Source organism: Rhinopithecus roxellana, chromosome 1 (assembly GCF_007565055.1).
Source record: "Rhinopithecus roxellana isolate Shanxi Qingling chromosome 1, ASM756505v1, whole genome shotgun sequence".
Classification (NCBI taxonomy): domain Eukaryota; kingdom Metazoa; phylum Chordata; class Mammalia; order Primates; family Cercopithecidae; genus Rhinopithecus; species Rhinopithecus roxellana.
In genome coordinates this window covers 17,211,492-17,283,580 of record NC_044549.1, presented here as the reverse complement: position 1 = coordinate 17,283,580, position 72,089 = coordinate 17,211,492, and the positions used below count along the sequence as shown (strand labels likewise).

At 34.8% G+C, this 72,089-nt stretch overlaps 1 non-coding gene and 2 pseudogenes across 1 annotated transcript; 1 reads left to right on the top strand and 2 right to left on the bottom strand.

The window, feature by feature from the left end:
* Nucleotides 1-5,662: 5,662 nt before the first annotated feature.
* LOC104659053 lies at nt 5,663-6,180 on the bottom strand (annotated as a pseudogene).
* Nucleotides 6,181-14,424: 8,244 nt separating this feature from the next.
* On the top strand, nt 14,425-14,531 carry LOC115900842. The gene has a single exon (XR_004060490.1). It is a non-coding gene; the product is annotated as a U6 spliceosomal RNA (small nuclear RNA).
* Nucleotides 14,532-48,979: 34,448 nt separating this feature from the next.
* On the bottom strand, nt 48,980-49,762 carry LOC104657501 (annotated as a pseudogene).
* Between the last annotated feature and the right edge of the window lie 22,327 nt (nt 49,763-72,089).

Sequence of the window (72,089 nt, the reverse complement as noted above, 5' to 3'; positions counted from 1 at the left end):
ATCCTAGGAGTTCTGCCAGCACCTCAATTAGGATCATGATGCCTCTGAGTGTAGTAAGATATGCTGTTTCCTAGAATTACTTGCTTCACTTAGTTCACTCTCTGCCTCCATTATGGCCAATGTGAGGCCAAATTACCAGTTGAAATAAGACTTAATTCAGACCCATGATGATGGGCTGGATAAATACTTCAAATGCCTGATTATCACAGAATCATCATCTTATAGGGTTCAGGCACAGGACTCAATGACTCTCCTTTACCATTTTCACCACTCACCAAACTTAGAAGACTTTGTCCAGCCTGAGAGAGGGATCTGGGATGGATGGTTACGTGGTCTTTCTGGCCATCAATATTACATATTCTGTCTGTAAAAACTGTGTAGATGTATATTTCACAGGCTCAACCGGATGGAGATGACACCACAGAGCACAGCAGAGTCATGTGACAATTAGTGACTGTTATAACGATCACATGTAGTCTTAAGCATTTGCTTATTTAATATTTGAAAAGGTAGTCTAATTTTTTTGCTGGTATTTACTATGTAAGCTACTTTGTGTTTCATGTATTTATTCATACAGATAAAAAGAGAAACAAACCAGATTATGTAATGACTCTTAACAACTTTTGACCGTGTGTTGAGTCAGGCCCTATTCACTGTGTGCAACTAATTCTACCATTACAAGCCAAAAAAGCCTCTCATGGTGCTATGGTTTGCGTATGGTTTTTCCCCACCAAAACTCATGTAGAAATTTAGTTGCCAATCTAGTGGTGTTGGAAGGTGAGGCCTTTAAGAGGTAATTAGCTTGTTAAGATTGATTGATGTCTTTCTCATGAGACTGGGTTAGTACCCTTGAGGCTTTTGTGGGAGCAGGTTGTTTTAAAGTGAGTCGGCCTCCTTTGCCCCTGTCTCTTTTGCAGGCACTCATTTGCTGCTCTTGCAAGTGCTGCCACCAATGTGATGCCATCTGCCGTATGACACAGCATGTGGTCCTTTCCAGAGGCGACTGCACAATCTTGAACGTACTAGTGTCCAGAACTGTAAGCTAGATAAACTTCTCTTCTTTATAAACTACCCAGTCTCAGGTATTCTGCTATAGCAACAGAAAATGGGCTAAAATACACATTTATGCTTTGAAACCAAATAAGTAGAAAAGTACCATTATAATACATTCTTGGAATAAGAGAACTGGACATTTTGAACAGGCCAAAAATTATTATATGGTATTTGAATTGGCAGCTCAAACTTAAACTATTGTTTTTGTTAAAAACAATAGTTGCAATTGTTGTTTAGAAGTAATCCTACCTTAGAAAATAATTTAAGTCACATAGTTTTATAGATTAGCATCAAATTTAGACTTTAATTTTTTTGTGGCAATATGACTATTTAAAATCATCAGGAAATATAATAAATTAGGAGTTTCATACAATTAATTGTGGATTGAAAAGTATATCCAAAGCTTATCTCATTTGTGGAAATACTAAAACTTATTAATCATTAATGGATCTTTTTTATATATTTACAGTTATATAAGCTTTGAAATTATGCAGTATTTTCTTCTTTCATAGTACTTGTGACAGACATCATTGGTTAGATGATCTAAGAGTGAGCTGTTCCCAACACCTTCTTAATTGCCAATCTTGAAATATTAATAAAAGATAATATATTAAATATATTTCCATCTGAGTTGCACCTAAGATTGGCCATAGCAGGCTAGATAAATTAAGAAGTCTGCTTGAGAGTTTATGGTTATTTTTCTCTCTTATTTATAAAAATAACATTTCTGGGGAAAAAGCCCTGTTTACTTCTGGTCACTGTTTACTGCTGCCTCTGAATGTCTTCATTGGTCATGATGGTAGGATCTGAAGTCTACTTGCAACCGTTGAATGAAAACTTTGGAAACAAAGACAGAGAAAAACCTGGACTCCTGATGATGATATTTTTAATAGCTGAATGAATGCTCAGTAAAGCCTACCTCTGACTTTCTTTTCAAGTGAGAAAAAATATATCTCCTCCCACCTTGTTTAAATCTCTGTCACTTTTATCCACAAACATTGGTAATGCAAACACTGTTCTCAGGAACAATCAAAATTAAAACTCTCTCTGTAAGCATTTGGCTGTTTGCTGAAACAGAATCATGTTTTTCACTGATTTCTAAGAAATGTAACTAGTTTGATTCCCATGAATCAATGTCTTCCTTGGGGATTTCAGTTTCATTGCAAATTTTCATATATATATATAATGTATGTAATATATAAGTAATGGTCATTATTATATAGATAATAGCAAGTTAGTATTAAAATATCAATATAAATTATATTCATTGAAAATACTATTTCTTTTTCTTACTAGTTTTATAGAATAAAATAGATATGTATTTCTCTTCTAGAGAAATTGATCAACATGAATATAAGCACTACTTTTTAGTTGCCCCGGCATAATATGTAATTGCATTGGTTATATTAAAATAGTGAGTCCATCCACAAATACTTGATTTAGAGCTTATTGATCTAGTGCTTCTTCAAATATCATTATTTTCTTTGCCTATAGTGCTGTACAAATTGTGTCTTTTTAAAAAGAATAATATTGTTTATGATACAGAAAACAGCCTCCTTTATTTCTGCCACTTGTCTGGATTAGGCTGGCTTTATAGTAAAGCAAAGGATAAACTGGAAAAATCTGGGTTCTTAGTTTGAGCTCCCAAAACATTTTCACTTAAAAATTTTAAAAGTGTTTTGTATTTGTTTAGGACACATTGTTTTCTAAAGGCTTTTACATATATTACCACATTGAGTGTAAGAAGAATTTCATGTTTGTTTGAAATACTAACTTTATTTTTCAGGTTAGGAAATTAGAATTCAGAGATGCCAAAAAATTGCTGAAGCTCATCTAATTAATAAATGACAGACCTAGACTTGAATTTAGAACTTTTGATTCCTAAGCTCTTTTGATCATTTCCAAAGCAAAAATGGTTTTATGAATAAATTATCTCTAGTGTTTCAAGATTTTGTTTTTGACTCTCAGCATTTTTACTGTGGCATATTGGTTTGTGGATCTCCTTATGTTTACCCTGTTTGAAGTTTTTCAAGCTTCTTATATGTGAACATAATGGTTTTTCACTAAATTTGGGGATTTCTCAGCCATTATTCTTTCAAGATTATTTTTGCTACTCTTTTCCTCATTCTGGTGGTCCCATTATGAGTTTGTTGTTGTGCTTAATTGTGTCCCACATTACTCTGAGGCTCTTGTTTCTTTCTTGGGTTGCCAAATCTCTATTACTCTATCTCTAAATTTGCTTATTTTTTTCTTCTCTAAATTCAAATTTACTGAATAGCCCCCCAATACATTTTTAATTTTCATTGTTATAACTTCTGGTAGTCTTCTATAATTCTTAACTCTTGATTGGTAGTCTTTATTGGATGCCACATTGTTCTCATATCTTTCTTTTCTTCATTAATCATGGTTTCCTGAACATGTTTATAATGGCTACTTTATAGTCTTTTCCTGATAAAGTTGACATCTGGTCTTTTTCACAGGCAGTTTTGTTGGCTGCATTTTTTTTTTTTTTTTCGGTGTACCGGTCTTTACATGTCTTAGAATTTTTTGCTGGGAGCTGGACATTTTAGATAGTACATTACAGCAACTCTGGGTACTGGTATCCCCCTCCTCCTCTGGGTTATTGATTTGCTTATCTATTTCTTTAGTGACTGAATGGATTATTTTAGTGAAATTCATCCTAACTTCTCCACCTCCCACTCCGGTGTTCAGCTTCTGCCGTTTTTTCTCAGGAAGATGCACACAGGAACGACAGTGGCATTGGCAGGACTGAATTTTTCTCTGAACATACCAAGCCATTAAAATCCACTAATTGCTGGCTGATTGCCACATTGCTTTTGACAATGTTCTTGGGCATAAATTGCTCTGCACACTAATTAATTTAATTCTGGTTCCTTTGAATAAATAGTTTCTGAAGTCAGTGTTTGATTTTTTGGTCTGACTCAAGGAGGACTCCTCTCAGATGTCATTACCTGGCTCTCTCCTACAACTTGCCTATCTACAGTTTAGCCTGTATTTTGAATCTCCTGAAAGTTGCCTTTTACCACAACTCCACAACCCTCTGTTTTTGTTGTTGTTTGTTTTTAGAAACAGGGTCTCACTCTTTTTCCCAGGTTGGTGTGCAGTGGTGCAATTATGGAAATTGATTTGAAATGTTGGGTTCAAGGAATCCTCCAATCTTAGCCTTCTGAAGTGGTGGGATTACAGGTGTCAGCCACCATGCCTGTCCTCCACTGTTCTTGAGAGTACCTTTAGGCTTGAACTTCTCCATTCTCTGTTGCAAATACAGTCACTTTTTTTTTTTTTTTTTTTTTAATTTTCCTGGGAAGGAGCTTAGGAGCAGTCTGTTTTGTGTTCTGTCTCTCCCTACAGATAAAAATCTCTAAGTTATAGCTCTGGAACTGGGGAACAATGGCAAGCTTCTCTCTGAGTGACACAGCTGCTCTAGGAGCTTAGCAATGGGATTGGAAGGAACAAGAGCCCAGTTTCCCTTGTCTTGCCTCTCTGGCATGAAACAAGCAAGCCATGAGCCCAACACAGGTGATACGGCCCCAGGATTTTCACCATACCACACACAAATAAATGAGACCCTCTGTTCTACACAAGTGTTCCACTTCACAATCCCACTTGCCTAGGACTTAGTCTCAGCAACAGATAGCTGGGGGCAGGATAAGGAATCCTGGCATCCAGCTCCTCCCAGTAAGAAAGCCCTCTATCTGGGCACTGGGAATAGAGGAAACCTGTGTTCTTGGTTGCAACAGTCTAAAGTGGGGTCTGGCTTATGGAGTTGGGAGAGGTGCGAGAGTGAATGCTCTTGGTTCAAATACCACAAACTCCTGCCTTTCTTTAAAATTTTCATGGACATTATTAAATAGATATTGTTTCATTTGCTGACTGCCCCAAGACCATTTCCAGTTGCTTTAAGTAGTTGTAATGTTGTTGTTGTTGTAAGTTTCTTCACTTTCATTAGGGAGCAGATCAACCAACAGAACTCCTCACACTATTAAGCAAGAAGCTGGTTCCTTCTTTCTGTTTATTTGTATACAGGGCTAAAGTGAAATGAGAAATAATAATTTGATTAGAGGTTAAAATAAAATCCCTCTAATGAACTAGAGTTTTGCATATATTTGTGGTGTGAATGATGTAATTTGTTAACTTAGATATACTTTTATGCTCTCAGTGCAAGTGAAAATACATGAAAATATAAATAGAGCTGGAATATCCGATTATAAATATAAGTATGCAAATTTCAACCTATTTGTGGAAATCGAAATATCCTGTAATATTTTTGACAAATAATGACTAAGGTAGAATAAATCAATTTAAAATAAAAATTTATCTTAAATGATAATAGATACGTAAAACAAGTGCATTATGTATAAATTAGATTTTTTTCTCTAAACTTCTGCCAACTTTTTATCTTTAACTGTGATACCTATAATACTGAAGTACAATCACTAGAATAAATTATTTAAAGTCAGATTAAGAACTTGGGGGGGAATGTGTGTGTGTGTGTATATATATAAAATATATATAAAATGTATATATAAAATACATATATATATTTTCATGAGTCTATTTGGGGCAAACCCAGGCGAGGGCCCTGCACCTAGAAGAAGATGTTGGGCCTCTTGGCGGTGAAGGGTGGCTTGTGCTGACGGCGCAGGACCCGGTGGGGCCGCAGGAACTTGATCTTGGAGTCTTGGAACTGCTTGACGGCCGGCCAGTGGTACTTGCTGGCTGCGATCTCTTCCACCTTCATGATTTGGATAGAGTGGGCCTGGGCGCCATGTCTCGGTAGCACTGGGTGACAGCACCCGCGGTGGTCAGGTCCCGGTATTCCCGGTCCATGTTGTGGGTGCCGCTCCGGGAGTCATAGCGCAGCCAGATGCCGAAGTTCTTCACCCTCAGGAAGGACTTCTCAAACACCTGCCCACAGTAGACAATCTCCCCTGAAGACTTCTTCATCTTCTTTAACTGAGATACCAAGTACCAGAAGGGGGACTTGGCAATCACATGATTAAGCGCAAAGATTCGCATGCGGTAGAGGGTCGGTGTGTGGCATTTGGGGGCAGGCAGGCAGCGACCCACCACCTCGTACTCTCGTAGTGTGCCTGAGGCCTTCATGGTGTTCTCTCCGCCCTCGCCACCGCCCGCAAAAGGGAAAAATGTATTTTTACATAGATGTTAAATCTATTCTGTTAAATGTCAAGAGTGTCCTCTTTTGAATAAAAAAAAAAATCAAAAACTGAGTAATTTCTAAAAAAAAATGCAAGAGAACAATAAGATCTGATTTTCTTACAATTTTCTAGTTATAAATTTATTCTAATCAGTGTCTTAGCCATATTTTATTTATTTAATTTTATTATTATTATTATTATTTTGAGACAGAGTCTCACACTGCCGCCCAGGCTGGAGTGCAGTGGCGCAATCTCGGTTCTTTGCAACCTCCGCCTCCCAGGCTCAGGAGATTCTTGTGCCTCGGCCTACCAGGTAGCTGGGACTATAGGCATGCGCCACCATACCCAGCTAATTTTTGTGTTTTCAGTAGAGACGAGGTTTCACCATGTTGACCAGGCTTGTCTCCAACTCCTGATCTCAAGTGATCTGCCTGCCTCCGCCTCCCGAAGTGCTGGGATTATAGGCGTGAGCCACCGTGCCCGGCCAGCCATATTTAGACAGCTAACATAAACATGTAATACACAGTTCTACTAGTAAAGTGAAAAAGTAATTTTTCTATTCTAGTTAGTTTTCATTTGAAAACCAAATGACTACTGCATAAGAAATTCGTATTCAAAATAAATGAACATATAGATTTTGCAGTTTATAAGGCATCTTATTTATATAATCTCATTTAAGTTTACCACTAATTACCTAAGTGACATTATTATGAAATTTAAAAAAATATTTAGCTCCCCACGAGGTGCTTACTATTCATTCATACAACTAACATATAACTGAGCAAGTTTTTCTCAAAAAAGTAGAAGGCTAGGATTCTAGAAAAATAATTAAAATACTACATTTTAATTGTTAAATAATTAAAATACCACATTATTTTAAATATTTAAATAATTAAATAATTAATTATTTAAATTATTTTAATTAATTAAAAAGATTAATTAAAACATTTCCCCCTTAAAAGGAGCTATTAGCATATAGCTAATACATATTGCTATTAGCAAACTGGAAGGGATAGATATATATGAAAAATGTTTTATATACACATGTACAAGTATCAAATAATTTTATTTTAAATGTGTGTGTGTGTACACACATGCAAGTACCAAATAGTTTTCCAGTTTACATTCTGTCTTCTAAACAATGAACCAACATGTTGCTTTATTGCTTTATTGCTAAGAAATGGAAAAAAATGCATGACAGTTAAGATAAAAATACAAACTACACAGAATTTAAACAGATATTTTCCCACTTTAGTCCTAAACAATTGTCAATACACAGTCAACAGTAAGTCAGCATGAACCAAATGTGTTTGACAGCTAATAACAGATTTTATTTTCAACTTCTCTAATATTAAAACCTAATTTTTCATTCAAAATCAATAAACACATTAAAAATATTTCATTTTGAAACCCAATAGAAGTATAATGTCAGTCATACTTGGTGAGACTGTATTAAATTAGCAGATTTTTTAAACTTGATAAAATCATTTTCCATAGTTACAACTTTTGAGAGAAGAAAGGCTATAGTAGATCATTTGAGAATCTAAGAGAGCAGAATGAGTTTAAGTCAATGTCTAATGGTCTATGGTAGGTATGTAAAAAATAAAATACATAAATTGAAAACTATATAATTCACTGTACAAGTACTTATGGAGTATCTATTATGTGTCACATACTAGTCTAAAATGCATTTATTTATTACTCTCATTTTCATATACTTTGGAAATTTTATGAATTCTGTGTTATAGTTTGGTCTAATGAGATCTTTGAGTTCAAGCAATATTTGACTTCTAATCCTATATTCCTCCTTTGCTACATCAACTTCTGCATTAATGATAACACTGTCATCCTGAGGTCTAATATAGGCTGAATTCTGGAAGAAAATACTGCATTAAACAATGGAGAGAGTCCTTTCCTCTTTAGCTTCAGGAAAGATAAATTTCTTTTTTTTTTTTTTTTTTTTTTTTTTCTTGAGACGGAGTCTCGCTCTGTCGCCCGGGCTGGAGTACAGTGGCCTGATCTCAGCTCACTGCAAGCTCCGCCTCCCGGGTTTACGCCATTCTCCTGCCTCAGCCTCCCGAGTAGCTGGGACTACAGGCGCCGGCCACCTCGCCCGGCTAGTTTCTTTGTATTTTTTAGTTGAGACGGGGTTTCACCGTGTTAGCCAGGATGGTCTCGATCTCCTGACCTCGTGATCCGCCCTTCTCGGCCTCCCAAAGTGCTGGGATTACAGGCTTGAGCCACCGCGCCCGGCCAGGAAAGATAAATTTCTAACATTTAAATATTAAAAACTGTTTCCATAAGCTGGACATTGCTATAATAGTAACTTTAAAATAAACTATGCTGTGGGTCATAGTTACGCCATATCTTAAAGAACATGTTATGTAACTTTCCTAAAGTCATAACAGCTAATGAGTGATGGAGCCTAGAGTCCCTGCACTGCACAGCCTGTGACCTAAGACAAAGATATTTTTTTTCTTTTTCTTTCTTTCTTTTTTTTTTTTTTTTGAGACGGAGTCTCGCTCTGTCTCCCAGGCTGGAGTGCAGTGGCGCAATCTCGGCTCACTGCAAGCTCCGCCTCCTGGGTTCACACCATTCTTCTGCCTCAGCCTCCCGAGTAGCTGGGACTGCAGGCGTCCGCCACCATGCCTGGCTAATTTTTTATATTGTTAGTAGAGACGGAGTTTCACCGTGTTAGCCAGGATGGTCTCCATCTCCTCACCTCGTGATCCACCTTCTTGGCCTCCCAAAGTGCTGGGATTACAGGCGTGAGCCACCACGCCCGGCCAGACAAAGATATTTCTATGATCCTGGGGTAAATTCCTTGCTTATAACTTTGGAACTCAAATCTTTTCATAAGTCAACTTTCCATTTATATTTGTTAATGAAACAAAGGAGAAGAACTTTTATCATTTCACCCACTGCAGCCTAACTCCTATATAATTTCTGAATGAGGGGGTAAATATTGTAGAGTATGTATTCATGAAACGTGACATGGAACTCGTGGTTGTTTCTTGAATTGTGTTAGTGTTGGCACAAGTGGATTTTTGGACTTCATTATTCGTGTTGGCTACCTATAATAAAAAACTGTAATCCTTTCTTATTATTTTCACATCTTTAATTTTAGTCTAAACTACTATCAATTTTTTGCCTGTATTCATATTGTAACAGCCTCCTACTTCTTCTTCCTATTTCCTCCCAGTTCCTTTTTAGACGAAATGCAAACCATTTCTAAACTAATCCTGTCAAGGAAGATGTTGTCATTCCTGCTCAAAACTCCACAGTGAGTTTGCATGTCACTTAGGGTAAAATTGGCCCCCTCCTCTCTACCCTGTTCCTCTTCTGCTGTCCTCCTCCTGGTTGACCTCCTTACTGTTCTTTCATACATGCCAAACATGATCACACTGTAGGACATTTGCTCTTTGCCCTTTCAGCTGCCTGGGATGTGCTTTTTCCCAATATCCACATATCTCAATTCCCTCTTTTCCTTCAAGTTTTAAAATATCACTTCAGCGATGCCTTCTCTGGCCATCTCTACCTGAATAGAGTTTCCATCGCTCTTCCTGTTTCACTTTTTATTCTTAGAAAACATCAATGTCTGGTACAGTATATACTTCTTACGTATCTTACTTCCTGTCAACTGAAGAATAATGAGGTCCATAAATTAGGAAAGGAGAGCTTTATTTCCCAAAAAGGGTTGCAGCCTGCAGGGTGGCCATCAGGCCAGAAGCCATAAACAGGCACTTCTAGGGTGGGAAGAATAATATAGGAATTTATGCTGAACACAGAAGGTGAATATATACACATACACACATACATATATATATATTTAATAAGCTTAAATAAATTTATATTTTATAAGAAGAGTTACAAATATTTATGAGAGGTGAAACATATGCATTTGCAGATGATCTTCATGCTTTCCCAAGGCTCCTTGTTCAAAAAATGGCAGTGTTAGCATGATTCAAGAGTGGAGTTTTCTGCCCCTTGACATCTTGAAGCTGAGGACATGAAAAGCCTCACTGCACATCTTCCATACATTGGCCAGAACCCCTCCATGCTTGGTGGTCTGTTAACAGGAAGGAATGCTGGTTGGTTGTTTTATCACAATCATAAAAGGAAGGAGCAGTCACAAAGATGGTTCAAATCAGTGGTGGAGGAAGTCTTTCCAAAGGGTTAGTTTCTGTCTAACCCTTTAGGAAAAAAATTAAGTTTAATGGTGGTTAGCAGGGGAGGAGGTATAAAGAGACATGTCCAGAGTCCCATCTGGTCATGGCCAGGAACTCAGTTTCCAAGGTTTGTCTGGGTCTCCTTGGCTAACAGGGGTCCATTATTTTGGTTGGCAGCTTAGAATTTTATTTTTATTTCTCATTTCTTATGCATAATATGTTTTTTTCTTATGGTGGCTGGAGACTAGACATGGAAGACAAAAATAGACATATAGAAATAACTCAATAAATATTTATTTATTGAGTGATCTAAAGAATGAAGCATTGGCTGGGAACGGTGGCTCACTCCTGTAATCTCAGCACTTTGGGAGGCTGAGGCGTGTGGATCACCTGAGGTCAGGAGTTTGAGACCAGCCTGGCCAACATGGTGAAACACCGTCTCTACTAAAAATACAAAAATTAGCCGGGTGTGGTGGCAGGCTCCTGTAATCCCAGCTACTCCAGAAGCTGAGGCAGGAGAATCGCTTGAACCCAGGAGGCAGAGGTTGCAGTGAGCTGAGATCACGCCATTGCATTCCAGCCTGAGGGACAAGAGTAAGACTTTGTCTCAAAAAAAAAAAAAAAAAAGAATGAACCATGAATCATTGGATGGACAAAACACTGAACTGAGCTGACATACTCTAAGACAAAATATTTCAAATCAATTTGAAAATGCCAGTTTTACCCATTCAGGCAAAAAATCAGACTAATTGTTTAATTTTATTAAAGTATTTTTTAACACTTTCTTGTAATTGTTGAATATCATACTGCTGCTGAAGTTGATATGGACCAGGGGAACACACAGGAACTATGAAATGTGCTTCTCTAACACCCTAATGTCCAATATTGCCTGCTGAACCCTTCCCTCTTTAACCTTGCTTACTGAATTTGCACAGGGAATCAAAATCTTAGACTCTACCTGTAATAAAAGTTATTCCCTTCAGTCTATAGAAACCTCTTTAAGGACAGTCTAGTGAATGATACTCTAGTAATTTTTTTTCACCCAGCACCTAGTGTTTCCACCCTATTCTGAGTCCCCCACTGCCAGAAAAGAAGCCAACATGAAACAAACTGAAACACACACACAAAACCCAGAACTTTGTTTTCCATATATACCATACTTTCTCACAGCTACACAGCTTTGAACATTTCCTTCCCTCCATCTTATTTCTTTCCCCTTTTATCTCCCATCCCACCAGCTGAGTCTTTTCTCTCAACCTGCGGAACCCATGTTGCTTCTGTTCACCACTGGATCCTTAACACTTAGTTCGGGGTCTGGGACCTGGGAGGTGGTTAATGTTTGGTGAGGCCTTGGGGTGACTTGGGTGCTGAGGTCCTTCTTTTTTGTATCCTGATTATTATGGTTGTAGCAAATATTTTCAGACATTGATTTAAATGCCTAAACTTGAAACTTTTCGGAACAGTGTTTTGTTTTTGTTTTTTAAACAACATTCTTGCTTCACACTGAATGATGAGTAATAATTAGCTAAGTGAAGAATAAATGTTGAAGTACAGGCAGTGGCAAATGTAAAAGAGAATATATTTCAGATTGTGACAGGAAATTTGTTATCAGGCTGCCTTAAAAAGCCATTGCAATAACAAGCATTTTTACATAAAAATATCACTTTCTATGACCACATGTGACTTTCCAGAAAGTGACTGTGTGTATATTGAGCACAAAAGAAGGGGGGGGGGGGAACAAAAAACAAACAGCAGAATAAATAAAGCATAAATGTCTGTATTTCTCCTATTTAAAAATACAATGTAAAGTAGAGCTGATTACATTTCTATTTACATAATTCTTGGCTTTACATAAAACTAAAATTTATTTTTAAGAAAAAAGTGACAATGTTAATTATTCTATGCACATAATAATAAAAGCATTATTGTTTTAGGCAATGATCAAGTCTTACGAATAGCATGCTTTATTTTAGCAATATTCGTAACAATGTGTAAAACTCAAACATTTACTCGTTTACCATTGGATGTCATATGTTATAGACATTCTTTAGGGTATCGAGGAAGAATTTTTAATTGTGTAGCTATTTAATTATATACATTCATAAGAATGTTAAAATTATAATTTTACATAACAATTTTGAGCAAAACTAAATTCAATTTCAGATACATTTCACACAAATGTTTTAAATGATCAAAATCAAGTGTTCCTCCTTTATATAATGCTTTTATTTAACATATTATTAAACAAAACATTTAATTCACTTTTATGCTGAAATCTAAGAATCTTCTTTAGGGATCTAGGCTTTTTATTAAGCATCTTTTGTGAGCTAAGCCCTAGGTTAGGGACCAGGGATGTGGATAAAAATGACACACAGTTCTGGATTTCCACATGCTCGATTAGTGTCAAAAAGAAAAAAAATGTAGACATATAATTTGCAATGTAATTTTGTATGTACAAAACTGTGGTAAAGCACTTAAAAGATTTGGGGAACATGGGGATGCCCCTGCATAAGTAAGATGAGAAGATCTTTGAGAGAAAGTCGTCTATGTTGTTCTTTAGTGATTGCTTTTTCTATTATTCATTGTCAAGGAGGAAGGGAGCGTTCTAGGAAAAGAATTGCTTGAAATCACTGAGTAAATAAAAGGAGGAGTGTCGAGACTGACACAAGTACAAGGTTGCTCAGAAAGCTATGGTGAGAAGAGGTCCTGAAGATACATTTCTGCAAACTCCAACAGGGCCTGAGTGTCATATGACAGGAGTTCAGATAAACTGGGAGTGAGAAAGGTGAGCTATGACGTGTCTGAGTAGCCAATTAAAGCAAGAAGCCAAAAATGTACAAGAAGTTAGGCTTTACTCTTTTATGATGGTATAAGCAAAAGGATAAAATCAGAGAAAACATGAACCTTCTGTTGCATTTTGCCCTATAAAATGTAGCACAGGTCAGAACAGATGTGAGAGTCATCTTACTATTGAGGGAGTCCCCAACAAAATCTCTAGCAGTTTTACGGACCTTAAAGTAATGGAGAGGATGAGGGAGAAGGCCTAAACATGGAAATGTTCTGGGCATTGAGTCAGAGTCTCCACAACCTCCCCTACCCAGCCTGCCACTGCTTTAAGGAGGCTTTGGCGGCGGTACCTGAGAGAGACCTTAGCTTGGGGGCCCTCAGATGAAATGACCTAGGAATGGAGGTATCCTGCTGGGGCCAGACATGCAAAGATACAAAGGGCATGACTGGCCAGATGGGGCCAGAATCATTGCCTGCTGCTCCCTTCAGAGACTGCAGTGCTCTAACTGTTCACCACATCTGCTGTGGGGAAGGCAGCTTTCTCCTAAGCCTCCTAGGTGAATGGTTTATAATCACCAGACTGGGCCTGGAAATTACCCAAAGTTTGTTCACCAGAAGCTGGACTCCTCACCATGGTAAGAGCAGTATAGACATCATGATGTAGACAGTGGGCAAGTATAAACGATTTTGAAACGTGGGAGTGACATGATGGAATTTTCAGGCTAACAACCCCAACGACAATGTGAGAGTGGACTGGTTGGGGGCTGTTGCCAACAAGAAAAATGGCTGAGAGACAGTCTCAATAGTACAATATGCAGTTTTAAACCTTCTGTAGGCCCTTCGTTCCGCTAAGAGCTTTCCAGGATAATTTTGAAATCATTAAGTCTAGACCTGAGTATTCTAAGCCACCCACTTTTCAACTCCTCTTTATTAAGGAAAAGGATGCTTAGAATTAAGCTATTGGGTTTGCTTCTTTGCCTGCATTTACACTTGTTGCACTCTTCTTTTCCATTAAAGGATGAGAGGTGGGAATTGGGTCCAGTGTTCTCAAATACTTATTAAGGATTCCCATTTAATCACTTTCTTGGCCTTCCAGAGCTTCTTTCAATATCTGACATGGAAATAGAATGATCAGTGGAGTTTTTGTATAATGTTAGGACTTGGAGATCCATTGCACAGCTAACTTTCTAGATACCTGTTCCTGCATTTGAAATGATCAAAAGTATTTTGGATCAGTGCTCACTTTGGAAGCATATATACTAAAATCGGAATGATACAGAGAAGATTAGCGTGGCCCCTGTGCAAGGATGACATGCAAATTCGTGAAGTGTTCCATTAAAAAATAAAAAAAGTATTTGAATCGTTGTATGATATTTATTTTAAAATGCAGCGGTGTTGCAAATGCTGTAAACTAATTTATGAATCAATGTGTTTATGAGTTGATATATTCACACATGTATTCATATTTGAAGAAATATCAGTGAGTAGTAATGGTCTAAAACCATATAATATGCTTTTAGAGTTGCTATGGTAACTTATTTTCTTGGAAAATCTAATAGGTGTCTGGAAACCTGCCATGGTTACTTACCAGCTATTGGAGAAATAGCACTGCATTTTATTTTTTAAAAAGATCTGCTTATTTATTAACTTTATTGTGAATTTCCATAAATTTTAGCAATATGAACTATTTTTAATTAGTGTCAATTGAAAGGAATTATAATTATATTTTCAAATAGTTAAGAAAATATAAATATAAACAAATAATCAATAAAGCCTTAAAAAGATGTATTTGAAAAGGCTTGTGTAGAGTGTCCGAAATCCAGAGCACCAAAAACTCCAACTACTGACAAGAATGTGCAGCAACAGGAACTCTTACTCATTGCTAATGGAAATACAAAATGGTACAGCCACTTTACAGGACAATTTGGTAATTTCTTATGAAATTAAACATACTCCTAGCATATGATCTAGAAATTTTGCCCCTGGCTATTTACCCAAATTAGTTAAAAATGTATGTCCATACAAAAATGTGGAAGTTTGTAACAGCTTTACTGAAAATCATCAAAACTTGGAGGCAACTAACATGTCCTTCAGTAGGTGAATGGATACACTGTGGCACATCATTGTCATCCAATGACAAGGAAATACTATTAAATGTTAAAATATATGAGCTCTCAAGCCATGAAAAGACACAAGGGAAACTTAAATGTCTATTACTAGATGAAAGAAGCCAATCTGAGAAGGCTCCATACTGTGTAATGCCAGGTATATGACATTCTGGAAAAGCCAAAACTATGGAGACAGTAAAAAGCTTAGTGGTTGACAGTAAAAAGCTTAGCTTAATGGGGAGTGAGGGGTAATAGACAGAGTGCAGAAGATTTTTAGGACAGTGAAACTGCTCCATATGATAACTATAATTTTGGGTACATGTCATCATACCTTGTTTCAAACTCATAAAATATACAACATTAAGAATTAACCCTAATGTAAACTATTAACTTTGGGTGATTATGATGTGTCAATGTAGGCTCATCAGTTGTAACAAATATACTGCCCTGGTGGGAAATGCTTAAAAAAGATCTGAGAAAATATAACACAGACAAATTCTTGATAAATATTTTTGAGAAAGAGAAGCAGAGAAAAAATACCCTTCAATGAAAATATTAAAACAAAAAAACAAGTATCCAGAACTTTAGAAGGTTTCTCCTTTGTACAAATTTTGAATTAAATAAGACAAAAGAAAAATACTTTTATGAGAAAATATACAATCCAGACTTTTTAGAAGTGATCAATAGTTATAAATTAATAATTCAGAAAAAAATATAATAAGACATAGTCTAAAAATAAGACTTATAAACGTAAATGTTCAGATTACTTTTAAAGAAAGGTATTTCACTATGTAAAACTATTTCAAAACATGGAAACATTGAAAAATTAATCGACTGTTTTTCTTTTTTAAAAGCTACTCTTGCTGCTTTTGTTTTTTATTTTTACTTTTAACTTTTAAGTTCAGTGGTACAGGTGAAGGTTTGTTTCATAGGTAAACTTGTGTCATGGGGCTGTGTTGTACAGATGATTTTATCATCCAGATATTAAATTTAGTACCCATTATTTATTTTTCCTGATCTTCTCCCTCCTCCTATCCTCCACCCTTCAATAGGCCCCATTGTATGTTGATCCCCTCTATGTGTCCACCAGTTCTCATCATATTGTTCTCACTTACAAGTGAGAACTTGCTGTATTTGTTTTTCTGTTTCTGCATTAGTTTGTTAAGGATAATGGCCTCCAGCTCTATCCATGTCCCTGGGAGGAACATGATTTTATTCTTTTTTATGGCTACATAGTATTCCATAGTGTATATGTACCCCATTTTCCTTATCCAGCCTATCACTGATGGTCATTTAGGTTGATTCCATGCCTTGCTATTGTGAATAGTGCTGCAATGAAGATACACATGCATATGTCTCTATAATAGAATAATTTATATTTCTTTGGGTATAAATTAGGATATAGGCGGGGATAAGTACAAGCTAGAATAACTCAAATCAAAACACTACAAAGATAACAAAAGATAAATTATTGGTCAAATTATGTGCATAGATTCAATATTCCCAAATAAAATGTCCTCAAATTCACCTGAGGTATTCTCTAAAAGAAGACTGTATCCAGAAGTATGATTTGATCTGGAAATGCAAGATTAATCAACATTAGAAAGTCTTATATATATAATCTACTACATTTATTAAAATAATAAATATGTGATAAGCTGCATCCAAAGTATTAACAAATCTAAACACGCATTGATAGCAAGTGCTCTAAGAAACAAGAAATGTGAACGAAGCACCTCAATTTTGAGAAAAGGTATTTAGAAAAATTTACATGAAATAGTATATTTAATAGTCAAATATTAGAATCATTCCAGTTAAAGTAAGAGATAAGAAAAAAGTCACAATTTTTAACAATATTGAGGATGATACAGGAGCTCCTAATCGATGTATTTAGAAAAAGAAATGTGAAGTGTAAATATTGGAGAGAGTTAACATTCTCATTTTGTTCATACAATGTGCTTCTCTTCACAGAAAACTCAATAATATGAACTAACAATGTGACAAAATAGGTCAGCAGAGTGGCCAGAAACAAGGGCAAAATAAGAAAATCAATAATATCTCTATACAAAAAGAATATTCAATTAGAAAATATACTAGAGATCCCAAAACAATTGTGAAAAAAATTATAAAGTGCCTACTCATGTGCCTAATAAGAAATGTATGAGGTTTTATTGGAAAAATTTATAAAACGCTACTAAAGGAGTAAAAGCTGTCATAGGAGAATAGAATTGTAATCTACATTTGTAGATATAAAACTTTATATTTTAAAGATACCAGTTATCTTCAAGAAATTTCTTACTCTCCCAATCAAATTTCCAATAGCTTTTTTTTTTTTAATTGAAGGAAGACTTGAATATATCTTACATTCATAGATAGGACTGTAATTCTGCAAGTCAGGGCCAGATATATTTTAGAGGAAAGAAAATGCAAGGGTAGGAAGTTGAAGAGGTAGGGTTTGGTCTTCCCAGCTATCAAAATGTTTTTAAATGATTGTAATGAAAATAATATAATATCAGAACTAATATAAAAATCAAGCAGTGCAGCTTATGAAAAATCAAGAAATAAACACTAATAGATGAACATTTAATATATAATGAGTGGCTTCCAGATTGAGAGATATGATGTATTTGATAAGTAAAATCAGGACAATTGATAACCCATTAAGAGAAAAATTAAAATTTTATCTCAACTGCAACAAATATAAAACCTTCATAAAAAAACACTGAAGTATTTGAGGAAAAGTTTAGAATATATTTAGGAGATTTAGATTTTCTTCTATAACTTCAAAGAATGAAGACTAAGTTCTGATCTCTATGATGGGAAAGCTCTTACATGAGACAAAAACATTTGTTTAAAAGTTGAAAAATTGAAGAGGCAGTATAACTTAGAGAATGCTTCCTTTTGAGAATTAGGTAAGTGATGACTTTAGACAAGAGACATAATCTATATTAAGCTTTACTTTGAATATTGAATAGAAGATATTCCATAACAATTTAAGTAAAATAATAAATGCCTGACATTGTGTGTATATTAAGTTTCAAAAATTATTGAGAATGGCTGGAGTTCAAAATGCCCAGTAGAAGTTTATTTATTAGGATTTTAGTAGTGGAGGAAATTCCATTCAATTCCCCTCTGATTTCTCTACTAATAATTTAAAAATTATATATTTTCAATTAGTCTTAGTAATACCACTCAGTAATACAAATTGTTCATTCTAAAATGGATCCCTTCTTTTATATTGTAGATTTAGAGAATAGTGATAAAATTGAAAAGAAATAAAAACAAAAGCAATTAGGTGGTATACGGTTTTATGTAGCTTTGGTAATCAGCTCTAGAACATTCCATTTATCTTAATTTTTAAAATGGATTAGTTTCTCTTCAGCCAGTGCTGGAAAGCTATTGCTACAGTCTTGGATATAAAGAGCTCTGATTTACCCTGAATTCAGACATGGCAGATTTAAGACAAAGAACCAGATTTAATTTGATTTCATCTGTTCTTGCTCCTTTCCTGGCTATCTCAATCCTGCTCACTTTTAGCTTTTGGTATGGAGTTGACAAAATATTATTTCTTTCAGCACTGTTAAATTTGACAGGGAATTGAAGAGAGGTACTCAAAACCCTGAAATTAATATCTTCAGTGATGTTTTCTGCTGTTGAAATGAGTATATGAGTGTTATACTGACTGAGTCAATACTTGATATGATAAATCTTAAATTATTTAGAAATGAGATAATTAGGCAAAAAATAATTAGCTATGTCAAGATTTGACTGGTTTATATTTTAATATCATTACTTGCAATGTGTCAGTCATATGATTATTATGACTTGGCTAAGATTACCATAGGCCTCTTTGGCATTATGATTCTTTGTATCACATATATAGGTAATTGAATTACACTCGAATTTAATGTTTTTGTTGATCTAAGAAAGCGTGTTTAGTTCACATATGTTGTAACCTAAACTGTAATTTAGATATTAGCTACAATTCTGCAGCACCTTTCAAGGCAATAATTTTAGTGCAGTTTGCCCCAAAGAATCAGTAAAATAAACTGGAATGTTTTGGAATTTAAAAAGCAAGCCAATAGAATATTGAATATACTTGTAATATATTTACAAATATCGTTTTGACATCACCAGACGTAGTACTGAATATCATTTTCTTGAAAGCTTGCCAGTTTTTGGAGTCATTTAAGTCACCTTATGTATGATTGTACATTTAGGCATCATAAGTAATATCAACACCATAAAAGTATATTAATCTTAAATTTCATATATGCAAAGATATATAGCAATTATAATATGCTTGTAATTGTTCTAAGCCTTAAACAAACATCAACTAAGATAACTATTGTAACATGCATAAAGTCAGTTCTAGTATCCTCATTTTCTGATAAGAAAGCTGAGGCACAGATAATTAAATACTTAATTTGCATATCAGGAAAGTGCTGGTGCTTAGATTACAACCTAGCCAGGTAAACTGTCTAGAATCTGCATCTTACATCCTACCACATAATACTGTCTTTTATGTTACACTGGAAAAGTTGACAGTTTACATTATTTTCCAAATACTTCATACATTCTGAAGAAATACTGTAGAATTTGTTTTACGCAGTAATATATTGATTTACTTTTTAAATTTAAAAACATTCCAGAAGTTTATTTCACTGCTTCTTTAGGGCTAACTGCATTATCTACTGGATACTCTAGAGGTCACTCTAAAATTTAATACAATTGAGGAATATATAAATTTCATATACTAATTTTATTTTTAAAGTAATAAGTAAGCCATAGTGTAGAAATTTTATTTTCCATTTAATATTCTTTCCTTTCTTTTTCATTTTACATATTATAAATGTACATGTTAAACTGATTTTTAGACAGATGTTATAAATTTTGCTTTAATATAAACGTTACCTTAATATAAATGTAAAAACATAACCTACAAAGAGCACATGATAGATATTTTTAAAAACTTTGCAAAAGACCTAGTTATTGTCATTTCAAATGCTGAAATTAAACTGGTGAATATTAGGGCAAATTAATTTTATTTTAAAAATTACATTTCAATGGCTTGACTTATTCTCTGTGGTGGACCTTCCCAGGATCAGGATCAGGAAGGCGAAATGGAGGCCACCAGATAAGGAGTCCATTCTAGACCCTAATTTGTCCTCTAAACGTTGGGATATCTGTGAGGTTCTTCATGCAGCTAGAGGAAAAGACAACAATAAAGCACTTCGGAGAGAAACAGCAGAAAAATATATATTAGGATATTTTTAATTTTATCCTACCGAGTGTCAGAAGGGTCCAGAGAGTCAGCATGTTGTGTGTGCACAACACTGCAACCACACCTGGGTAAACACTCTGTTTATCCTCTTGTGCTCTCTGAGGATGAGATACTAAATGAAGAAAAATAGCAGAACGGAAGCATCTATGTGCTTAAGCCCCTGGAGTACTGAGTCTGATATAGAAGCTGTTGTTGGAAATGGGGGACATCTCATTGATCAAGGAGAAACACTGCTAAGTTTTTATATAGTACTTTACCAAGGGAGAAATAAACATGAAAGATAGGGCAGAAGCCAAAATGAGCCAAAATGTATGTTTTTGTCAACCATAGCCATCCCGAGAGAAGAAGCAAAGTAAACTTTCTCTTTAATCAATACATTGTGACCACTAAAAATAAAAGAAGGTTAATCAGCGACAGTCTGAGTAGCCCATTCAAATACGTTACTAAAGATTAAGGCTGGTTACATAATTTGAGGGTCAGTGTATAAAATGAAAGTGCAGGGCCTCTTGTTTTAAAAGCAGGAAAATGTGTCATTACATGTATTTCCACCATCTCTCTCTCAACCTGTATTGGCATTTTAATTTCCTATTTAATTTCTAAATTAAAAATCTACACGCATTATTAGCAGGAATTTTACCATTATAGTGGCAATGCCAATTTCAAATGCAAATATTATACCATTTAACTCACACAAAGAATTACTGAAATTTCACAATTTATATTTCACAGCTTGTGCATATGTATTTCTTTCTTAGTAGGACAGCGAAAGTGCCACACAATAGTGGAAAGTCTGACCTGTTTTGTTTTTGCTTTTGCTTGTTTTCACTTGATACACACACATTTTACTAAAAACCTCTATCTTTAGCTTACTGATAAGGAAGGACTGAAAGACAAAAGAACTGTAGGATTGCCCTATCTTTTCATTTCCTTCTATTTCTTCATTTTCAGCATAAGCGGTGGGCTAACACAGGGAAGTAACAGAAATAAGAAAAAATATGAAAAAGCTTCCTTTATTATTCATTCTTCTCATAATGTCATTGTTTTTCTACATTTGAAGCAATTTCTCATTCTAATGGAAAGTTTGGCCACTCTAGATTGTTAAGACCTCTGCTTACTCAGCTGCAGACAAAAAAAAAGCATATCTCACTCTCTCTTTGAATATCACTAAACTCCCATCCATCGTTGGTTCCACTGGAATTTTGTGCTATAGGGACTTTGGATACTATACATGAATAGGGTGGCAAGAAACAGCGGACACATATATTGTAAACAAATTTCTCCACTCATGCACATGCTCTGTTGTGTCCTTGCAATTCACTTCAAAACACAAGATAAAAGATGAAAGTATTAAGAATGTCGAGATGATGACAGGAGAGCATAAAGCAGGCATGGAACCTTTCTCAGCATGGGGCCCCATGTGACTGCACAGGTTGTATGCCCATGAATCTAGCCCCGTTAAAGACAGTATTACCCTTTTTATAAATGTAGGAAACTGGGTTACAATACTTTTTAGGGCTATGTATTTTATTCTGATATACATTCTTCAGGAACATAATTTAGAATGTTAAGTAAAGACTCGATTGCAGTGTAAGCATAAATCAAGATAACTGCAAATACATATTGCAAATCAGATAGAATTTTTCTTGGCGTTAAAGCAAAAGAAGGTGGCACAGCTATGGTGGATCATTAGCAGCATTAGAAAATAAGGAGATTAAAAGCCAGCAGCAGAAGCACAGGCATGACAGATGAAGTAGAGCATCTAAAGGCACAGAATACAAAGAGCTATCCCTAGAATTCGGATGGATAGCCTAAAATGAGGCAGAGAAGAGCAGAGGCAAATCCTCTGTTGATCATCACTTGAATCAATGTATGGAGAGAAAGTGATTTCAGATAGACTTATTTGTCAGAAACAAGTCCAGAGGCAGACGGGGGGATTCAAAGACAACACAGAAACACCTAGGGAGGAAGACTAATGGCAAGCAGTTGTGGGTACATTAACCTTCTATCTGGAAAGTGATTGGACTACTGGGTGGAATAGCCAGATAGTCAATAGGGTAGGGAAGCAGGATAACATTAAAATTTACAAGATGAATGATATGATAAAGAGAGTTGGGGGTGCTGCTGTTGGGATACCGAGCTAGGGGCTAGAGCTCACTTTGAACAAAACACATAGTGGATATGGCTGGAGATGAATCCACAGTGTGGCATAGAGGTTGATTTTTGCAGCCACCCAGGTGTTTTGGACTCATAGCTAACTTCCTAGCTCTTGGTTCTAGCGAATGTACTTAACTTGTACTTAAATACTTAATTTAAATTGTACTTACATACTTAAATTGTAAACCACAAGGTTGGTGTGTGTAAGGCTGCCTTTACCATCCTGCTTAAACAGAGTTGTCTAAATACTGGATATTGCTGTATCCACAGGGGTATGCTACATGTGGACACTGACTGCTAAGAAGACTAGAAAAGGCAGAAAATAAAACCAAACAACAACAACAGAAACAGGATACAGCATTGAATATTGTGATCAAATTCTTCTGAGATTAAAGTATCCAGATAAACACCGTTACGTTTCTCTTCCCTTTTAGGAATAGATGTTGGTTTAAGTACACTAGACATTCAGTTGGATAAATGGAAAGAAGAAACAGTCCCATTATTGACTCTAATGAATGTTAGATTAATTAATATTTGATAAAATAAATACAAAACGTGTTAGAAGTTTTAGAATGCGTTTTGAAAATCTGCCTGGAAATCATTAAATAACAATAGTAGGGGGTCTTTGGTAAAAGAAAACGTTTTGATATACACGGACACATGCATTTTCTAGCCATTTGCTTAGCTCATGTAAGAGAATAAATTAGAATTAATAGTAAATTAAGTTACAATACAAGAAGTTCTTACCTTCTTAAAGGTTCTTGTCATTCAAATAAAGACACTTACACCATGTTATAAGTAATTTCTTAATTCTTCAAGTGAAGGAATTGCAGTAAATTGTCTAATATGTGGAACCTTTGAAAATATCTGCAACTGACATATTTTACCAAATTAAATGTTTCATTTAAATCTTATTTATTTGAATATTGCAACTTATCAGTAAAGAAACTGAAGATAAGTTACATAATTATCAAGTGCCAAAAAACAGGATTTATGTCTGCTTATTCTAAAACCTAGCAACTGTTCATAATAAACTTTGCCTGTTTTATGATAACATATAGGATTGTCGATATTAAATTTACATAATAGTTTATATATATAAAATGTGCACAAAGAGCAGAAAATAGTCTCAGTGATGTAAGATTTTTGTAAAGAAGTTTTCCCATCTGTCTTGTCTATGCTCAACAGAATAATGTGGCAGCCATATTCACACAGAGTTCTGTGTAAAACTATTAAGAATCCTTTACTTTTTCCCGTCTGGCTATCAGCCTAGAAGGTATTCCTATTCAACTACTTAGGTCATATTTCCATAGTCTCTTCACTGTTTAGGATAGAGGGCAACTACTTTTATTGCAATTAATAGTGGGCTGTGAGGCTTTGTTTGGAATGTGTGTTTAGGACAATTGCTAAGGCGTTTCCTGGGTTGCCTTCTGATATAAATATACCACATACTATTTCTCATGTTTCACCTTTCTTTTTCATGTCTCTGTGCCATTAATTTGGGAGAAAAGGCAGACCACTCTATTGGTTAGAAAAGAGAAAACCAATATTTTGGAGAGAAGAACTCTATATAATCAAAGAGAAAAATTTGGAAGAAGCATATTTCCAACGTATTTCTCTAGGGAAAAACATTCCATTCTGAGATACTGCTGCTCAGATTCATATATGCATTCAAAATGTGTTCCCTTTTAAAACATTTTCCAATATGCAGCTGGAAAATGTTTTAAATGTCTGGAATAAAAATCCAGACACTTAAACACCATATTCATATCTAAGAAATTGGGATTTTTATTTAATATCTTTATAACCTCATTTTTTATGTAGATGAATAAGAGGCTATATGCCTCAGAGATAGCTGAGGAAAAATTTGCTATTTCCCTGAAGTTAGACAAAAATAACTAGAAAGAAATTGTACTTTCTAAGTAAAAGAATAAGTATTTGTGTGATAAAACATAATCTGTGTGACAAATTCTATATGTTGTTCCATATATGTATTTTATACTCTAATGAGGTAACTGAGTTTCTAGATTATTTTGAGAGGTTTAGGAAGTTAGTGAAAAATTCTAGGAAAAATTAACTACATGAATATTTTGCAGAGGGCATACATAATGATTAATGGCATGATTATAGAGGTTTTCTGTAAGAAAAGCCCAGTTTCCCAAAAAATTATATAGAAAAAAATAGGAAACAACAAAATACATGTTGTGAGTTTATGAACATTTTAATGAAAATATTGGCCTTTAGGTTATGGTGTAAACATTAAGGTATTTGATCTAATTCTTAAAAGCTATCCATTCAATTTTACTGTCTAGGTGAGTTAGTCTGGATCTTAAAGACATGAACAATTTTAAATGAAGGATTTTCAAGTGGGTTTCCTAGAATATGTCTACAATTTTAAAGTCCTTGAGGCAATTCTAAATTTCTCAAGCTTGTTCTAAAATAATTGACATTTTCATCGACTTTTGAATTATGTAGTTTTGCATTTTAATACAGAGTTAAAATCTTGTTTACACGGAATAAAAAATTGGAATTATTTTGGTCATCTTAGAGATACATTCCAATACATACTTATATTATGAATTTTTAGAGTTAGAATACAGTGAGATAAATTTGACATAAATTCTGTGCTATATAATCTGCCATTTTTGATGGCTGTTTTCTTCTCTGATGATATAATGTATATAAGATTTGGTAGAAGACTAATTATATACTCAACAATGTATTTTTATAAAGAAAAACAAAACCTTGATAACTTAGTAGTTACTTTTTTTAACCTGGAAATGTCCATTGCAAAATTATGTTTCGTGATATTGTTTAGGTCATCAAATATATTGAGATTTTCCTATTCTATTTCTTCTATAGTCCTTATTGTCTAGTCTTAATGCATCTTCAAGAATATAACTCACAGCATATTCCTACATTATATGTAGGTGTGAATATATATAGTATATGTATTTGTATGTACATATGTGCATATATATCTACTCGCATTTGCTTCCTTGTGTGTCCTTTCCATGTTTGATACTGCTACTAATTATCTGAAATCTACCACTTTGTTCATTATCTGACTCATTGTTTCATCAGTTCTGTCCTTCTTTCCCATGTACATTTACTTTATCTATCTATTTCTCTATCTCCATAGTCTATATTTATATAGACTTTTAAGCCACTTTGAATCTTCCAAGCAAAGATAAAGTTTTTATTTTTGCTTTGCTGTCTGCTTAAGATCTTAGTTATGTTTCTAGGCTGCAGAACACTTTGAAAGAAATTCCCCCACCACTTGACGCCAACCTTTAATTCCTCAACGCTTTTGTGATTCATCCTTAATACTTTGCTAAAATTGCTTTCTTACATTTTGTGGATGACTACCTAATGACCAGATCCAATAGCCTATTTTCAAAGAGGAGGAAGACTAAGAAAAACTGGATAAAGCACTCAACTTTTATAAACAACCTTAGTATAAGTTAGGGCACCACTTGCTGCAGTACTAAACAAGCCTGAATCTACACAATGGTTTGAAGATCATAGTGGCAGTTAATTTGTTATTATTATGAAGTCCAAAATGAGTGTTCTGACTTGGTGTAAGTCATGACCCAAGAACTCAGTCATTTTCTATCTTGTGGTTATGCCATTTTCAATGCATGGATACAAGGTCACTCTGCTCACCTGTATAAAGCTTCTGGAAATGCAAAGGAATACTGTGTGTAAGTGGTATCCATTACTTCCACTTATATTTTCTTGACTAGAACTTAGCCTTTAGCTACACTTAATTGCAAAGGAGCGTGTGAAATGCACTCTAGTTGTGTTCAGAAAGAATATAAAATGAATTTGATAAGCATGTGCCCAGTTCCTGTTGCATTAAGATTGTCCTTCCCAGCATTTTCTTTCTTCCATCTCCCTCCTTAATTTTTGAATTCCCTAATTAAGTATGGGTATTCAAATGGAATCCTAACTGTAAATGACCTGAGCAACCTCTTGTTATGCCTCTAACATTGAATAGCAAGGAAGAACATTTCGTTATAAAGAACAACCAAAACTGTTAATGCCAGCTGACTAGTTATGCAGAAAGTAATATGTTTTGCAAAATAACAGTTGATTTTAATTTCAAGTTATATACAGTTTGCATTGATTGAAGTATTCGCAAGGGGCTCTTCTGCCCTGTCAAGTTCTACTCACTAGCCACTAAATGGGCATGAAGAAATTTTATTCTCAAAACCTGGTACTTTCGGACTGATAGCACATTAGCCTCTCTAATATTAGATTAACACACAGTATTAGCCTTTCTTCTAAGAGACCTAATTTACCATACCCCCTTCATTCTATCAGTTCACATATATAAATTTTGGTCCTTGACATGCTGACAGATTAATTCATTTAGTACATTTTAGTATTAGTACTTTCTGATAGAGAAAAACAATTGTCCTTCTATATACATATGTATACACTTGAAATTTTAGTGTCATAAATTCATTCTGACCCACTCTTCTATGGACAAGTAATTCCCTTAATCACATATTGTTATAAACTCATTTGATTCAATGTAGAAGAAAGGCATGCATCATATTGCAATTTCTTTAAGTTTTAGAAGATGATAACTGCATATTTGTTGAATAAATTAGATGATTCAATTATTGTATGATTGCTTTAGCACTTACAAATATTAAAATAATTTTTAAAATGCATTCCCTAACACTGTGCTTTGCTAATTATTAAGAAAGCAAAAAGCAACAATATATCAATTTAATTAACTTGATTATAGTAAAAGTCAGTGTCTAGAACCAAAGTTGATTTTTAGTATAACTAATCCAGTTAAATTGTTTTCACTGATTTGCCAAGATTTACAAATCTTTATTTGTATTATTTAAGGAGCAAAATACATTGTTAAATTTGTTTCACTTAGAATCATTGGAAAATAAATGTCATACCTTTATTGTGAGAAAATGAATCCCTGTAGCAGTTAATTTATTGTCCAAAATTTCTTTAAAAACTCATCAACATAAAATATCAGGGTTTTCTTCTTAACATTTCAAGTTTGAGGAGTTTGATATCATTTAAAAAGGCACATTCTCAGTGATTACTTCTATTGAAAAAGATTTTGAGTGGTTCCATTTCAATTAGATAGTAACTTTTTTTCAAGAAGTTTTCAATTCACCCTCTGCTGCATCTAATATTTCTTCCAAATTAACACTAAACAATGAACAAGTCTGAGATATAGGGATGGTTCTTAAATGGTAAACAATACACTATGCATTTGTGAAAAGTATTTTCATTATGTTAAATAATCCTATAATTTTAGCAAGACTGGAAATATGCAGACATAGCACTATATATTTTGGGTGCAAGAAGAATATAAATTTTTATCTCTTTACTGACTTCAATTTAGTGGAAGATTCATATATGGTACCTGTGGGGTATGCTCATCTGTTTCAGAGGTACCAATTTCAATGTAATTACATGATTCAATTTAGCTGTGCAAAATTCATGAGTGAAAACCAATTACATTACGGATTGAATGATCACACAACTTGCTTTACTTTGGAAAGTGCAGGATTATGTTAAGATTGAACTGGTATAATCATTAATAAAGCCTCCCTTTGCTCTCAAAAGTCCCAATTTGAGTACTTTATATACTTATTATTGGATGATACATTACCTAGCCACCCTGATTATTAAAAAGCTAATTTAAAACAGCTATAAATACTATATTTTATACATAATTTGTAAGTTATTGGCTGGTGAAAAATATACTTTATTTCTTATAGATAAAATTCAATATCTCATCTTAATATGAGTTGTTAATATCTCTTATGAATCTATCTTATCCATGATACTCTACTATAGATATTATATAATTTAATCGTATATCTTATAATTTTATCTGTATAGTATCCTTATTAGGCAGATGTTATGAATATCCCCATTTTACAGTTGATATAACTGAGGCTGTGAAAGTTTAAATGGTAATCTCACAGTTATACAATTGGTAAATGATGGAGTGGAGATGTGAATCCATTGTAGACACCAGAAGTGGAGAGCTAAACCATTAGATAGGCTAAACAAATCTAATTATTAGTTGCATATAGTATTTAATAATACTATGTAGAATTTTGACCACTAATAACATTAAATTTGAAAATGTATTTCTTCCTATTAATGAAAAAATTATTTTTTTTGTTACCACACTCAACTACTAAAGTAAATTTTTTTTTTTTTTTTTTTTTTTTTTTTTTTTTTTTTTTTTTTTTTTTGAGACGGAGTCTCGCTCTGTCGCCCAGGCTGGAGTGCAGTGGCCGGATCTCAGCTCACTGCAAGCTCCGCCTCCCGGGTTCACGCCATTCTCCTGCCTCAGCCTCCCGAGTAGCTGGGACTACAGGCGCCCGCCACCTCGCCCGGCTAGTTTTTTGTATTTTTTAGTAGAGACGGGGTTTCACCGTGTTAGCCAGGATGGTCTCGATCTCCTGACCTTGTGATCCGCCCGTCTCGGCCTCCCAAAGTGCTGGGATTACAGGCTTGAGCCACCGCGCCCGGCCCTAAAGTAAATTTTAGGTTATTTTATCCGATTTTGAATGTTAGTGCTTTTTCTGTTTGAGAACCATGCATTTTTTAATTCTGGAAAACTCTGTTATCATTTTTTAAAACATTTACTTCCATTTACCCCTTCTATTCTTTTCCGCTGAGAAATCTATGGGTTGTATGTCTAGCTTCCAGAATTTCTTCTCATCTGTTGTTCATATTCCGGTGTTGCTTTCCTCATGGTTAGTAACTATTTGTACTTCCCTCTTAAATGATGTCCTTTATTCAACCTATACATTTTATCTGACACATTTTGTTTCCTGTAATGATATTCAATTATTTGATGTATGCTGTCTTTTAAAAAAAATCTCTTTAGAGATATAATAGGATTACCCAAGTTCTTGGGTTTACATGGAGAACCATGTTTTCACTACATTAAACAATACAGAAGACTCTGAAGCATATTTCCTATCCTGGTATACCTTTGAGCTATACAGCTTCAGCTTCCAGTTGCATTGGGTAAGGAATATCTTCATTCATTCCTGAGATGGGTAGAACCTTTTTTTTTTTTTTTTGCTTTCAAACTCAACTAGGTATTATTAAAAATCTTCTACCTACTAATTTATAAGATTTATAGTACTGGAATATGTGTGTATGAAGCATGTGAATATGTAGTATGTGTGTTCAATATGTGTGCTCCTAGTACTATTTCTCATGTCTGCTCAGTCTGCCATTTGATCTGGAAGTCCCCAAATTGTAAATTGGATATATTGAGTTTAAATGAAAGGCCTTTAAGTCCATAAGTCTAATAAGTAGTTTTGGAATTATCATCAGTTTAGACCCATCAATCTTGGGTCTTAGAGTAATGTAAGCCAAAGAAATTAAATGAAGCATAATTATTGAAGAGATTATTAATGGAAGAAAATTTAGCTGATCATTTATGACTTACCAATAAGAGGAAGAGAAGACATTAAAAATTCTCAAGAAGAAAGTAAAAATAATTTAAAGGGAGAGAAATTACATCACAGAATCAAAGAGGTAAGAAATTTAAAGAAGAAAGTGGTATTTTTTTGCAAAGACAAGAAGTAGGCGTAGGACCAAGAGGAAGTCTCTCTTCTTTTGATGATTGGTTGTCTCCTGATTTATAAAGGAGCTTGTGGTATATCATTGAGAATACAGTTTTAATGAAAGGCTGGCATGAAAGCTATTTTGTAGTAGATTGATTCTTCTGAAGTTGTTTTCATTCGAAAAAATATATACTGGTTGCCTATTTGTCAGATATTGTTCTAGTTGATTAGAATGAAAGAGAAGTGTCTTCCCTCGGTGAACTTACATTCTGGGTAAAAAGACAAACAGTAAGTAGGTATAGCACACATGTATAATGTACTGTTTCTTTGGAAAGTATCATCAATATATAATATGATCACATTACACAACATAGTGTGAAGGCATAAGGAATGGAGAAAGAAGTGCAATACAAATATAACTTTGGAAAGATATATCACAAAAGGTTTAGCTTCTAAGGAGGTTTTATTTAAGCAATGCTCTAAATAAAATAGGGAAGTCACTATGGTATTATGATAAAGATGTTTTAAAACAATGACATCTAGTTATTTTTTATAATTATTTAATACATTTCTGATGCTTTGATTAAAAAAATTCCCTAAATGAAATATGATACAGATAGAAGTTATTTGTTTTTATATTGCTCAAAAATAATCCATTTGTCTTAGTCCAATTGGGACGCTATTACAAGTTACCATGAAATGTGTAGCTCACACGTAACAGAAGTTTATTTCTCATGGTTCTGGAGGCTGGGAAGTTCAAAATTAAGGTATGCAGATTTGGAGTTTGAGTGAGGGTTTGCTTCTTGATTCATAGACGGCTCTCTTGTTTTTGAGTCCTCGCATTGCAGAAAGGGGAAAGAAGTTCTTTGGGGTCCTTTTTATAAGAGTGCTAATTCTAATAATGAGGGCTCTACCGTCGTGACTTAATTACCTTCCAAAGGCCCTACCTTCAAAGGCCTTTCCATCACATGGGGGATTTGGTTTCAATGTATACATTTTCAGTGGGTGCACAATCATTGAATCAATAACAGAATTTTTCATTTTTGTCCCCATTTCCCAGGGCCTAAATTTATAGCCAAGGAAGCTATATGAACCCTTATATTCATATAAAGCCACAAACTTTGACTTTATCTCCAAATTTGCTGTCAAGATTAAAAGAATAAATTTTTTGTCACATAACTCGTGGTTGGTATTGTGAATGCTCAACTGTATCCGGTTTTCCTTTTCTTCTTGACTCAGAGAAGCTACACTTTCTCTCACCCTTCTGTAATCAGGAATCAGGGCCATGAACTCATTGTACACTATGGACTGTAGTGGAAGTCAAAAATATCACATCTGGCCCACACAAAGTGTAATATCTCCAAGAGTACCTTTCCTCCATTGCAGCAACCAAATAATCTACCCATTTCAAATTCTAGAGCTGTAAATTTGTGGAGTTTCTTTTAGCTTGGATCACTGAGTGACAGACTGGGAAAGATACTTTAAGTGATAAACAAATCTGTATTGTGATAAACCACTGAAATATTCCTTGGCACAAGAGCTGTGCCAAAGAATATGGAAGTTCCATGGATGAACTATAATTGCCCAGATGAACTGTTGGGGAACAAATTGTAGGAATGAAAAGAAAGTAAAGGTAAAGGATAGGAAGATAAAGACATGTGGCAAAGTTTTCTGGATTTTGCCTATCTCATTTTAGAAAGTTTACAGAAGGAAATGAACAACAGTCTAATTTTCAAGGAATAGAGATGCCGAAAGAACAGTCAATGATCATAATAGGTGAACAACTTTTTCTTCTGCTCCCTTCAGATAGATGCAGGTGGGAGCCATTCAGGCAGATGTTTTGGGGGAAAGGAAGACAAAATATTGGAAAGCTCAGGGAAGGAAGAAATTTGTTTTCTTTTTCCCCTGTGGGAGTGATATTTACTTACATCTTCAAAGTGGGAGGAGTATACCCCTCGTTTGGGTCTTCAAGGATAGTGACTTACTCTTCCTCAATTGGTGGCTATTTTTGGGAGACCTAGTAATAAAAAAGCATGTCTTGAATTTGTGGGCCAGATTGTTGATATCATTGATAAGTTATGGAATGACCTCTAGAAAAAGCCATATCGATTCTGCAAGTCTCTTTCTATGTGGTCTACAAAAATATGGAAAAATGGGATTGAGAAAGTACCCCTCATAGGAGATACACTCTTTAAGACACTCTAACAAATTGCTGCTATAAAATCAATTACATTTTGTCATGTGTCAACATGATTTTCCTGGAATCTCCTTGACTTAGATATACCAAATATGAACCATTAATAATGCCCTTAAAAATCCAGTAATATTTTACTTAGGGGTGTGGGGATGGTGGTGAAAAACTTATGAAAGAACTAGGCATCACTTATGAAAGTACTGGGTCTGGCGATCTTGCTTCCTCATGCTCCAATTTTGGCCTGATTTTACAAACACTGCATATCACCTGAGTAATGACTGAGTAGGTATTCATTCAGAAACAATACCTGTGTGGTAGATTATAGATGGCTACACTTTTTCTTGATATACTACTCCAGTGAAGAGGTTGGATGAATGTTTCCTTTCTTTTAAGCTGGCAGGCTTTGACACTGCTTTGAACGTGCTGGAGGTGATGATCTGTCAGTGTCTGGTCCCAAGTCATGAGAGATGGACAGCTTCCACACCTCCTGTGTCTTCTTAACACTTCGTCTTGAAGTTCTGAACCACCACCTAAGAAGTCCTGCTGCCCACATGGAGAGACAACTTGGAAGGAGTCTGAGACTACATGTGGATGGATGCAGGCCCACTTGAGACCAGTGTTCCAACCACCCCCATCAAACACCAGCTCATCTGAATACACCAGGTAACTAACTAGTCAATACCATGTAAATATGTGGAACAATCCAGTCACTGTATGCTTAAATTCCTGGACTCCACATATTATGAAACGTAATAAAGTGGTTGTTGTTTTAAGCCATTCATTTATGAAGGAATGAAATAAGTTGTTACATAGAATAGGTAAATGAAATGACAAGTCTTGCAAAAGCAGAGACTAGGAAGACCTTTTTAGGATTAGGAAGGAATAATAACATGTAGGGTTATAAAGGAGAGACAAAAAGCTGAATTATTAAATTATTAGCAGGGAATACAACTCATAAAAAAAAGAAAACAGAAGTTTTTAGTAAAACGGACCAATGGTTTTGGTTGTTAAAACGTGGAATAATGAGCCATATAAGCTCTAATTAGGAAAAGTTAATAAAAACTGAGGGAATAAAAGAGAGGCCCATGTGCACTGTCTTAAAACCTGTATCTAGCTTCAAAGTGTTGAGATTGGGTGAGCAAGCAATGTTTCAGGGACTATTAGAAAATAGGAGCCAAATTATAATTGACCTTTGTAGCTGTCAGTAACATCACCACAGTACATCAAGTCAGGAGTATTTAGTGGTGATTTTATACAGGGACATGAAGTAGAATAGAAATCAAATTTGGACTACACTGACTGTGGCTTCACAGTTGGAGGAGTAAAGAATGTTATGGATAAGGGCCATAAATTTAAAGGTTAGATCAACATGGGAGGAAAGAGTATATTGGAAGTCACTAGAGGTTCTCTAATTCCAGAAAAATACTACATTTAACAGGATATGATAAAAATATATTTTTGCTAATCATGAAGATGTGAGAATTATGTCCTGGTAAACACAAAATACTCTTACAAAAGCCGGTTTTTCTCACAAGGCACTCTGAAGGATCTTAACGGTATCTTGAGGATAGGCAGTGAGTTCTAGAAGTCTACAAAAGGTGGTTACTCCGATTGCTATGTCTTTGAAATGATTTTTGTCATTTCATATCATATCTCTCCAAAAGTACCATTCCTCCATTAATGATCCTTTGAAGTGATCATTATAGTAGAATGAGAGTCTCAGTTACATTGGGAGATTTATTTGACCAATGCCTTTTATCTCTGTCTATCAGAGTAAGTCAGCTGCATTTTATTTATTTATTTTTTATACCTCCAGTACTTCCTTAAGAGTATTCAAATTCATTAGATTACCACCATAATATAGTATGCAATGGTCAGGAAGTTTGGTTTTATCCTCTTACCACTTTAACTGTATTTCCTGACAGAAGGAAAGAAGGACATCAATAAACTCTTGGAAGGGAATAGGGGTAGAAAAGAAGCCCTAAAGTGTACAAAGTCCAGGTAAATCATCAACATTCCAGAGGATCCACACAGTGGTATGAACACATTCAAAACACAGGGCACAAATTCCTGTAATAGTGGATAAAATAAGCTCAATACTTAATTGAAGTATGTAAACTTTGGAGAATTAAATACAGTTACATACAAGATATAGTAATTTAAGAAGAATCTCTACAAACCACTGTCCTGAAGGAAATTAAAAATGGGCAGTTCAAAAAGCCCTTGTCCAGAGACTCCATGAATATGAGAGAGATACAACTTGGGAGGTTTCAACTGTCAATACCCATGTTCTTTAGCATCTGTAGCGACCCCTGGGAGGGGAACCATTTGATAGATTCAGGTTTGGAGAAGTCACATCCTTAAAGCAAGGGTGTGTTAGAGACAGAACTTACATTCAGGTTGTATGCGCTTGTTCAGCCTTAGTAATTGTATTAGTCAGGGTTCTCTACAGGGACAGAACTAACAGGATAGATGTATAAATGAAGGGGAGTTTATTAAGGAGTATTGACCCACATGATCACAAGGTGAAGTCCCACAATAGGCCGTCTGCAAGCTGAGGAGCAAGAAAGCCAGTCCAAGTCCCCAGACCTCAAAAGTAGAGAAGACGACAGTGCAGCCTTCAGTCTATGACTGAAGGCCTGAGAGCCCCTGGAAAATCACTGGTGTAAGTCCACGAGTCCAAAATCTGAAGAATTTAGAGTCTGATGTTTAAGCGCAAGAAACATCCACTATGGGAGAAAGATGGAGGCTGGAAGATTCAGTGACTCTAGTCGTTCCAACTTCTGCCTGCTTTATTCTAGTTGTGCTGGCAAGTGATTAGATGGTGCCCACCCAGACTGATGGTGGGCCTGCCTCTCCCAGTCCACTGACTCAAATGTTCATCTCCTTAGGCAACACCCTCACAGACACACCCAGGAACAATACTTTGCATCCTTCAATCCAATCATGTTGACAAAACATTAAACATTGCAGTAATTGTTAAAATATTGAAGTATTTCAGTACTAACAGCCAAGCCATGTTGTCCCTCTGTGAGAGGGCCTCCCTTTTATTCAGCAATTAAATAGTTAATTTCAGCAACCTCTAAGACCCTGTTCTAGCTCTGTGGCTTGTCTTGATTTTTTATTTGGCGGGGGGGTCAGTAATTATGCTGTTTGTTAAATACTTTTATTATCTCCAGAATTCAATACCCCAGGAGATTTCTGAAGAGGATTCCGGCAAACTTCTCTAAGTTATACTAATTTGGAGAGATGTTGGTTTGAATCTATCATTGATGGAATAGATGTAATTTGGCCAATTTTAAGTAAATTTCTTTGCCACAGAACATTATTTTGAGTTTAAAAGTAATAGCAAGGTTGGTATGCAGAGTGCAATACATTTTGTCTTCGAGTGGAATAATTTGCATCTTGCTTATTTCTTTTATTTGTAATGTTTCTATTATTGATGTTTTGCTTTTTAAATTAGTCATACTAAATGTCAATTTAAATTAGTAAAGATGAAAACATAATTACCGTGATTTAGCCTCATTTTTACCCTGCTATCCTGGAATGCTACAATTTGAATTAGAGCAAATATACATGAAATACAGTTTAAACTTTATTGAATTAATAATTATACAGTGAGATTGTCTTATGCTCCATACTAATTGAAAATCTATCAATAATAACTAGCAAAATGTGTGTTTAAATTATGCTTACACTTTTGTGACTATAAAATACTGGAGAGTTATAAGAGAATCACAGTAAACTTATTGTTGGAATGATTCTTGTTTAAACATAAATATACACTTTATTGAAGCTAATGGCAAAAACACTGATTCATTGAAATTAGATTTGTTCCCAGGCAAAAATACCTAGTGATTGCTTTTATTAAATGATAGGATGTCCACAAATAATGGAAACAGCAGTGGTTTCCTAAAGGAAGAAAAATATACTGGTATTTCTGGAGGTAATCTTGTCATAAAAACTGACTTTACTAGGAGATGAACATGCGTATTTTTGCTTTGATGTATTTTTGTATTTGGTTCACATCATCCTCCCCAGATCTCGTATTTTTGATTATGTTCATAATGCTGACCTTAAGTGAATAATATGTTTTAACCACGGGAGAGAGTTAGAAAGTTATGATGTTTTGAACTGAGAATATATTAGTTTTTTCTTCAAAATTTCAGACAGGGAAAGCTGTCAGAAGAGCAAACACTAGAGAGATCCGGTAATAAGGAAGAATCACTAGAAAACTAATCTTTAATAAAGTTCACTCAGAAACTATTCTTCAGGGCTCGTTTATTCAAATTCCTTATGAAAAGAAGTGATGACTTTTGTTTGAGTATAATAGTAACCTTTGCCTAATGTAGATAGAACCATAGAAAGCACCTTTGCATTTTATCTGTTTTCTGGTATGGACTACTAAAAATTTAAGTATGCACTGGAAGAGAGATGTAAAGAATGATAACCCTTCTGTAATTTGTCATATCTTTGAAAATGCTGTGAACTTTTAAATAAATCACCCTAAATTAGAATTGCAGTAACAATCATAGCTATTGGAAACACTGTGTTCCCATTGTGAAGTAATTTTATATAATTTTATTATGTAGTTCTGTTATTTCACTCTTATAGTATTTATTTTTTTACAGGGTTATATAGCTTCCAGGGTTATATATTTTACAAGAATTTTTTCTCCCTATTTCTCCCTCTCTCTGCCCCCTAATAAATATATGTGCTCTCTAATTTCAAATATGTCCTTCTTATAATTTGAAGTTCTTTTTAGTAAGCAATTGCCCTGTTTATCTCTAATTTGTATTCAACTATGTGGTGCGCTTATTGAGAGCTGGAAATATTAAATGACCTTCACATACATATTAAAATTTGATTCTTATTTATTCCTCTTGCTTGCTGAAAGCATAATTTGATATTTATTTGATTTTTTTCTTTTGTAAGTTTTACATTGATTAGGTATGTAACACTGTAGAATACAGAAGAATTTTTAGACTTAATCATCACTTTTGTATCAGTTCAGAAGTAAGTATCTTAAGGTTACATTCCTCTAAAATTGTCTATTACTGTTGATGTTAATCTTGATCACCTGGTTGAGGTAATGTGAGTCAAGTTTCTCTACTGCAAACCTCACCTTTTTCCCCTTTTCCTTTTGGTACTCTTTGAAAAGAAGTTACTATGCACAGCTTACATTTAAGAAGTGAAGAATTATGTTCTACCTCCTTGAAAATAGTATCTACTAAAATTATTCATAATCATTCTGGATGGAGGTTTGTCTATACTATGATAATGACTTTTTCTAAATGAAATTAAAAATACCAATTTTAATGTTTTTGCACTTATAGTTCCTTGAGAAGAAATTACCTGCTAGAATCTGTGCATTTATAAGAGATGCATTTAACTTCATGAATACCAAACGTATTGAATATGAAACTATTTGAAGAAATATTTACCATTTTTCTTGAATCAAATTTTCACTGAGTCTCGTTTATCTATTCAATTGTTTAACAAATATTTATTGAATCTCTAATATTTGCTAGACAATCTTCAAGAATTTATAAATCTATTATTTTTATAAATGCTCATGCATGGAATTTACATAGTGGTGGGTATTACAGACAACAAATGTGTAAGTATAATATAGTATGCCACATAGTTTTAAGTGCTAAGGAGAATATAAATCAGAGAACAGGAATAGTGAGTGTTGCGTTGCTATTTTAAGTAGTTGCATTAAGGTAATATTTGTGCAGAAAATGTACAACAGTGATGGAGGAAGTCAGGGACTCCCTGGAGAAAGCATTTCAGGCAGTCAGAGCAGTAAGTACAATGGCCTGGCATGTTTTATCATTAGCTAGGTGAAAGAATGGCTACAATCATATAAAACAAGCAAAGAAGGTGAGGCCAAAGAGGTCATGGGGGTGGGGAAGGTAACTTCACCTGGATCTTTAGGTAATTATGGGACGTTTGGATTAAAATCTGATGAACATGGGGAACCATTGGATTGTATGAAGTTTTTACAGAGATGTGATCACTGTGAGTGTTAGTTGCTAACTAAATGCAGGGGCAGCATAGATTATCATTTAGAAGCCCATGGCTAGAATTTGATGGTAGTTTGATCTAGGGTGACCACGTTTTGCTCTGCCTGGAGTCTCAGTTTGAAGCTGTTTATATGGCAAATAATTGCTTACATAGCATTCCTGAAAATGTGCCACCGGGGATGACTTTATGGTGGCCTTATGTACAGTAGGATGGTGGTGTTGGAGGTGGTAAGAACTGGTTGTAATCTGTATATATTTGGAAGGTGATACCAAAAGGATGAGCTGATGCCTTGAGTAAAGACTGAGAGGGAGAAATGGGACAAAAATGACCTCTGGATTTTTTTTTCCTGAGAAACTGAATGTGTAAGTTTCCCATTTATTGAGACATGATGTCACATGAAGAACAGAAGGGTGTGAGAATTTTAGTCGTGGTGAACTTGAGATGTCCATAAGGGTGTTAGATAATCACTTGTACATAGTCATTACATTTGAGAGTTAAGGGTCTAGTTAGAGATACACATTTGTCAACATCACGTCATGGCAGGACAGGAAGATCTCTTGGAACTGATTTAATGAAGTGAAGGAGAGTAATTGAAAACTCAGAATAGAGACAGTGCTTTCAAGTGATATTGCTGTAATGTGTTATTAATAATATTTACCTCATACGGTTTTTATGAGTATTAAATGTTCTTGGAAATGTGCCTGAGTATTGAAAGAGTCATCTATGTAGATATTATTATAACTAAATGTTATGACTCAGGTAAGCATTTTGACATTTAATTTGAAATTTAAGTTTTGGGAGATTGTTGGCTTGATGGATGGATAGGAGCTCCCGTTTGCAGCTCCCAGCGAGATTGATGCAGAAGGCGGGTGATTTCTGCATTTCCAACTAAGGTACTGAGGTATCCAGTTCATCTCACTGGGACTGGTTGGACAGTGGGTGCAGCCCACAGAGGCTGAGCTGAAGCAGGGTGGGGCATTGCCTCACCAGGGAAGTGCAAGGGGTCGGGGAATTTTCTCCCCTACCCAAGGGAAACTGTGAGGGACTGAGCCTGAGGAACTCTGGCACAGATACTGCGCTTGTCCCACGGTCTTCACCACCCACAAACGAGGAGATTTCCGCTGGTGCCTACCTCACCAGGGCCCTGGGTTTCAAGCACAAAACTGCGCGACCATTTGGGCAGACATTGAACTAGCTGCAGGGGTTCTTTTTTTCCATACCACAGTGGTGCCTGGAACGCCAGTGAGACAAAACCGTTCACTCCCCTAGAAAGCGGTGCTGAAGCCAGGGAGCTAAGTGGTCTGGCTCAGCGGGTCCCAGACCCACAGAGCCCAGAAAACTAAGATCCACTGGCCTGAAATTCCTGCTGCAAGCAGAAGTCTGAGATTGACCTGGGACTCTCTAGCTTGGTGGAGGGAGAGGCATCCGCCATTGCTGAGGATTGAGTAGGTGGTTTTATGCTCACAATGTAAACAAAGTTGCTGAGAAGTTCAAACTGGGTGGAGCCCACTGCAGCTCAGCAAGGCTGCTGTGGCCAGACTGCCAGATTTCTCCTCTCTAGGCAGGGCATCTCTGAAAAAAACGCATCAACCCCAGTCAGGGACTTATAGATAAAACCGCCATCTCCCTGGGACAGAGCATCTGGGGAAAGGCACGGCTGTGGGCACAACTTCAGCAGACTAAAATGTCCCTGCCTGATGGCTCTGAAGAGAACAGCAGACCTCCCAGCACAGAATTCGAGCTCTGCTAAGGGTCAGACTGCCTCCTCAAATGGGTCCCTGACCCCCATCTACCTTGACTGGGAGACACCTCCCAGTAGGGGCTGACAGACACCTCATACAGGAGAGCTCTGGCTGGCATCTGGCAGGTGCCCCTCTGGGACAAAACTTCCAGAGGACAGAACAGGCAACAATCTTTGCTGTTCTGCAGCCTCTGCTGGTGATACCCAGGCAAACAGCATCTGGAGTGGACCTCCACAAACTCTAGCAGACAGGTAGCAGAAGGCCCTGACTGTCAGGAGGAAAATGAACAATCAGAAAGGAATAGCAGGTCCACTCAAAGACTCCATCTGAAGGTCACCAACATCAAAGACCAAAGGCAGATAAATTCACAAAGATGGGGAGAAACCAGCACAAAAAGGCTGAAAATTCCAAAAACCAGAAAGCTTCTTCTCCTGCAAAGTATCACAGCTCCTCAGCAGCAAGAGAACAAAACTGGACAGAGAATGAGTTTGATGAACTTACAGAAATAGGCTTCAGAAGGTGGGTCATAACAAACTCCTCTGAGCTAAAGGAGCATGTTCTAACCCAATGGAAGAAAGCTAAGAACCTTGAAAAAAGTTTAAACAAGTTGCTAACTAGAATAACCAGTGTACAGAAGAACATAAATGGCCCGATGACGCTGAAAACCACAGCACAAGAACTTCATGAAGCATACACAAATTTCAATAGATGAATCGATCAAGCGGAAAAAAGGATATCAGTGATTGAAGATCAACTTAATGGAATAAAGAGGGAAGACAAGATTAGAGAAAAAATAATAAAAAGGAATGAACAAAGCTTCCAAGAAATATGGGACTATGTGAAAAGACCAAATCTATGTTTGATTAGCGTACCTGAAAGTAACGAGGAGAGTGGAACCAAATTGGAAAATGCTCTTCAGGATATTATCCAGGAGAACTTCCCCAACCTAGCAAGGCAGGCCAAATTCAAATTCAGGAAATACAGAGAACACCACAGAGTTACTCCTCAAGAAGAACAACTAGAAAACACATAATCATCAGATTCACCAAGGTCAAAATGAAGGAAAAAATGTTAAGGGTAACCAGAGAGAAAGGTCGGGTCACCCACAAAGGGAAGCCCATCAGACTAACAGAGGATCTCTCAACAGAAATCCTACAAGCCGGAAGAGAGTGGGGGCCAATATTCAACAGTCTTAAAGAAAGGAATTTTCAACCCAGAATTTTATATCCAGTTTCATAAGGAAAAATAAGGAAGGAAAAAGAAGATCCTTTACAGACAAGCTAATGCTGAGAGATTTTGGTCACCACCAGGCCTGCCTTACAAGAGCTCCTGAAGGAACAGATACTGATCTGTTCAGATACTGAAGGAAACACAAAACATGAAAAGCAACAACCGGTGCCAGCCTCTGCAAAAACATACCAAAATGTAAAGAACATCGACACTATCAACATACTGTGTCAATTAAAGGGCAAAACAAACAGCTAGGATCATAATGACACAATCAAATTCACACATAACAATATTAACCTTAACTGTAAATGGGCTAAATGGCTCAATTAAAAGACACAGACTGGAAAATTGGATAGAGTCAAGACCCATCAGTGTGCTGTATTCATGAGAACCATCTCATGAGCAAAGCACACATAGGCTTAAAATAAAGGAATGGAGAAATATTTACCAAGCAAATCGAAAGCAAAAAAAAAAAAAAAAAAAAAAAAAAAGGCAGGAGTTGCAATCCTAATCTATGATAAAACAGACTTTAAACCAACAAGGATCAAAAGGGATTTAAAAGGGCATTACATAATGATAAAGGGATCAATGCAGCAAGAAGAGCTAACTATCCTAAATATACATCCACCGAATACAGGAGCACCCAGATTCATAAAGCAAGTTCTTAGAGACCTGCAAAGAGACGTAGACTCCCACACAATAATAATGGGATACTTTAACACCCCACTGTCAATATTAGGTCAACAAGACAGAAAATAAACAAGGATATTCAGGATTTGAACTCAGCTCTGGACCAAAAGGACCTAGTAGACATATACAGAACTATCCACCCCAAATCAACAGAATATACATTTTTCTCAGCACCTCATTGCATTTATTATAAAATTGACCACATAAATGGAAGTAAGACTCTCCTTAGCAAATGCAAAAGAACAAAAATCATAACAAACAGTCTCTCAGACCACAGTGCAATCAAACTAGAACTCAGAATTAAGAAACTCACTCAAAACCACACAAATACATGGAAAGTGAATAACATGTTCCTGAGTGACTACTGGGTAAATAACGAAATGAAGGCAGAAATAAAGATGTTATTTGAAACCAATGAGAATGAAGACACAATGTACCAGAATCTCTGGGACACATTTAAAGGAGAGTGTAGAGGGAAATTTGTAGCACTAAATGGTCACAAAAGAAAGCTGGAAAGATTTAAAATTGACACCCTACCATCAAAATTAAAAGAACTAGAGAAGCAACAGCAAACAAATTCAAAAGCTAGCAGAAGACAATAAATAACTAAGATCAGAGCCGAACTGAAGGAGATAGAGACATGAAAAACCCTTCAAAAAAAAAAGCAATGAATCCAGGAGCTGGTTTTTTGAAAAGATCAGCAAACTACATAGACCGTTAGCCAGAATAATAAAGAATAAATGAGAGAAGAATCAAATAGACTCAATAACAAATGATATAAGGGATATCACCACTAATCCCACAGAAATACAAACTACCATCAGGGAATACTATAAACACCTCTATGCATATAAACTAGAAAATCTAGAAGCAATGGATAAATTCTTGGACATATACACACTCCCAAGTCTAAATCAGGAAGAAGTCAAATCCCTGAATAAATCAATAACAAGTTCTGAAATTGAGGCAGTAATTAATGGCCTACCAACCAAAAAAAGTCCAGGAGCAGACGGATTCACAGCTGAATTCTACAAGAAGTACAAAGAGGAGCTGGTACTATTCCTTCTGAAACTATTCCAAATAATAGAAAAAGAGGGAATCCTCCCTAACTCATTTTATGAGGCCAGCATCATCCTGATGCCAAAACTGGGAAAAGACAACAAAAAAAATTTCAGGCCAATATCTTTGATGAACATTGATGCAAAAATCCTCAATACAATACTGGCAAACTGAATCCAGCAGCACACCAAAAAGCTTACCCACCACAATCAAGTTGGCTTCATCCCTGGGATGCAAGGCTGATTCAACATACACAAATCAATAAACGTGATCCATCACATAAACGGAACCAATCACAAAAACCACATGATTATCTCACTAGATGCAGAAAAGGCCTTCAACAAAATTCAACACCCTTTCATGATAAAAACTCTCAATAAACTGGGCATCAGTGGAACGTATCTCAAAGGAACAAGAGCTATTTATGACAAACCCACAGCCAGTATCATACTAAATGGTCAAAAACTGGAACCATTCCCTTTGAAAACTGACAGAAGACAAGGATGCCCTCTCTCACCACTCCTATTCAACATAGTATTGGAAGTTTTGAGCAGGGCAATAAGGCAAGAGAAAGAAATAAAGGAATAGGAAGAGAGGAAGTCAAATTGTCTCTGTTTGCAGATGATGTGATTGTATATTACAAAACCCCATTGTTTCAGCCCAAAATCTCCTTAAGCTGATAAGTAATTTCAGCAAAGTCTCAGGATACAAAATCAATGCACAAAAATCACAAGCATTCCTATACACCAATAACAGACAAACAGAGAGCCAAATCATGAGTGAACTCTCATTCACAATTGCTACTAAGAGAATAATATACCTAGGAATAGAACTTACAAACGATATAAAGGACGTCTTCAAGGAGAACTACAAACCATTGCTCAAGGAAATAGGACACAAATAAATCGAAAAACATTCCATGCTCATGGATAGGAAAAACCAATATTGTGAAAATGACCATACTGCACAAAGTAATTTATAGATTCAGTGTTACCCCCATTAAACTACCACTGACTTTCTTCACAGAACTGGAAAAAACTACTTTAAACTACATATGTAACCAAAAAGAGCTCGCATGGCCAAGACAATCCTAGGCAAGAAGAACAAAGCTGGAGGCATCATGCTACCTGACTTCAAACTATACTACAAGGCTACAGTAAGCAAAACAGCGTTGTACTGGTACCAAAACAGTTATATAGAACAATGGATTAGAACAGAGGCCTCAGAAATGACTCCACACTTCTACAACCATCTGATCTTTGACAAACCTGACATAAACAATGGGGAAAAGATTCCCTATTTAACAAATGTTGTTGGGAAAACTGGCTAGCCATATGCAGAAAACTGAAACTGAACCCCTTCCTTACACCTTATACAAAAATCAACTCAAGATAGATCAAAGACTTAAACACAAGACCTAGGATCATAAAAATCCTAGAAGAAAACTTGGGAAATACCATTCAGGACATAGGCATGGGAAAAGACATCATGTCTAAAACACCAAAAGCAATAGCAACAAAAGCAAAAATTGACAAATGGGATCTAATTAAACTAAAGAGCTTCTGCACAGCAAAAGAATGTATCATCAGAGTGAACAGGTAACATAGAGAATGGGAGAAAATTTTTGCAATCTATCTGACAAAGGGCTAATATCCAGAATCTACAAAGAACTTAAACAAATTTACAAGAAAAAAACAACTCCATCATAAATGGGCAAAGTACATGAACAGACACTTCTCAAAAGAAGACATTTATGCAGCCAACAGACATATGAAAAAATGCTTATCATCACTTTTAGATTTTTGCATTAGAGAAATGCAAATCAAAACCACAATGAGATACCATCTCACACCAGTTAAAATGGCGATCATTAAGAAGTCAGGAAACAACAGATGCTGGAGAGGATGTGGAGAAATAGGAACATTTTTACACTGTTGGTGGGGGTGTAAATTAGTTCAACATTTGTAGAAGACAGTGTGGTGATTCTTCAAGGATCTAGAACTAGAAATACCATTTGACCCAACAATCCCATTACTGGGTATATACTCAAAGGATTATAAATCTTTCTACTATAAAGACACCTGCACATGTATGTTTATTGTGGCACTATTCACAATAGCAAAGACTTGGAACCAACACAAATGTCATCAATAATAGACTGGATAAAGAAAATGTGGCACATATATACCGTGGAATACTATGCAGCCATAAAAAAGGATGAGTTAATGTCCTTTGCAGGAACAGGGATGAAGCTGGAAACCATCATTCTCAGCAAACTATCACAAGAATAGAAAACCAAACATCGCATGTTCTCACTCATAAGTGGGAGTTGAACAATGAGAACTCATGGACATACGGAGGGGAATATCACACACTGAGGTCTGTTGGGGGGTGGGGGGCTAGGGGAGGGATTACATTAGGAGAAATACCTAATGTAGGTGACAGGTTGATGGGTGCAGCAAACCACCATGGCACATGTATACCTATGTAACAAAACTGCATGTTCTGCACATGTACGGGAAAACTTAAAGTATAATAGTAAGAAAAAAGAATTTTAAGTTTTGAGGAGGAGGCAGTGAGAATGATTTTGATATCATAATGAGGTACAGGTATGACTCTTCTTTCAAGATAATTTAACTTGATAGTTTCCCAGGGATTCATAAGACAGAGCCAGTTCTTGGCTGAAAGTAAGAGGGAGGGTTATCAAAGCAGTTGAGAATGGAGGTGATTCTGGGTGATGAAGGATTGCAGTTGCAGAAGGAAGAATGACAGGAAAGGGAAGTTTGGGAGAGGTGGGGTTGGGAGTCAGAACTGTATGGACCAGGTTCCTTAGGAGTCACTGATTATGCTAATGAGCATAATGAGAAAGATTCCCATGAACACAAGGTGAGTGGTGGATATGAGGCTGTAGTAGTGGTTGTGGGTAGAAGGAAAGGAAAGAGGCTGCCAGGTAAAAGTAGGCCTCTCATACCCCTGTTTACCATTGCTGCTATAGGAATGGAGTCAGGTAATAGCAGTTTTACTGAAAGCAAATGGAATCCCGGGACGCTGCCTTCCATCTTGCTAGTGGGGAAATGGAAGCCAGAGAGGGAGCAGTACATTATAGCACTGTGGTTTCTTTTTCACTTCAGAGCACATAGAATTGTGTGGTTGGTTTTTCTACTACCAGTAAGGGAGCAGAGGCCAGACATATACATGGGAGGCCACTGGAGCTCATGTTTGCTGCATAGAACTATCAACATCCCATGTACTAACTGCCCCATCAATCATCACTAAATGAATTTTTATTAAATGGAGAATTTTATTTTCTAGATATTGTACACAATGTAGAAATTACGGTGGCAGAGATGTCTAAGAAAACCAGTAGAGGTGAAGGAAATCCATGTTGCTAGAGAGCTATACATGACAGGAAGTATTTGTCAGGTTTTGATGTATACGCTAAGAGTCAGGAGGAAGGAAAGCCTGGATTTATAGCAATGTCACAATGCATGAACTATACTAGTAGAAGAGAGACAGCAATTTTAATAGTTGCTATATTGGAAACACTGGGAAGAGAAAATGATTAAAAAATGATTTTTAGAGACATTTAATATGACATGAGCTGTGTAAACTCATACTCTGCTACATAATGAAGATCATAGTAAAGAACGAAATTATTAAAAATTCAGAATTTGCTTTTTAATGATGGTACCCAGCTCTATGTGAGTGATACTAAGAAACTCATTTAGGTAAATCCTACTCTCTTTTCCATACCTTCCTAAAACCACTGTAGCAATCAGAGTGACAAGAACACAGAAGAATTCTATTAATATTTTGAATGAATACAAAAGTAGTTAAACAATTCCTCCTGGTCCCTCCTGTGCTCTATCCTGTATCTAAGACACATACTCCCTGAACAGAAATCACTATTTACAATAGAACATTAAAATTTTTGCTCTAATGTAAAACAAGAAGCTATGCATTCACAAGAAAAGTGAAATACTTGAACTTTTAGTTCAAATAATAGTGTGAAACTTTAACTGCGAAAAGAGGAATACTTAGATTTCTCAGGTGAGTTAAAAACTTGTATTAATATCTCACAGTCTTCCATTTTGCTTATTTGAAAAGACAATCTATCATCAGTTAATAATAAGGTATTCTTTTCAAAGGCATCTTAGAAATAACAATTGCACAGGATAAAGAAATTCAGGTTCTAAAGTTTTGTGGTATTATTGTATCCATGGATTCTGAGATAAAAAGACAATTTTTCATCAGTTAATAAGGTATTTCATCTTTGGTATTGGTAATATCCAAAGATATCTTGGATATAGCATTTGCACAGGATAAAGAAAGTCAGGCTCTAAAGTGTTTGTGGTATCTGTGGATTTGGGGATTTGTTTTCTAAGCTTATTTATGAAACTGAGAATCATTATATTTTAATATAATTGTAGTATTTCATGCAGGATGCTTGATGATCCAGAAGATTTGCTGTGTCAAGTGGAGAGCTGTAATGAGCTCCTTCTTGCTCACCATAAGCCAGATGACTTAAAAACCTTTTTGCATCCTAATTTAATTTGAAATATTCAGAAGTCATAACTTTGGAAGAAATACACTAAATTATATTGCAATGCTGTGCGACTTTAAAAAATCTTTTGGAAACAGCATAAAGTCAGAAGCATCAAAGTTCTTTGATGATGTTTCTCAGACATTCTCAAAGTGTATACACAATGATTCGAAACTTTCTTGACTACAGAAGGCCCTCTGCAGCACTAACTTCCAGACATGCATTCAGTAAGTTATACACACACCACACACACACACTCTCTCTCTCTCTCACGTAAATAAATAAATATATACACATATATATGTAGTTTTTATTTTACCAATTGAAAAAGCGAGACTGGATTAAGAAAATGTGGCACATATACACCATGGAATACTAGGCAGCCATAAAAAAGGATGAGTTTGAGTCCTTTGTAGGGACATGGATGCAGCTGGAAACCATCATTCTCAGCAAACTATCGCAAGAACAGAAAACCAAACACCGCATGTTCTCACTCATAGGTGGGAACTGAACAATGAGATCACCTGGACTCGGGAAGGGGAACATCACACACCGAGGCCTATCACGGGGAGGGGGGAGGGGGGAGAGATTGCATTGGGAGTTATACCTGATGTAAATGATGAGTTGATGGGTGCTGACGAGTTGATGGGTGCAGCACACCAACATGGCACAAGTATACATATGTAACAAACCTGCACGTTATGCACATGTACCCTAGAACTTAAAGTATAATTAAAAAAAAAAAAAAAAGCAATTTATTCCATTTTAAGCATTTACACAGTTAATCATGAAGAGTAACAGGCTGGCTGGTGAAACAGGTCACCCCAAATGGAGATAGCATCAAACTAGTGGTCAAGGACTAACTTCTAAAAAAATAGTCACTCTTATCAATGATTAATTCAATTTTAAAAACAAATACAAGTTATTGACTCACTCTTTTCAACTTGAGCCTGAAAAATTTGGGGATATAGCATAAGAAGAAAAATAATCGGAAATAATATTTCCCTTTCTACAGCTCCTTTAGACCTGGGGTTTTTTTTTACTAGAAAATTCTTGAAGAAAATTTCAATGTAAGACTGGGTTTTCTGAATCAAGTCCACCCATTAATATTTAGAAAACACCCACTGTTTGGGCTAACAGCATGACTAGTTGCATCTATTATAGAGGGATACTCATTCAAACAATACTTCCAAACAGAGACTCATGGAACAGATGCCTGGAAGCATCTTTACCATGGTAAAGATCTAAATGGAATATTACTATGATAAAGATGACTGGAAGCATCTCTATCTCCAAATACTGCTGTATGTCCTGTAAAGATGGTCTTTACATCCAACACTTTTTCTTCCTTTGAAACAGCACTGATGTCCCATAGGCAGATGGTGTGGTCATCTGAAGCAATAAGTAAGTGCCCACTGAGACTTGGGTTCCTTAAAAGCCCACAACCTTCCTTCTGATGTCCACAGAGATGAAGTCTGGGATGCAATCTTCAGAGGGTCTGGTTTCCAAGGATGTTTTGTGTAGTCAAAGACAAGAACATCACTGGATGGAGTCTTTGTTGTGATGATACAAGGGGAATATATCAGGCCCTGTTTACTTCTTCAGCTTAGTGTTGATTTCTATTTCAATTTTTCCACTAACTGAATCTCAACCTCCACATTCTCCTTCCTCGCTGTCATAGTGTGGTGGGTCAAGCCGAGCATCATCATTAGGAAGCTGCACAAGGTGATTTTGTTCAACTGATGTGTGTGTACCCAGGACAAGTCGATGAATGCTGAAATCTTTCCCTTCTGGTCTAGTTACATCTGGAAGCCACTGTGCAGTTAGGCCGAGCCACTCCAGAGCCTGTGTCATCACCAAATCATAAGGAAAAGAGATGTTATTTTTCCATATTTTGTACTCCTCCTTGATCACATGTTCTTCTACTGTGTTGTCAAAGGCTGCTTCCTTGTTGGCCATAGCAGGCAGGTGAGCCAGGGAAATCCTGGGGTTGAGAATTGTGGGACGGGCAGGCTGTGGATTATATACATTTCATATAATTTCACTACATTTATCTAAGTGAATATTAAGCTTTGGAATAGAGCATTCCTTGCCAGAATCCAACTTAAATAAAACTACACATTTATCTTTAAGCAATTATTATCAAATATGCTTTAAAAACTTCTGAATAATTTCAGAGATCCTCTACACTTAAAGAATTCTTGTCATACAAACCTTAACCTAGACATTTCAAAAGGTTATGCCATTTCTCCAGAAAGGAAAATAATTAACACAATAAGTAAATATGTGAATAAAGGAGAGGACTCTGTGCCATTTACATTTCTTTACTGTGCTAATTTGTATTTATCAGGTTTTTGAAACTCATCACAAAATGTATTGTTATCTTTTTGATATTGACTCTTCCTGTATATTAATCTGGTTTATCATTCCATTTATTTATTACGTATTTTTTAAATGCATTAGTTATTTTTTCAAAATTATTTTATCTATAAAGATCTTGAATATATTTAATTTGACTTATTCCTATATGTCACTTGAGCTGCTGTTTCTGTGCGTTCGGTTTTTAAAATTTTTATTTTGAAAACAGTCTTGCTAAATATTAAAGTATTGATTTTTATATCATTTTATGTATTTTAATTTTGCTTATTTGGCTTTATTTTATCTTTAGATTCTATTGAATTTTCTGTACTGACAATAATTGTAGAAAATTATGAAAACATTTAAAATAATTCCTTTGCTATTCCTGTATGATTTATTCCTTTTTCTACTTTTACTGGGCTACATAGGACTTCTAGTAAATATCCTGTTGAATAGAATCCATGTTAGCTGGTAGTTTTGTTTTGTTTCTTACTTTTAGATAATATTTTTATAATTATTTTATCACACTGATATTTGCTACAGATTTTTTGATAAGTAGCTTTTGTTCAATAGAACAGTTTTTCTTATAATTCTGTATGTGTTTCATACATGAGCTTTAAATTTTACCGAAATTTTTGATTTTAACTACCACTAAAATCACTTTTAATGTATTCATGTATCAAAATTAATTAGATCTCTTTACATTCCTAGGAATAATTCCACTTGATCATGGTGTGTGTGCATATGTGTGTGTACGTAAACATATATGCATTTATTTCACTGATATTCTATTGTTTTCTTTATGGTTTTGTGTTTATCTTTATAAAAGCAGTTGCCCCACTTTGCTTACAATACTGAACCGCTGATATTAGGTTGGATAATCTGATTTATTCATTCTACCAATTTAAATATTAATTTTATTTAAAACTCATCCTCACAGAAACACCCAGAATAATGTTTGACTAAATACCTGGGCAACCTATGGCCCACTCAAGTTACGAAAGTAACCATCACAAATGCCCTTCTCTGTTATTACTATTATATTAAATGAGATATGTAAAAATACCTGTAATTTTTTGTCTTTTAGAATATTTAATCAACATTTTACATATGAGAGAATTTATCCATTTCTTTAAAATTCCAATATATATCAACCTTAAACTATATCATGTGGTCATGGTGTTATTTTTGTGAATAGATTCTTTACTAATGTTCCATATTCAAGTTTTTAGTCTTCTCAAGGAAGTAGCATATGATTTTGTTGATAAGATCTATTATTTCTTTGCTTTCCATTTCATCTGTTTCTGCTTTTATGTTTAATTTTCTCCCTTCTTTCTTGGATTTTATGTTGTTCATGAAATGAATACTTAGCTTATGAACTTTATATCTTTCCTTTTTTTCTAATGTGAGTGTTACAGCTATTATACTCTAAGTATCTCTTGCTTCATATCTCAAATTTTTATAGAATCTCCTTTTCATTTAGAACTGGATATTTAATGCTTTACATTATGATGTTATCTGTAACTTTTGAACGTTCCAATCTTTCAAAAGGAACAGACCAGAAGTGTAGTTTTAAATTTTAAACCATAAAACTCTCTTCGTACTATTCGTACTAGAGAAGGCAAAAATGCTATAAATGGAGAAGCCAAAACTTCATGTTTGCATCCAACAGTTTATTTCTTACTCAACAAAGGTTAGTGAACTCTTCATGTGGTGATCATCTGAGAACTCCTCCTTCCATCTTCCAACCTACTTGGGAACTGGTGATTTTAAAAACTCCTCACTAGTTTTGAAATCACCTGTTTCACCATTCTCAATCTTACTGTGTTTTGTTGTTTTTACAACAGAGATATCTATTTCTCAGTGTTGTGGTCATCAGTATATAAAATTATGTAGAAATAAAGTTTGAAAGCTATAAAGGCTCACATTCCAATTTATAATGTATCATATACAGCAGGATTTAAAAATTATACTCGGAGGAGAAAGAAAAAAACCGAATTATTTCTAAGTAGGTGTTCTTTCTGTTAGATAGTTAGCTTGTATATGTTCTTGTAAACTTTGTATTATAATGTGTTTTATTTTTAGTCAATATTTTTCAACATTTTTTTCCTGTAACTAGTGGTATAACAAATATCACTGTGCTTGTATCCTTCAATAGTTATGTCTTCAGTTTTGGAGAAGATGCTTAGAGATGGGACTACTGTGTCAAATTCACTACTTGGTCAAATTCTAACCAACAATGACTGGGACTTCAATCTCAACTGCACTGGTTGTAATTAGATTTCAGAGCCTAGAAATTCTGGTATGTTAGTTTTTAGTTGGTTAATTTTGTTTTTCAGATTAGTGCTCTGCTAAAAGAGATAGGAAATTATGAATAATAAATGTGCATTCCTTTCATCATTGACCCTGGGAAAGTGACTTGTAGGCACTAATGTTATTTGTCCTCAGCCTACATCCTCGATCTAATTTCCTCCTACTCTTCTGCTCAAATTAATTCGGCTCTAAAGGCCTCTAGTTGTACTGTCGCAAAGCCATTGAACTTGGCGGCTTTCTATTAAAATGTTACCTCCTGAGAGAGGATTTCCAGGACGACTGTATTTGTTTTCTAGAGTTGCCATAACAAAGTATTACAGGCTGGGTGTCTGAAACAACATAAATTTATTTTCTCGCAATTCTGGAGGCTAAAATCTAAGATTAAGATGTTGGCAATGTTGATTTCTTCTGAGGCCTCTCTCCTTCACTTGTAAATAACCATCTTCTGTGTCTTCATGTCATCTTCTCTATCTGTGTCCAAGTTTACTCTTCTTATAAAGACACCAGTCATATTTGATTAGACCCCTCCCTAATGACCTCGTTTTAACTAATTAGCTCTCTAAAGTCTCTATCTTCAAATGCAATCATACGCTGAGGTACTGGGGGTTAGAGCTGCAGCCTAGGAATTTGGAGGGAACATAATTCTGCCCATAGTAGTATATATCTCCCCAGAGTCACATTATTATTATTGTTGTTATTGTTATGAAATGACACCTTGAATATCCATTTTCACAATGAATTATTCATTCAGTGGCTTATAACTGTAAGTGGACTGTATCCAATTATTTTTGTAGTTATTTGGACCTGTCATATTTACTTGGATTCTTAATAATAACCATAGTGTTAAATATATTCACCACTTTATAATAAAACATATTCAGTCAATTCAGCATGCATTTACATATTGTATGACTAAGATTTTTAATTCTATATCAGTGCTTTAAAAAATTCAATTTTATGCAATAATACTGCTCTGACTGGCTAGAAAGATAGGGATTAACAATGCAGGTTCATAAACAGGCTTCCTAAACACTAGTTGGGGATATTCTGGAGTGGGTGGAAACTTTAAATTGGGAATTATATCAGATGTTCTGGCGTTTCCTTCTACAGCTCAGCAATGGCTATTTAATTCATCCTCCTATTCCTATATTTCTAAAGTCATATGTGCATGAAATGACTGTTTTCCATGTGCAAAGATGAACTAAATTAAGTCTGGATATCCATCTACCCACCTACCCATCAATAAAACCGTCCACAAAAATTAAGTTTTTAAACATTTTAGAGCTATTAATTAAAAATAGATACACGTACACACAACATAATTATTTTAGTAAGATTACCTGATATTTAAAATGTAGTTGAACTGATCATATACGTCATAGCTTATCCTTAGATGTGAAACACATTTAATGCATTTTAATGATTTTAATATACTGCATGGTTTGTTATACTAACTGCAAATATTAAATGGTATTTTGCTAACTATACTTGTGAGAAAAATATCTAGTATGTATGTGAGTGAAATTTTCATTGAACAGATGTTTGTTATAGGTGAAGACTAAATAAGAAAATTCTAAGTTATTTAAGTGGTTTGTGCTATAATATTTGATTAAGTTCTTCCTAGGGAGCAGAAAATATTTAGAAATATATACCTTTAGAAATTTGTAGAAATAGCTTTATACATGAAAAAAATACGAATTTATTTACGACTCATTCATTCAGTTGGTTACCAGCAAAATTCTGTAGTCAATTACTATAGCTTAAATGAAGTATTCATCTCTCAGCAATCATTACACTACAAATTAAATTTTAGTACACTTCAACTTGTGTAAGTGCCATCAAAGACTGAAGTCCTATTGGCTAAAGCATCATTGCCATCTCAATTGTATTTTTCCCTTTGGAGATGTGAATTATTCCTTTCTTACAATGTTACAGAAAGATAGATTATGAAATGCTTCATTTTTCTGCATTTTTAAGTAGTTCACTTTTAATAAATTTGATCTTAAATTTAATCTTACATTGATGTCTGGGTGATCATAAATACGTATAATTATAAACTCTTTTCTTATGAAGCTAATTTACAAATAAAGAGAATATGTTTTACAATTTACACCTTAAACCTGAGGAAGCCTTATAAATATATGCTGCGTTGAGCAAAGATTATACTGATGCATTTAAATCACTCAATCTTACTTTTTTATGGCCAAATTCTGAATTATGATCATTTTGAAATTGTAATGTGTAGGTAGAACAGATGTAAGGCTTAGTTAAAAATGAAATGCCCATAAAAGTAATCTTAGTTGTCAAGTGACTGCTCACATACAAAAGGGGTTTTTATTCATGGGAGTAGATGTAAAACCAAGTTAAAGAACTTAAAGAAATATTTTAAGTACATGTTCTTATAGCATGCATGTAAAGCCAGGTGATTTACTAAGAATGGATATATCCTTTCACAAGTGGAGTTTATTATTGACCTAAGAATGAAGGAATTTATGAAATAAATATGCATGCGTATTGTAATCTCCTAGAGGTGAATCTTCTTATGCTAAAAATACAACTTTTTAAAAACTTGATCAAATAGGAAGTAAAATTTAAACATCTTTGAAAATTATCTTCATTAAACATTCAGCCAAATGCATAAAATTGACTGAATATAATTGACATATTAGATATTAAAAACCAACACAATTGGGTTTTATAAATGAATAATAAATTAATTGAATGAATGTATTGAAAAATTTTCCTCCAGAATGGTTCCAGCTTAGTCTTGCCAGTAGCAACGCAGTCTAGTGCCAGGTTCGTCATAGCCTTGCCAGACGAATGTGAGGTCATTCTTTTTCATTTTCACCAATATGATAGATGAGAAGTGTTATCTTAATGATGTTTTAATTTGCACTTCTCTAATTATAAGTGAGGATTAATATTCTTACATGTGTTTAAGAGCCCAGTTACATACCTTTAATGTGTTTTCTGTGTGTCTTTCTCTTAATTTTCAATTTTTTGCCTAGTGTCACTATTTTTTTAAAAGTTCTTTATAAGGAACATTAGCCCTTTGTTTGTGGTACATATTGCAAATATTCTTCTCAAGTGTTGCAGTTGTCTTTTGAGTATATGGTGTTTTTTAGCCATAAAATTTGCTGTCATTTTTTAGGTAAAGTTATTGATATTTTATTTATCTGACTTTTGAAATTTAACTAGAAAGTATTGTTTTTATACTGAGATTAAGGAGGAATTAACAGGTGTTTTCTTCCACAACTTGTATGGCTACAATTTTTTCTACATTTAGATCTATAATCCATTTGGAGTTAAGTTCTTGAGTATGGTAGTGAAGTATGGGTCTAATTTTATCTTTTTCCAGATGGTTAACCAATTGTCCCTGAACTATTTATTAAGATGTCCTTTGTTGCCTTGGTAATTTGAAATGCCACCCTTACCATGCACTATATAATAAATTTCTATATATACTTGGGTCTACTTTTGGACGTTTATTCTATTCCAGTGGTCTTCTTGCCTATTCATATGCCAGCACCTCACAGTTTTAGTTTATTAATAGAGCACTTATCCCAACAGGTTTTCAAATTGATCTTGCTTGTTGCATATCTCAATAGTTCTTTTCTATTCATGATAGTATTCCAATGTAAGAATGTTTCACAGTTGTTTAGCCATGTTTCTGTTAATGGCCACCTGAATTGTCTCAAGGTTTGTTTGTATATTGAGTAAAGATGTTAGGAACATTCTTGTAAAAATTTTTTTGAGGATAGATATTTCAAATTATATTGGTTAAATGCCTACAGGTGGAATGACTGTGATGTGGAATAAAATATTTTGTTTATTTGTTTTGCTTTAGTTAGTTTTCAAGTTTTACAAGAAACGGCCACACATTTGCCAAACATGGTTTACTATTTTATAATCTCACCAGTGATGTATGAGAGTCCCAATTGCTGCACACTGTTGCCAATACTTGGTGATGTTAGCCTTTTTTTCTTATCTTTCTGATGGATGTGAGCTCTCATTGTGGGTTTATTTTTTATTTGCCTCATAAAAAATAATGTTGAACAATTTTCTAATGTTTATTGACAACTTTTATGTTTCCTTTATGAGGTATCTATTAATTATTATGTTTGCTATACATTTTTCATATATGTCTTTATCAGTTGAAGGAATCCTTTATATATTTGCAACTGTCTGAGGTATCATAGGTATGGATTGCGTCTTAACAAATTCTTTTTCTAGATTTATTAAAATGGCCTTACGCTTTTTTCTTTTAATTCTGATAATATGTGCCTTATGAGAACAGATTTTCAAGTTTTAAACTAACTTTGCATTAATAGTTTATTGTCTTTACAATGTTTTATTGGATATATTGGCTAACATGTGTTAAGTATTTTTTCATCTACATTCATAAGGGGTATTGGTCTGAAATTTTCTCTTATTTTAATATCTGTTAGAGTTTGGTTTCAAGTTATGTCAGTCTTGTATAATGCATTTGGAGGTATTTCTTTATTTTACATCCTCAGAAGAATCTCTGTACTACTATTGATATATATTTGATATGGTTTGGTGGTATCCTCACCCAAATATCACCTTGAATTGTAATAATGTCCACATGCCAAGGGTGGGGCCAAGTGGAGAAAATTGAATCACAGGTGTGATTTCCCTCATACTGTTCTCATGGTAGTGAATAACTCTCACAAGATCTGATGGTTTTATATATGGGAATTCCCCTGCACAAATTCTCTTTCCTGCTGCCATGTAAGACATGACTCCTCATTCACCTTCAGTCATGACTGTGAGGCCTCTCCAGTCACGTGGAACTGTGAGTCCATTAAAACTTTTTTCTTTATAAATTATCCACTCTCACATATATTTTATTAGCAGCATGAGAATAGACTAATACAATATTCAAATAATGTTTGTTATAATTCACCAGTGAAATCATGTGGGCCTGAAGTTTTCTCTATGTGACTATGCTTTATAGCAAATTCAATTTCTTGAATAGAAACTGGGATACTCAGATTTTATATTTCATCATGTGTCAATTTTTTTAAGTTACATCTGTAAGAATATTTTCTATTTGGTTTAAGTAGTCAAACCCTTTGGGGGAATCCAGTTTTTTAAAATAATATTCACTTATTATCTTTTTAATATCAAAAGGATGTGTAGTCATTGTCCAGATTTTATTATTGATATTGCTAACTTGTGGTGTCTCTCTTTTTCTCTTAATCAGTATAGATAGTTATAGATTTTATTGATACTTCTTAAAAAAATAAAATTTGGCTTTAATGTCAGCTATTATATGTCTGTTTCTGTTTTAATCATTTTAGTTTTTTAATTATTTTCTTTGTTCTATGAATTTCAAATATACTTTTGTCTTAATTATTTAACAAAATTTCTTCTGAAGAAGAGATTCAGGTATTTGATAATAGACCTTTCTTCTTCTCTAACACAATAATTTTATTTTAATTATTCATTTTATTCCTTCATCTTTTATTTGAAGTTCAAGGGTACATGTGCCATCAGGTTTGTTACATAGGTCAACGTGCACCATGGTGGTTTGCTGCACAGATCATCCCATCACCTAGGTATTAAACCCAGAATTCATTAGCTATTCTTCTGGTTCTCTCCCTCCCCCAAGCCCTGAACTGACAGGCCCCAGTGTGTGTTGTTCCCCACCATGTGTCCACGTGTTTCATCATTCAGCTCCCACTTATAAGTGAGAGCATGTGGTGGTTGGTTTTCTGTTCCTGTGTTAGTTTGCTGAAGTTAGTCTGTTCAGTTTGCTGAAGTTAATGGCTTCCAGCTCCATCCATGTCCCTGCAAAGGATATAATCTCCTTACTTTTTATGGCTGCATACTATTCCATGGTATATATGTACCACATTTCCTTTATCCAGTCTATCATTGATGGGCATTTAGGTTGATTCCATGTCTTTGCTGTTGTGAGTAGTGCTGCAATAAACATACATATGCATGTATCTTCATAATAGCATGATTTATATTCCTTCGGGTACATGCCTAGTAATGGGATTGCTGGTTTAAGTGATATTTATGCCTCCAGGTCCTTGCAAAATTGCCACCCTGCCTTCCACAATGATAGACTTAATTTACACTCCCAAAAACTGTGTAAAGGTATTCTTTTTTCTCCACAACCTTGCCAGCATTGGTTGTTTCTTGACATTTTAATAGCCATTCGGACTGGTGTGAGATGGTATCTCATTGTGGTTTTGATTTGCATTTCTCTAATGATCAGTGATGTTGAACTCTTTTTCATGTTTGTTGGCCATATGTATTTCTTCTTTTGAGGAGTGTCTGTTTATGCCCTTTGCCCACTGTTTAATAAGGTTGTTCTTTTTTCTTGTGAATTTGTTTAAGTTGTATATGGTTGCTAGATATTAGACTTTTGTCAGATGAATAGATTGCAAACATTTTCTCCCCTTCTGTAGGTTGTCTGTTCATTCTGATGACAGTTTCTTTTGCTGTGCAGAAGCTCTTTAGTTTAATTAGATCCCAAATATAAAGTTTTGCTTTTGTTGCAATTGCTTTTGGCATTTTTTTGCAGAAATATTTGCCTGGACCTATGTCCTAAATGGTATTGCCTGTATTTTCTTATAGGGTTTATATAGGTTTTGATTTTACATTTAAGCCTTTAAGCCATCTTGAGTTAATTTTGGTATATGATGTAAGGAAAGGGCCCAGTTCCAATTTTCTGCATATGGCTAGCCTGTTCTACCAGTACCATTAATTAAACAGGGAGTTCTTTCCATATTTCTTGTTTTTGTCAGGTTTGTTGAAGATCAGATGGTTGTAGGTATGTGCTTTTATTTCTGAGTTCTCTATTCTGTTCCCTTGATTGATGTGTCTGTTCTTATACCAGTACCATGCTGTTTCCGTTACTGTAGCCTTGTAGTATATACTGTAGTCTTGTAGTACCATGCTGTTTCCGTTACTGTAGCCTTGTAGTATAGCCTTGTAGTACCATGCTGTTTCCGTTACTGTAGCCTTGTAGTATATCACCCATGTAGGGTGATGCCTCCAGCTTAAGATTGTCTTGGCCATTTGGGCTCTTTTTCGGTTCCATTTGAATTTTAAGATAGTTTTTTTCTAATGTTGTAAAGAATGTCCAAAAACAATTTAATTAAATGGGAATAGTATTGAATCCATATGTTACTTTGGACACTATGGCCATTTTCACGACATCAATTCTTCCTATCCATGAGAAAGTAATGTTTTCCCATTTGTTGTGTCTTCTCTGATTTCTTTGATCAGTGGTTTGCAGTTTTCCTTGATGAGGTCCTTTACTTCCCTTGTTAGCTGCATTCCTAGTAATACACTAATTTTAAAGCTATACAATTATAAATACCACAGCAATGCTACTGACTCCCAGCCATATTACTTGAAATCAGGGATTCTCAACAGTATTGATTTTTGAACAGGATGTCTTTGTTTTGTACGGGGGCGGGGGGCAAACTTATACAATATAAGATGTTTGGCAGCATCCCTCACTTCTACTCAGTAAATGTCAGTAGCTCTCCATCTTATGGTAACAATACGAATTGTTGCCAAATATTGCCAAGTGTCCCTGGGAGGCAGAGGCAAAATCATCCCCAACTGACCACTTCTTCTTCATGTAAGTCTTCATACACATATAAATTTCTGTTAATTTTTGTGGGATTAATTTTAATATGAACTATCTACCAACAATCACCTGACATTTGAGCAAAAACCTCACCATAAATAAAACCTTAACTTGGGTTCTCCCTGAAGCAAATTTCAGAAAAAGATGTGAATACAAGTAGTTTATTTGGAAAGAGATCACAGGAAATTCTGATATTTGAATGGAGGAGTAAGAAAAAGAAGGGAAAGAAGACTTTAACAGTTGGGTAACAGAACAGGTTCTAATTATGAGCAATATTTATTCATTTTTGCTGAGGATTTCTGGGAGGTTTAAAAATATGAGTTGCCCTAACTGAGAGCAAAATAGCTACATATTTATAATTTAGTCACATCAATTATTGTTGGGGATGTTTGCTGAGGCATTAATTTCCTGGCATTTCAGCTACAACTGCCCCATTTGTAGAGTAAGGACTCAGGTTCAGAGATTGTTGACAAGCAACACACTTCCAGGTGTTTACAACCAGAAACTACTGGAGAAGAAGAGTACAATGAATGCGGAGAGGATATGGGCAGGGTTCTATTGATAGAGTCACCAAAATAAACTAGCAAAAAAAGGGGGTGGGGAGGACTGGAAAACGAGAGAAATTAGAAGATATAAATAACCTCAAATTTCTCTACCTGATATTCTCAGAAAGATGTATGATGCTATGAGAAACTCAGAAGACAAGAATAATTTGTTTTGCAAATTATTACTGTTGATATATTACAAAAGAGAAATATTTAAATAAAAATCTAAACAATTATTTCAGAGTATAGAACAAGTGAGTGTTTTAAACCCATGAGAGATTTTTTAAAAAAGATAGAGACAAAAGCAGTATGATCAAAATTTAACAGTACTTTCAGAAAAGAAAAAGATAATTAAGCTAATAAGAAAAAATTAAGTTAAACACAAAGAAAGGGAGATCAAAATGATATTGAAAAGATCAACAGTGATACTTGATATTAGGATGCATGGAAAATTCTTTTTTAAATACCGAAAAAAATTCTTTTAAATCTTGAATGCTATGCCCAATCAAATTATATATTACATGGAAGGGGAGCATTAAGATTTGTTTAAATCTGATATGACTCAAGAATTTATGACCTATGTACTAAATCATCATCTTTTATCCATTGTTATTTGCCAATAGAACAGCGTAGTAAAACCAGAAATAGAAACATATGGGATGAACTAAATAGTGTATTAAACTCAGAAATGCTGTGGAGAGAATTTTATGTATGACAGTATTTGAACCACCTAGAGATCATTTGCTTTATATTAGAATAGGAGAATATCTGGGAGAAAGATAGTAGCAAATTAAAAGAGAAGGAGGACTTCATAGAATATTTCATATATTTACAAATTTCAAATGAGAATAGACAAATGACAGATTTGATGGAAAAATGGGAAAAATTGAAAGAAAATTTTTAAAACGTATGCATGTAAAATTGAGAAAATAATCTCCAAGAGACTCCAGACTGTACATGACAAGGTAAACAATCATTAATTACATTAGCAGTGAATAATCTTTACATAATCATTGTATTGATTTGTCATTGACATTAGAATTAGAAGAATGCAGTAGGTAAAATAATAGTGTAAAGTAGCAAAATTTTAATCTAGTATAATGTCTATGAATAAAATTGAAATACCCAGACATCATTCTAGCACATAATTTAGAAATATGTAAATAAATATTAGGAGAAACAGTTAAGCTATTGAAAAGTTATCCTCCTCCTAAGAAAGAAATAAGAAGAAATTTATTAAATAGTACTAATTTTTCCTTTGTAATACTGATAGCATTATATTTTTTATAGCTATTTTACTTTTAAGCAGAATATATTGTTTCAGTAAAATGTAAAAGAAAATATTTAAATATATATTAATTTAAATTTTTTCTAGTCATTACTGCTAAATTTGATATATTTAATATTCAAGTATTGTTACATAATACAATAAAACTTTTAATTGAATTATAAGGAACCCTGAAAATATTTTAAAAAACAAAATTAATTTCCCACATTTTATTAAATATTTTTTAAACACTTCACCTATTACCTAATATAAGTACCTGATAAAAACTGATTGTGTTGATAATGGAATAAAAAACCTATATTGCAAAAATAACCAAAAAGAGAAAGAATGGTGCCAGAACCAAAAAAATAAGAAATATCAAGAGCTGATTAGAATTGCGTTCATTCACCCAACTGGTTTAAATTAATAAATTTTTCTGAGTGATTTATTAAAAGTTTAAAATTAAACCCCAAATTTTTCATATAATTTAGAAATGAATTATTTTATTTAGTATGACTTATGGTTTTTACACATTAGAATATATGAATCATTATTTTTCAAAATTACAGTACTCACAAAAAACCATAAAAGGCAGATGTAAACCTTAGTACAGTATGTGTGTTTTCTAAGAAATGTATCCTAAACATTAGGAGAAATCCAGCTGCCTTACAGAAGATATTTTTAAAATACTGAATATTATTTTATATTTATAAAATTTATTAATATATCATCTTTAGAATCATTATTAAAAGATGAAATGTTTTGAGAGGTCCAAACATTAATTTCATTTAACTGAATGAGCCTTACATTATTAATATTCCTTTTTTTCAGAATGATATTTTAGTAAATCATTTTAAACAATATTAATCCAGTGAACATGTTAATTAAAAACCTTGAAAATTTCTTTGAAAATTTTGACTTAGGGGCAGACAAATCTGTGCATTAACGACTGCGCAGGTAGTCTCTCACAATATAAAATTTACTTTGTATTTTGAGCCTTCATATTTCATTGACACTAAATGGAATTTATTCTTGTTTACACATATTGTATGAGTGGTTATTACAGAGCAATGAGGTGGATGCTGAAGAAATATACCAATGCTATGAGAGCTGTAAAAAGGAAAGACTGAATGTAATATGAGCAATCAGGAAAGGCTTCACTGTGAAAGGGACATTGGAGCTGAGCTATGCAGGTTATGTCATGGATAACTAGTTGGGAGTTTGTGGATAGAGGTACGTTTCAGACAGAAGAATCAGCTTATACAAAAGCCTTGAAAGATACCTGCAACAACCAAAGAGCTACAAGAATAATGTGTGGTGAAGTACAAAATGTAGATGGCACACAATGAAAGATGAACCAGCAGTAACACACAAGGGACAGATGCGGGAAGACTTTATAGGAGATGGCAAAGATTTCGGTTTGTACTTTAAGGAAGGGGCTGAGGGTTGAGGAGGGGGAGATGACCCATTTCAAATAGTTAAATGGTTTCAGTATACTAAAGAATAAAAGTACAGTGAATGAAAATATCTCAGTAGTTCACCATTATTTTACCTACAGACCAGGAAAAGACAATGAGGAGGATGTATAATGGGAGGCATTCATCAGGGAAGTGGCAGAGAAATACAAGACAAGAAGGTGAGTTGGAGAGATATTTAAGAAGAAAAAATAACTGAATTTTCATGAGATAATTGGAATGTGGGGAAGGGGTAAAGTTTTTGAGAACTTGGGGTTTCTGTCTTGTAAAGTTAAGTGTGTGATGGTAATATGAACTGAGATACAGAGTGCTGGAAGAGGCAGCTTTATAGGAGTGTGTGTGTGTGTGTGTGTGTGTGTGTGTGTGTCTGTGTTTACATGCATGGGATTAATGACTGAGGAAAGGAATTACAGTTTAGTATTCTAGGAGTGCATCAATGAAGGGTTATGTTAGGGAACATAAATAATACAAGTTATTTTAACACCAAGAGTATAATATGAAGAATTATTAACTAGGAATTGAAGAACTGAACAAAATAATAATAAGGGAATGTTGATGCATCATAGAAGTAGTAACTGCAGGAAGCAGCTCTCTCTCCTATGTCTTGTGGAACTAAAAGAAAAAGCTGAATTACTGAAAATTAAAAACTGGGAGAGGACACCTTGGAGCTGAGTCACAGACAGGAAGAGAGAACACTGCTTGGCTCTTCCTAGTGTTCTGAAGTCGGGGGTAGGAAGGAGGGAGTTATGTGGGGATAGGAGTATGTAGAAGATGCTAGAAGTTGGTTATGTTTTCTCTGAGGGGACCCAGTGAGACTATTTCTAGGATTGTTGGAAAGACAACAAATTGAGATCAACTACTACAGATGGTTTCAACTGTCACCATCAGGAGGAAAACCCAGTGCTAAGATGACTCTATTGGAAATGGGGAGGAAACAGCACCACTCCTTCCTTCCGTAGCTTTGCAGTCCTCTCTAGCATTCCCAATTCACACAGACTAACAGAAGCCAGCTATTCCCTTAGCCAATTGTATTTATTTATTTATTTACAGTATTGTTGCCAAATAATTATGTATTTATAATTTTGTCTACTTTTTCTTCAGTATCATGTAAGCCTCATGAGAAAATACTTTTGTTTGTTTCTTTATTTTATTCACTATTCTTTCCCTACTACATTGAAAAGTGAAATGTACCTAGCAGGTAGTCAATAAATACCTCTAGATTAAGGAATGTATGGGACCCATGGATCTCTTTCGTGTCAGCTCTTTATGCCGGGGTTCTGTCCATTGTTCAGGGTAGAGTTCTTACCTGTATAGATTTCTATCTGCAAGTGAGTTTCTGCTTCATACACTATCTTCTTCCATAAAGGAAGATAAAATTATCTTCTATCTCATCTTTAGGTACATGTTAATTCCTATTCAGCCTCCCACCATTTTACCTAAGATACCTGGGTAAGAATAACTGAATAGGCCAGGCATAGTGGCTCAAGCCTGTAATCCCAACACTTTTGGGAAGCTGAGGCGGGCTGATTGCTTGAGCCCAGGACTTTGAGACCAGCCTGACCAAGAGGGTGAAACCCAATCTCTACAATAAATATAAAATTAGCCAGGTGTGGTGGCAGGCACATGTGGTCCCAACTACTCAGGAGGCTGACGTGGGAAGATTGCTTGAGCCAGGGAGGGAGAGGTTGCAGTGAGCCAAGAGCACTCCAGCCTAGGCAACAGGAATAAAACCTTGCCTTAAAAAAAGAAAAAAAGACTGAAGAATGAATTTTTTGGCATATATGAACTATTATAATATTCTTATAGTGTCCTAAAATAGTTAAGATCATGAATCTAGAAAAAGAAATTTTCTAGATTCTATGTATTTATTATAGTTTAAATTATGATGCATGTGCCGAATGTGCAGGTTTGTTACTTAGGTATACATGTGCCATGTTGGTTTGCTGCACCCATCAACCCGTCATCTACATTAAGTATTTCTCCTAATGCTATCCCTCCCCTTGTGCCCCACCACTGAACAGGCCCTGGTGTGTGATGTTCTCCTCCCTGTGTTGATGTGTTCTCATTGTTCAACTCCTACTTATGAGTGAGAACATGTGGTGTTTGGTTTTCTGTTCCTGTGTTAGTTTGCTGAGAATGATGGTTTCCACCTTCATCCAAGTCCCTGAGAAGGACATGAACTCATCCTTTTTTTATGGCTGCATGGTATTCCATGCTGTATACGTGCCACATTTTCTTTATCCAGCCTATCATTGATGGGCATTTGGGTTGGTTCCAAGTCTTTGCTATTGTGAATAGTGCCACCGTAAACATACATGTGCATGAGTATTTATAGTAGAATGATTTATAATCCTTTGGGTATATACCCAGTAATGGGATTGCTGGGTTAAATGGTATTTCTGGTTCTGGATCCTTGAGGAATCGCCACACTGTCTTCCACAATGGTTGAACTAATTTACAGTCCCACCAACAGTTTAAAAGCATTCCTATTTCTCCACATCCTCTTCAGCATCTATTGTTTCCTGACTTCTTAATAATGGCCATTCTAACTGGTGTGAGATGGTATCTCATTGTGGTTTTGATTTGCGTTTCTCTAATGACCAGGGATGACGAGCTTTTTTTCCATATGTTTATTGGCCACATAAATGTCTTCTTTTGAAAATTTATAGATTCAATGCTATCCCAATCAAGCTACCCTTGACTTTCTTCACAAAATTGGGAAAAACTACTTTAAATTTCATATGGAACCCAAAAGGAGCCCTAAACAAAAGTAACAAAGCAAAAAGAACAATCCTAAGCAAAAAGAACAAAGCTAGAGGCATCACGCTACCTGAATTCAAACTATACTACAAGGCTACAGTAACCAAAACAGCATGGTACTGTTACCAAAACAGATATGTAGACCAATGGAACAGAATAGAAGGCCTCAGAAATAATGCCACACATCTACAACCATCTGATCTTTGACAGACCTGAGAAGAACAAGCAATGGGGAAAGGATTCCCCACTTAATAAATGGTTTTGGGAAAACCGGCCCACCATATGCAGAAAACTGAAACTGGATATCTTCCTTATGCCTTCTACAAAAATTAACTCGAGACGGATTAAAGATTGAAACGTAAGGCCTCAAACCATAAAAACCGTAGATGTAAACCTCGGCAATACCATTCAGGAAATAAGCATGGGCAAAGACTTCATGACTAAAACACCAAAATTGACATCAAAAGCCAAAATTGACAAATGGGATCTAATTAAACTAAAGAACTCCTGCACAGCAAAAGAAAGTATCATTAGAGGGAGGTAACAGGCAACCTACAGAATGGAAGAAAATTTTTACAATCAATCCATCTGACAAAGGGCTAATATCCAGAATTTACAAGAACTTAAACAAATTTACAAGAAAAAAACAATCCCCTCATAACTTCGGCAAAGGATATCAATAGATTTTGTTTTTTTACCAACTGAGAATTTTTGTAATTTAGACTTGTATGTTTTCTATTGCTGTAATAGTCTTATAAAATTTTAAATATATTTTTAAAGAATTAAGTATCTTACTTTGATGAATGAGCTCATTTTCTGCCAAAAGACAATGGCAGAACCATTATACAATCATAATTCTATCGTTTCTAGTGTGAGACATTTTCTCTTGAAATACAATCTGTATTCTGAATGATAAACCAACTCCTCCCTGTGAAACACTCAAAATACATTTCTCTAGTAATCATAAGATGTTTTGACAGGTCCATGTTTTATGAGCTGAAGTGAGGTCACAGTGCACCAGGATCTATAAAGAAAAGCATTTTCTGTGGGGGCCCATATATTTCAGATAATGGTGGCATAATTTATTATTTTCCATTGTGAGACAATATCTTGGCACTATTACTAACCAATGTATAAAACACTGAAACAGGCAAGTTGACATTTTTACTAGAGTTGTATGATCCCATAATTTTTTTCTGTGACAGTACTTCTACTTCAGATCTTTAAAAGGTCCATTTTGTTTCTTAAATTGTTGCTTTCCCTTAACCTGTTACTAATGTTGGAGCATAAAATAATGTATAAATATTTTTGACCTTTTCCTGCAAGGTCCAGTGGGACTTGGCAAGCTGTACTAGAGTTAATAATGTTGCAACATTTCATTGTTGGATAGTGGTAAATAGGAGCACTTTTTTTCTGTATCTAAAACTTTTATATTTGTTGGGGCCAGAAGAAAATATTGGCTGTAAGTAGACAATGTTCTTGTTTTGGGAAAGCAAAACTGTCATTATTTTAGTAAATTTTAGTAGTATTACAAAGGACTATAAATAATAAATACCTGTACTGAAAAATTGAACATATACTATTATACAATCAATTCTCTAATTATCATGGTTTAAATTATACACTATAGAGTATTGAAGAGACTATTTTAAAAGTATTTTACTGTCTCTTGCTGCTGGATTTGTGGCTTCTCCTTCGATTTCAAGTGGTATAGAGTTCACTTTAACTCAAAATATGTAGTATTAAGAACCTAATAAGCTCAAAATATAGTCATTCATGTTTCCTGTCTTCAAGCAGGTAAATATTGGGGGATTGGGGAGGGGGCTAATAATAAAACAAGCAAACAAAACTGTGTAATGTTGACTAAAATAAAGAGTTATTAACCAAATAAATTCTGAATAATTTATCATTCCATTTGTCTAAGAGGACTAGGACTAATTTTCTAGTATGGTATTTGTGTTAGGACAGGGCTTTGAAAGGCAGACAGCTGAATGCAATGATATAGGATGCATCAATAGACTGATATTAAATAAGTAAAGTATAGATAGAGCATATGGGGAGAAATATTATAAGATATAACAGAGAAATAATATCCAATTTTGATAAAGTAGAGTGTGAATGGGGGAAAATGAATCTTAACTGATCAAATATAGAAAATGATTCATAAAGGAAAGTTAACACATTTCTTCTAAGTCAGTTTGGCTGGAAAAACAGTAGAACCAGTAGCAGTCAGGAAGAAGGGGCTATTAATATGTTAGATATGTTCAACAGGAAGATGGAAATTATATTCCGGGGTTTGGACAAATCAGGAATTGATCTGTCAATTCCATCAAATCCTATGTGTTAATTCATGAGAATTTTTGGGTATAAATTTAAAGAGAAGTTTTTTTTTTTTTCAGAAAATGTATTTTTTCAGCTTTTCTTTGTTAACTAGACCTGTTGTCTTTTGTTGATTTCCTACATTATTTTGTACCCATTTACTAGACATACCAGTGTTTGTTTTGCCCCATAATTATTTTTGAATGTAACTCACTATTCTCTTTTGTGAGAATAGTGTTTGTTGGGAGAAGAGACATTTACTTAACTCTCTGTTTCCCTTAGTACTTCTAGTAATGTTTTACATGTAAAAGAAGCAACAAATATTTCCAGAATAGAATAGAATAAGAACATTCTAAGATGGAAATTCAAAGACATACTACTTAAATCCAATTCACCTTGAGTTCACCAATAAACACTTCAGAGCACCAATAATTTTATTTACTTGCACAAGACTGACATTCAGAAGTAGGCCCCTTAACAAATTGAACAAAAGTAGAAATTAGAGAAAGCATGAAATAAACATGAGTAACTTTAGTTTCTTCATTCCTCATCAGCATTTTTTTCATTAACAAGTTTCATCAACTAACTTGTACTGGTTAGCATGGATCACAGCCCAGGCACCAGAGTTTTTCTTCTGTGGGCCACTCTGCTGATCATAGGGAAGTTTCCTTTCCTCCTGTAAATGTGGCTGCTCCTGTTGTATGAACCAGCTGTTACTCTAATGGAGTTCAACTTTGTACTTTATTCTTTCCCCCTCCCTTCCCAAATTACCCCCTGCTAATCTAATACCCACTCTAAAGGAGTTCAACTTTGTACTTTATTCTTTCCCACTCCCTTCCCAAATTACCCCCTGCTAATCTAATACCCATTGCCCTCTGGGAAACACTATTCGCACCCTGAGTAGACATTGATCAGCATCCAAGTGACAGTGACAGGCTAGTGTGAGAAAGATAAAATGCTAGGTTGCACCACATCCTGCTGGCTTGCAAGTTTGTTTTTTTTTTTTTTTTTTCCCTGAGCTCTTGGGAACACTTGATTTTGCAAACTTTCCTGCAGTTAGGTGAAACATTGTGATTGAATAATGGATTGAATTATGAGTGGAAATGCCATAAGGCACTTCTGGGCCACGGCAGGTAAGAGCTAGTATACCTTCCTTAGCTTTCTTCTTTTCCTTTAATATTGTGACCTTAGAGATATGATGTGATTGAAATGTTCTAGCTAGAGAAAGACTAGCTGGAGAAATACTTGCCAACTCACATCAGATTGATTTCTGTGTTTATCCATTACATAGCATAGCTTAATTTATCTTGACAAATATATGAAAAAGCATTCTTTTTCTTTTATATTACATTCTTAGAAAGATCTCAAAAGAGTTCTCTGGGTGCCCAAAGGTTTTAATAAATTTAGTACCATACCTTTTTCAGGTTTTAATTCCTGTTTCCTGTCTACCATAGGACTGAGAGATTAATACATTGAGGTTTAAGCCAAAAATTAAATCCATATGATAGTTGCTGTATTGCCCACATTTTTCTTTAACTCAGAAAAATAAAGCTTAATATTACTTCAAGTTTGTTGTGCCTGCCTCCTCCTACCCAATATCCCTGTATAGATAGATCTGTCCTAGGAGTTATTTAGATGTGCCCAAAATGTCTGTGTCTCAGCAGCAAACAGAGCCTGGGTGCCAGTTTTCATCCTAGCATCACAAAGAAAAGCTGATTTATAGTTGTGAACATTGGTAAATGAAATATGTGAATACATTATAAATTAGATTTTGAAGATCTTCTTAGCCCATGTGAAATTAGAAATTGTAAGTTAAAATATACACGCTTTCTTGGATTGTATAACCTAAAACATTTTTCCATCATTCTGTGAATAACATAAGAGATGGAAAGCACTACAAATGAAGTATGACATATATGTCTTAGAATTATTTTACTAGTAGTTTTTATAGTATGTGTTAAGCATTTCAGTTCGAGTAAATTTTATGTTCCCAGATTTAAGCCTTATAATTTTCCTTATTCATTTGTGAGAATCTGAGAATATATTGAATTTAATATTTTAAAATTTTGTATTAATGCACTGCATTGCTTCTTGCTAATAATCATAATCATTCAAATATGATATTAATGAAACAAGTTCTAGTAATTTTTCTGATTAGGGTAGTTTTTAGATAATCCAAGCGTTCTTTTCCTCTTTGATTAAGAAGATTATGGGTTTAATCTTAATTGGTAGTTTAGTAACCTAACCTTAAAAAATTTCTCTGGAGTAAAACATCTATTTTCCTTCCTTCCTTTCCTTTCCTCCAGTTGCTTTAGATAATAAGAAACTCTCCTCTGTTATTTCTTTCCTGGCTTCCACTCTTCAATTTTTTTCTGCACTGTATTCTTTGTCTTCTTCCATGTTAATATCTCTAGTATATATTTTGTTTTTTTGAAGCAGAGATCATGTCATATTATTATTTATATCCCTCATGTATATAGCTAAGTTTGACAAATTGAGCCTCTTAAAACATTTTTTGAAGAAGGAATAGGTGAATTGTCACATACATAAATGAAACTTTTAAACACTATTTAGGGATCTTTTTGTCATCAATGGTAACTTCCATATTTCTATATCTATTTTGGAAAGAGAGTGTGCAGAATCTAGAACTAAATCAAATTCTTCGCACCACTCACAGAACCATTCTATCACAACATTGGGTTAAACTTGGATTAGTCGAGAAGACACATTAAAAATTGCATGAATCCCAGCTAAATTTGAATAACCTTTATTCATCTGCCACTTTAGTAACCTCATTCCCAGGATCACAACCCAGAACTCATTTTCTAAAATCTCTTCGGCTTTGAAATTAGTCTTGCACTCTTTGGATACATGCTCTGATTTTTGCTGCTCTATCACTCTCCAATGTCAATAGCCATCTTTTCCGTTTCGTCAAGATCTCCAACTTCTTTTCTATTTCTTATTACACTGCAGTTTTCTTTTTCTTTTCTATACAGCCCAGATCTCATCATCAATCAATCTCTTATTGTTATACTCAGTTTTATTGCACTTTCTATCCTTTATGTTGCAGCTGTTCTGCAATCCCCAGACAATTATGATGCATCTTTATTCCAAGGTAGTACATTTAAGTCACTTTTGGATAAAACAATACAGCTGTGTGTCTTTAGTTTTATGAAAGTAAAATTTTTGTTCTCTAATTTTAAGTGGACTATTAACTCCATCCTCTATTGCCCTAGTTTCTCAATACTTTTTACTTTCTCATTAAGGGTTTTACCTCATAATTTCCTCTTTACTTCCCTTATGTAAACCTTCTTGCTGTTTAGGTTATTAGGCAATATTCCCTTCTGCTACCAACCACCAGCTTTACTCCATATTTGCTGATTGCCCTATAATCAGTAGAAGAAATGTTTCTTTCCTTTATTCAAAACAAATATATTCACCTTCATTTTGTATGTCATTTCTTCTTGATTTACATCACATGGTTCTAAAACATTCTCTTGTTCATAGATATTCAGATTTTTAATATTTAACCATTAAATAATAAAATAAAAGTTGAAAATTAGAATGTGTAAAATTGAAGGCCGGACATGTATCATTTGCAGATAAAGAAATT